At 37.2% G+C, this 72,089-nt stretch overlaps 2 protein-coding genes across 2 annotated transcripts; both read right to left on the bottom strand.

Moving 5' to 3' along the window:
• Window positions 1-2,298: 2,298 nt before the first annotated feature.
• On the bottom strand, window positions 2,299-11,279 carry LOC146001347 (protein Wnt-7b-like). Its single transcript, XM_083138661.1, has 2 exons — window positions 11,052-11,279; window positions 2,299-2,757 (listed from the first exon to the last, which is right to left on the bottom strand). Exons 1-2 carry the CDS (start codon window positions 11,277-11,279, stop codon window positions 2,299-2,301), a joined length of 687 nt encoding a protein of 228 aa, XP_082994787.1.
• A 4,074-nt stretch (window positions 11,280-15,353) lies between these two features.
• LOC146001348 (protein Wnt-4-like) lies at window positions 15,354-59,547 on the bottom strand. Its single transcript, XM_083138662.1, has 4 exons — window positions 59,227-59,547; window positions 33,138-33,385; window positions 31,547-31,812; window positions 15,354-15,812 (listed from the first exon to the last, which is right to left on the bottom strand). The coding sequence occupies exons 1-4, from the start codon at window positions 59,295-59,297 to the stop codon at window positions 15,354-15,356; spliced, it is 1,044 nt and encodes a 347-aa protein (XP_082994788.1). The 5' UTR covers window positions 59,298-59,547.
• Window positions 59,548-72,089: the final 12,542 nt, after the last annotated feature.

The raw sequence follows: 72,089 nt of genomic DNA on the forward strand, positions 1-72,089 counted from the left end.
AGTCAGGATTCGCACCTTGGCCCAACAGGATGTCATAATGACAGAATGCAAAATGTAAATAAAAAATAGTATTTGCTATATATTAGGGATCCATATATATTCTCATGTCAGTGTTGTATTTTTTTATTAAAACGAACTATTAACATTTTTATAAACGGGATGTTATAATTTATTATTATATTCGTTCAGTACAATTTATTTTAACTATACATTATGTAATATTTACAATGTTTTCATTACATTACATTTATACATATGATATTCAAATCTATATACATTTTTTTAAAAAATTGACTTCCTCACATCATATATTTTATTCAATGATATGCAAATCAATCGTGTACACTGTATTCAAAAAATTAAGAAATGCTTCGGAAGTTTTTGATACGTTTATATCTGAAAATCATAATATTTAATCAATTCATTAAGTTCAACACATTTCTTTTTTACATTTCTTCTAAAACATTATGAATAAACTGAAAGTTGAAGTTAAACAAATATTTAGTGGAATGCTTTGGAGAAAGTACAAGTAGATTTGTATTAAATAATGTGTACGTGCGTTTTAATTGTTTTCTTCCCTTGTTTGTGTGACAATTTCTTCATAACATAGTTTACTTGTTTGGGCCTGGAATCAGCTGTATGATATCGTACGTATTGAGATGTTAATTGGCCCGAAAATCATTATTTACAACTTTGATTTGGCGGTGTCCAGTGGCGTATATATTAAATAATAGGTGTTCAAGATCTCTTCTGCAAGACTCGATTTTGCGACTCGAAGAAATTATTAGACGTTCAGGATCGTACAGAGACACACACACTAATAAAACACAAGTTCCTTCTTAGATAGAATTTTCATATACGTATACGAGACATTGCCCCTTGATTTTCTGTTCCTCAAATATTGTCCCCGCTCCTCTCCGCACAATGCGAGGACCAAAGAGGGCGATTGTAACGCCTCAGGGCACCTCCACACCGATCCGTTGCCTCTTGCGAGTCCCGGGTTCAGTTATCAGTGGTGTCATATTTCACTGGTCCGCATTACATTTTAAACTGTACGAGTAAGTCCAGTCCTGTTAGCAATCCGGGACTTCAGTGGACTTAAACCAATTGTTAAAGTGTCTTCAGGGCCCTTTTTACCTTCTGGTTACATTGAATTCGGTGTCGGCCGAGCTTTTACACTGGCGTGTTTTGCCGGGTTGAACTGACGGACATTCGTTAGTGAGCTGCTTTGGTGCTGGTCGAGTTTGATGTGCAGAATATTCTGAAATGGCCTTCGCTGAAAATATCATTGGAGAGAGTGGAGGGGTGGGTTAAGGAAAATTTTCAAGATTTTTATTATTATTATTTTAATAACGAGAAAATGTGCTTTACAAATCCTCTGGGTCCCAATTCTTATAGTTCTTGATTCATATATATCATCGAATGGTTTACGTTCGCTAACAAAGTCAATTTAACTTTAATTCTTCACTATTAGAACACAAGAAGTCAAGTATAAATAGCACACGGCATTACCTTCCTGGAAAATTCGGTCGAAAAAGAACGAAGTAATTGTGTTCGATTCGGCGGTCGTTGCAATACTGACGTGCACACCCGAGTAGGCTGGTTCCAATGTGGCCCACACGTAATGGACATTTCCACTCAATTTTTTTACAACAATTTTAAAAACTTCCCTGGAAAAATGGTCCCTGCAAGTTCTCGCGTTTCTCTGCGTCCAGTTTAAGGCAAAAACGAGACTTCCAAAGTTGCGAGGCTAGCGTTGGATTGAAAAGACGCCCCGCCATGTTAATACATCACGACTTAGAGAGAGCTCGTTTGTCGTCTGCTTCGAGCGTCCAGTTTACTGCGGGTAGCCCACGGTGAGCGAACATGTGCAGCCGTTTTACAAATCTGTACAGATTTAAATAATGGAAGAAGGAGCGATAGTGGAAAGGAAAGCTATGTTTTGTAATGATCATTCTTTCATGAAATATCCCTGCTGCTCACGTGCAACATAAATGAAAGGGTTATGCTGCGTGCGTGTTCTTAGGTCATGCGCCAGGGTAAAATGCCGAAACTGGATCCAATGTGAACATACCCTTAGGAAATATCATAAGCAAGTTCGATAATCTTAGAGCATTGAGAAAAATTCTGGCATGGTTTGCATTCCCTGGTGTCATTTGCAATACAACACCACCACTAATACGAATATCTAAGCAATAGCGGTCCACTTGAATGTTCTAGGAGATATTTCTAAATGTGTTTTTTTTTTTCTGAAATTTATATCAACGTATTATTAAGAAACTTAGGACGATGTGATTCCTACTTGCACGTGAAGACCTGCTCCTCGAACGAACAAGTATCGCACTGCACATAACAACAACGATCCGCATGGCAGTTGCACGACCTGGTAACAGTTCTCATGTGCGTGTTGAAGCCCCTCCCGCAGCACAGGGTGGCGCAATTGTCCCTGTGGGAGCAGGTTCTCCCAGCTGTCACGGAGCAGTAGCTGGGAGAACGTTCCAGGTACACCAACTGCCCGATCTTCGCTCCGACGCTCGCCGCGAACTTGGCCACCAACCTTCTGTACTTCAGCTTCTTGGCGCTGCGCCTGTTGGCGGTGTTGGTGACCTCTCCGCGCACCGCTTGGAAGTAGAACTTGTCCTTCAGTCTCGCTGCCGTCTCTTCGAACGGCGATAGCCTCTTCCAGCACGTTTTCATGCTGCAGGAGCCAGACACCCCGTGGCACTTGCAGAAATCCCCAACCGAATTTGCGACTATCTGTAAAGAAATAATAAAATTATTGTTACCTCTACACACCTTGAGAAAATGTTCACTTGCCAAGTAGCATATGGGTTGGGGTTTTGAATTATTCTGTGTGAACACCCACCCTACTAGCTTGACTTGTCTACTACTATTTATTTCTAAATTAGTCCACACTCAAAGGGGGCATTTCGCGAAATATGGTTCTTAGAAATGATTAATGTTTTTAATTCCATTAAGGTTTAAATATTTGTGAACGCGTATAATTTGCATATTTCACCAAGAAAAATTACTTGCATCCGTAGCCTTATTGCTTCACGGACGATGTCAAACTGTCAAACTTGGCTAGATTTTTAAAGTGTCACACACGTAACACATTTGCGTTAATACTTTGCGTGCATTCAGGCTATGTCGTCATACTCAAGTTGTAAGCAGACACCACAAAGTACTTCATTCTATGAAATCAGTTCATTGTGAATTAAGCCAATAGCATGTCTAGAACCTTACATTTTATGTGCGAATGCAGCACACGTAACGCGGGAATGCATAAAAGGAAAAGTTGTGTGAGTAAAAGTCTTGCAGAGGATTTTCTATAGAATTTCTTTTAATAGGGACGGTATTTGTCGGAAAATGTTCAAGGTGGTTTTCTTGATTTGTTACACGAAAAGTGCAAAACGGGCAATAAGAACCTTGTACAGGCATGTCGATTGATTGAATTGGTGTTTTAAGTCCACTTTATACACAGTAAGGCTAATTGAGACTGGATCCGAACCACTATGTACCTCCATCGGATAAGGAACCCGGGACACCTTGAATTACAAGGCGAGGACGCTACCACTGCGCCCCCTGGGAGGCCCGTGCAGGCATGTAGAGCTGCAAGAATATACAGAGATAAATAATGGCGGAATAATCTGTAGAAAGGAGGTGGTACAAGATTTTGTTCTTATACATTTTTTACAGGACCTCATGTTTATAATTTTTAAAGTTCTAGCGTTGACAACTGCACTCAGTTATAGCTCACGTTTAATGATACCGCAATTAAAAATTAATTTATGTAAATTAGTTTTTCATTCTTATTCATCCAATCACCTCTTTTCAACAGTATTTTCCAGTCGTTAATAATTACATGGAATAGGAGATGATTTTTGTCGTAGCTTTATATTATACAAGAAGTTTCTGTAATTATAGTCCAACTTCACTAGCCATAGCTATGGGACCGGGAGTCGGCCCTGGGAGCCAAACGATCCATATGAAAAAAAAAATGTTAAAGAGACTAGAATGCCATGGCGCCCCGTAAAATTATTTTCGCCCTATGAAACTTAATATGAAATATTAATGATGAGACTGTAATCCAAGAAGTCATTGATCAATCAAGGGATTCCTATTTGTTTGTCAGGTGTCAAAACATGTATTTGAACTAGCAATATAATCAGTGGCGAAGCGTCCTATGAGGCCAGGAGGCCGGGCCTACCCACGCCATTACTCTTTTGAAGGTGTATTTATTATTACATGTGTTTCATCAAAACACATGTAATGCAATGGAAAAGTTTGGAATTTTCATTTATGATAATTACAAAAAAATTCTAACCCTGTCCAGTATACAAACTTTCCACGGAGTGAGGCACATTTGCTGGGGCCTCTTTTCTTTACATTCCGTCATACGGTCGTATATGCGGGAAGCCTAATCTTACGAGTACTGTACGTATGCTTATAACGTGCTCCTGAGGCCGGCCTCGCAGTGTTACCCATTAGGACGAACAGAATATCATCAACACTGCATTTCTGCCAGGGTTGGAAATTTGTGGTATACCGGCATTTTTTGTAAACATTAGCCTGTGTTCGTGCAGAGATATTTCTATTTCATTGTACATTCTCCATATTTTGTATGAAACTTAGGTTTTTCTTCCTTTCATCGACAAGTGTAAGTGAAATTGAAAATTACGGAGTACTGTAGTTCTGACTTCGTTTTCTGGTCAGATTGCTGATGGTCTTGTCGATTCACCCAACACCGTAGCGTAAACAGAAAGTCTAAAGAACTTATATTTCTAAAGTAAGTCTTCATACCAAATTATGTAAATTAAAATGCTAGCTACGCCTTATATTTACAAAGTAGTTTTACTTTCACTGGAAATAGAATAATTTATTTTTATCGTGAAAGGGGATTCCCTAGCTCGTTCCCTCTCTGTGAAAACTTACCTCCTGCTCAGGACGCTACAGGGGAGCGTGGCTCGGAGAGCAAGGTTCGTGGCGGTAAAGCTTTGTTTGTGATTCGTGTCTTGTGTAGCGATCAGATTTATGCAAGAAGTGCTGGACTAAAATGCAAGAACAGTAGAGTTCTTAATTGAGTGAAGATGTAATCATCGGTAAGGTAGGACCCACTTTTGGTCTTTCATGTTTCCTTCTTATAACAATCATTTCTAAAATGTTTTCAACTATATTTTCCTTTGCAAGTAGCAGTGGCAAGTGACAGCAAAATATTTTTTTAAAAATATTAAAAGTTGTTGAAACGTTATTAAATGCGTTAACACTGTCGTCGAGTAGATATTACAAGCAGACCTTTTTTTATGCAGCGACACAAGCGAAGAGGTAGGCAGTTTCGTTTACCCTGAAGGGATAACAAGAGAAGAGGGCGGAGAATTAGAGTACAATGCAAGGGAAGACTTTTGGGAAGGGGGTTTAGGACAAAGAGTGTTGTGTTATGGGGTTATTGCGCGGGCCATGTCTGTTTCAGGTCTGGCGGAAGAGGCCAGTGTTGTCACATTGGATTGGCAGAAAAGAGCTAAATTGTGCCTAAAATTGGGATTCTATTCTCTCAAGTAACTACATTTATTATAACCTGTTTATATGTTACATAGTAACCTGTCCTGTTGCCTGGTCCCAAACAAGGATCCTGTGTTATATTGTCACGTAAAGGTGTCTACTAACACAAGGGGTAAAACAAACTAGAATGCGAAGTATACACACTGAATGAGAGAGGTCACCTTTACTTATGTTTTTTTCTTGAAAGCCCCGTGGTGGTCATCCTAACACGTTACGAAGCCAGGTGACCTAATTGTGGTCATGTCAATGTTTTCTGATCATCTTTAATTCACTCTCCATACATTCTCATCTTCACGATTAGCATAGAGCAGAACAAATGACACGAAAATATTCAAAATTTGAATTATGTTTACTTGCACATACAGATGTCAGAAATTCATTTATCTAGAAAGCCAAGACTGGAATTAACTACACCATTCCTTTAGTTAGACAACAGATAACAATGGTGTTTTCCTCGGTGCGAGGAAGTATTGCTCCAAGAAAACTAAATTGGCAACAGTAGTTTGTACCAAACTGACAGTCGCTAAAAGTGCGGAATTCTGTCGTCTGCTCACAGCACAAACATCAAACTGGCCCGAAAATTATGGAGGGGGGGGGGTTCTAGCCCTTTTCAACTCAATTACAAAATAAATTTAGAAAAAAAGGGATGAAGAATTGACAACAGGGCTCGAGCACTATTCGTTGGATTTTCATGATGCCCCACGATTGGTAGTTCTTTCTGGAGGTGTGTGCATAAATCAGGGGTTGAAAAAATACAAACAAATAAAAAAAAACGAAATGAACAAAATCTAGATCGATGACATCTGGTGGGCGAAAGGAGAACGTCTAATACATAATTATCGTACTGATGGCAGGTAACAACACTTTTGAAAACGTCACGCCACTGGCAAGTAAAGAAGCGGCCTGGAGAGACATTGAACCACTCTCCATGACATAGCCCCCCTCCCTTTCATTTTACATATTTAAGCAACTAATGGAAATTATCGCACTTTTGTGCCTACCCTGCTAGGAAATCTACGCTTCGCCACTGAATATAATACAATTCACACAATATTTTTCAAAATGGTTAACGTAACCAGTAGGCAAACATTGTCTGTAGTGATGCAACACTTTGAAGGAAATAAGAGTCCGTGGCGGACTAAGGGACCTATGTTTTAATGTTTTAGCAAGTACAAAAAATGTATTACAAATTTTTACACAATTCATCAAAGTGTAGATAATATGTAACCATTATTATTTAATTAATTCGATTTTTCACAATGGTGTTGTTGGATTATCGTTAGATTCCTTTGTGCGTAAAAATCTTGCGTACTTGAAACTAGAGGAAATTATTATGAAGCATGATTCATAAAGGGCTCCCGTAATCAGTTCTGCAGAGAGACCCAAAGCTGTTGGTACATATTAATCGTCTATTAACATTATCGACCTGTAAATATCAAGTAGATACAGTCCATATTAGCTTATTTATGTTAAACTTTATATTCTTTGGCAATCTGGAAAGGTCATTATAGAAATATTGCTATTTGACGTTGCTCGAATTTTTGTTTGTTCGTTGCAGTTTCAAGTTATCATCCCTTTTCTGTTACTATCTCTTTTGGGGGAGGGAACAATTGCCTCTGTGTACCCTGTTATATCTGCCAATGCGACACAATATATCAAAAATTTGCCCCCTCTAGGATTGACTTCGCCACCCCCCCCCCCCCTTACAAAGAATTCCTGGCTAAGGGCCTGTTGAAGTTAATTGTTTTTTTCTTCTTATTTTGGTATTCACTCGTAGTGCTCTATTTGTTCCCTAAATTGCCGCGAGAGGGCTGGCGAATGCTTGCTGCTGCCATCTCGTGAACGAGGTGAGTACTTCCAGCATACTGTCCAGACTCTCTTGATTCCGGGAGATCGAAAAGTCTGCGATTCTGGCGAGAAACTCGCTTCGATGAATGTTTCAAGTTTCAACCTAATTTTGCCCAAAATTGAAGACCTATCAACTTGAACATTCACATCACTCAGGTTCCTCACTTCTGTGGAGTAAATAAAGTTGTATTGACTTTTTAAAAAACGCACGAGAATTGCGTCAATGATTTATATGTTTCACAATTGTACAATATTTTCCAACCATTAGCTAATTTTGAAGTAACATCAGAGTCCACAATTGTCTTATTGCTTACCACGATGTGATGTGGGCAAGTGTCTCTATCAGAATCATTCCACTTTCTTTTTTCCGTAGAAGACTGCTTTTTCTTTAAAAGTAATCAACACGGTGTTGGTTTAGAAGCTACTGAAACTGCGATTAATTTTAGGTATAAATTTGGGGGAACTGGGGTTTAGGGAAAAAATAGAGTAATATGAGTGTATACCAAAATAGAAATAAAAAATACAAATGAACTTCAACAATGCTTTTGCACTTTTAGTTTGCACAAACTTTCACAATGGAGTTATAAAAATACATCGAAAAGCAGGAATTCAATTCAAACATTACATTGTTTGATGATCTGTCAAAAGTTTGTTTTAAGCTCACTTTGTGCTCAGACAGGGTAATCGGGACTGAACCTACAATTTAAGGTGAGATAATAACCATTGTTCCGTGTATCACAAAGGGGAAAGGGGATTATATTTAATAGTACGCGACAGAGAAATTTGCACTTGGCAGAGCTACATTAACACTCTGCTGGAATTTTCATTAACCAAGGCAGTAGTAATAGTACGTTTTTTAAGATGTTCTTTAGACAGTAAGACAACTGAAATATCCTTAAATAAGAACCTTTAAATATAACCTATATATTATTTAATGAGTCGTTCTTTGTTTCCTCATTTCAAAATTTGTAGGATCTAAATGTCACAAACCATGGCTTAAGTAGAAAAATTCGAATGACGCACATAAAATGTCGGTGCTTGATAGAGCGGGGGGAAGGGGGTGCGCTAAACCACAATCCTGTCTAGGGGACCAAAGTATCTACCTTCAAGGTCTTCGACACAATCGGTTTCAACATCAACAAATCTTAAGACGATAGTCATTTACACCATAAAGTGTAAAATCTTTGGTGTAATCAATTGATACAGCTAATTTGACTTTTCTAATTAGAAATTTTGCCTTTGTTGTACATTAATTGTACCAGTTTACTTTGAATTTTAGGGCTTAGATGATAATAATAATTGTGAATCTCATTTTGTTGTTACGTCTTAATGTTCTTGTAATATTAAATATTTGACGCAGTGGCGTAACAAAATCGTAAAGTACGCGTCCGCAAGAAACAAATTTGGGTCCTTCAAGTACACTCAGATTCTTCCAGGAAATGTATGTAATTACTTAGAATGGCTGGTTGTGGCTACACTTACATTAATAATTATTCAAATCGATGCTCTACCTCTGAATTTTCACATATTACAACATATCTTTCTTTGACATTTATGTATTCAAATACTTACTAATCCCCTTCCCCGCCCCTCTTAACAGCTGGGTGGATAAAAATAATGTTTTTTTTTATTATTTTTAATTTTTTTATTTAAATCGATCTTTTCTTTGGCATCGTACACATAGACATATTTTTAAATAGAAAGGCTTTTTCTGATAAACGGCCCTGTAAAATATTTGAATAGTTTGATTAAAGCAAATAACAAATTACATGTAAATATGCATTTCTCTATTCCGGGAACTGAACATAATGAATGTTTGTTAAGTGTGTTAATGAAACTATTATAATTTCAGTAACGTTTCTTACAGTGCAAATATAAATTCTGGATGTACTTTATAATTTTAACTTAAAATAATATTTACAGTCTTTGTAGCCGAATTTTGAGGTTTTAATGATAGTTATTGAATTTTAAATCAAGGGAAATTTAGGTGTTTTTTCAGATGACATATTACATTTATTATCGTATGAACTTCACCCTATCAGGGCATATATTTTGTTTCCTTTATTTCCTTTCTTAGAGCATAATAAACACCATTAAATGAATACGAGATTAATATACTTTCACAAAAAGTGATTCTGATATCTACAAATTTCTTGTGTACATTATTCTGTAATTTTATTTAAAGTGATTTCAATAAGTGATTTTTAAAATAGAATTCCCAAATTTAAATTTTGATTTAAATCAAACCACCTTGCTTAACAGAAAGCTGGCTTCTGGGCAGCGAATGACACTTTTACATTAGATCTTGCCCTTTCTCGTTGAAGAGTGATTACTGAGTCCGGTAAATTTGGGCTGAATCATACCATTCGACACTACCTTCCAGAAGTTTTTCCTAAGTTTCAATTTTGAGAAAGATAGTTCTTTTTTCGTGGTTGTTACTTGAAGAGTAGGAAACAAACAGAAGGCGGTACAGGATACAGAGAACACTGGAAGCTAGTGTAGAGCTATCAAGGAGTAGAAAATTTGCCAAAGCACTTGATTTCAGATTTAAGCACATTCCTGAAACGTAAAACTTTATCAGGATATTCTGAAGATAAATCATCTTCGTGCCCGTTACAGAGGGCAATAGCTGCATCTGAAGTTGTAGGAAGGAAGGAAGAACTGCTAAAATTATCCATACCCTTCAGTTTAAAACACCGGAAGCATTTAAATGCCCCATACTTTGCTCCGTGGCAGTTTGAGGTGCTCTATCATGAACATATTAAAATCGTGTAGGCTATGCAAGGTCACGAGACAGAAGAAAAGCCAAGACAAAGCGCTTTCTACTCAAGAAAATAATAATTGGATAAAATTGTCCAAGCAACTTTTGCGTTAATGTTTCACATGAGAAATGAGAATTATTTTGACTTTTTCGGGGCCCCTTAGGCTTAGAGCTCCCGCCCGCCTCTGATTTGACGTATTCATTCAAATTATAACGTTAAACTAGAATATAAAGCCAGATAAAAAAGTTTTAATTTTATTTCCTCCAAAAATTAGCCTTTTCTATCTTTCTCACTTCCATTTATTAAGTTTTTCGTATCAACCTCATGGGAGGCGAGGCCCCTACATGCGCGAAGCCCAGGGTGGTCGCCCACTTCACCCACCCCTTGCTACGCCAATGGTTATACAAACTCAAGGCACCTGCGCCTAGCAGAAATTCAAATATTTCCATGCGTAGTGAAATATAATGGCCGTTGGCAACACTGACAGCAGTGCTCGCGTCTACTTGCAAGAACTACACCGAGTCTCACGGGTCTTCTTAAGACCCGGGTAATAGAAAAGCCTGGCAGGCAGCCTGTGCACAACTGTGACGTGAAGCTCGATTGCGCGATGTCGAACACCTGGGCTTGACGTGCGTGTTGCATATTATTGTAGGCGCGCCTCCTCGCAGACGGGTTTTTTCCGGGTCTTGTGCAGGTCTCTAAGCATGGCTGCTTCGGGTATGGGGAGAATACCTAAATCGTAATCGTCTACTTTACCATATCGATTGAGCACTTACTTCGGGAGAAATGAGATAAGGTCAGATGGCGTTTTACTGTTTACTGAGCTAAACAAATAAGAGTAGGAGAGAAGGATAGGTGGCTGAGGGATGCGCCAGCACTTACCTCTGCTTCCTGGCGGCGGCACTGGCTGCTACTAGCAATGATGCACCAATTAATTACAACTGAACTAAGCCTGGTGAGAAGGCACCCTTCGCTTAAATAGTAACCAGTTCCGCTGTACTTTGCAACCTCCGTTTCCTGTGGAATTCTCCTCTGCAAGTCGGAGCATTCCAGGAGACGGAGGAAACCGGACGTGAAGTACTCCAGGAAGAAAACGTTCTGCACCCGCATCCCTAGCCATCTACAATACATTCCGGACAGTGCTGCCACCAAGCGTGATTTTTTTCTCTCTTTTAGTACAGGAACACAGCTCGGGTGTAACTTACTTTTTGATTCGCCACGTAAATGCCTTTCTCGATCTCATTGATTTTATAAATATTGGTCTTCCTTACTTTCGTCTCGATAAGCAAGTCTCGATCTCGTGTCGTTATAGTCTCCCAGTCTCGAATACATATCATAAGCAACTCGCCATCAATGGATAACTTTTGTAATTAATTACAACAAACAATGTGTTTTGGTACCGTATCCAACTCAGGTGACATTTCCGAAAATTTCTGAGATAGCTGCATCATGCAGACTGTAATGTTGTTGCCCAAATGGTGAAGAACATGACAAGCTACTGTGTAAGATGACGTAATACTAATACAGTGACGTGTTTCTCAATCTCAGGAGGTAATTATTCAATTTTGACACTCTGTTACCTATTTCTAGTGATGATTCTCGTTCCCTTATAGACAATATTGATGAGGAGATTGACTATCGACCATAAGGTGATAATTCTTAGTTTTCAAGCCTAATAATTAATCAATAAAATATTTTTTGACTTGTCATAGTATTATTGTGTCTGTAATTTGTAGAACTTCCTGGGGGCAAAATATTTGGTACAAAATTATTTACGGGATCAAATAGATGACTTTTTAATATGAAGTTCTTCGGATGACATCTATAAAAAGAAGCTTAATGTTGTAATAGCTATTAAAGTTATTCAGAGAATGTCTTATCATGCTGTTGCCACGAGACTTTCAGTTGGTTTAGTATATGGGAGCAAGAACATGACAAGCCAACAAGTCGCGTGTATTATTTTTTTAAAAAAGGTATAAAATTTGAGTGAAGTAACACTTGAAACATATTTGCATTTAAGCCAGAGAAGAAATAAAATATAGTTTTTACAAAAATATGAAGCATGACGAATGCTATTCTAATACCTACGTCTCGAACGAGACCTAGACACTAAAACTGTTTCGGTTTTTACAGCTTTCTAGGTCTCGGGACAAAATCTGATTTTCTGCTTTTGTATGTCCTCTATTTTCCTGTAAGTAACGTCGACAGAAAAATAAAAAAAAAATAAAAAACGGAGAGGAGATGCTGGTGAGAAAGAAATGGTTCCATCTCGTTTTTCATATTCTTTAAAATCACATAAAAATATCTTCTTGGGGTAAACGTTAATGTACTTACTAATTTTTTCATGTCGCTTGTTACCGCACCGGTCAATTTCTGCTTTACATTCAGAGAATAAACCGAACTTGCAACTAGTTCCAGAACTTTGCGACAGATGGCAGGCAAGTACAAGTTGCTTGCTCCTGCCATCTGGCGAACGAATATGATACTTATAGCTCTTTAATAAACCACTAAAGTTGAGAAAAAGCAGTTTCGTTCTATAAATTCTTATTTTCCAAAAAAGAAATATAGTTTTTGTGCTCATTTTTGTAAGTTAACAGTAAATCAAATTATTATTTACAGTGCGCCTAGCAAGATATGTTTTGGATTTAGATATTAGCTTACTGATATAATTAATGTAATTTATATGCACTATTAGGTTATAACTGCGTATCCTTCCCATCCCATCAGTCTAACAGTACTAGTCTTGCAACTTTTCGTAAGCAACTATCCTATTCTGATTAAGTTAAATCGTGCACACATAAACAGAACTTAAAAAATAACAAGTTTAATGCCTAATGCCTAATGCCTCCCCAGTAGTTATGCGTTTTGAGTGGTCGACTCACTATCTCGCCACGAAGAGTCAGGATTCGCACCTTGGCCCAACAGGATGTCATAATGACAGAATGCAAAATGTAAATAAAAAATAGTATTTGCTATATATTAGGGATCCATATATATTCTCATGTCAGTGTTGTATTTTTTTATTAAAACGAACTATTAACATTTTTATAAACGGGATGTTATAATTTATTATTATATTCATTCAGTACAATTTATTTTAACTATACATTATGTAATATTTACAATGTTTTCATTACATTACATTTATACATATGATATTCAAATCTATATACATTTTTTTAAAAAAATTGACTTCCTCACATCATATATTTTATTCAATGATATGCAAATCAATCGTGTACACTTTATTCAAAAAATTAAAAAATGCTTCGGAAGTTTTTGATACGTTTATATCTGAAAATCATAATATTTAATCGATTCATTAAGTTCAACACATACATTTCTTCTAAAACATTATGAATAAACTGAAAGTTGAAGTTAAACAAATATTTAGTGGAATGCTTTGGAGAAAGTACAAGTAGATTTGTATTAAATAATGTATACGTGCGTTTTAATTGTTTTCTTCCCTTGTTTGTGTGACAATTTCTTCATAACATAGTTTACTTGTTTGGGCCTGGAATCAGCTGTATGATATCGTACGTATTGAGATGTTAATTGGCCCGAAAATCATTATTTACAACTTTGATTTGGCGGTGTCCAGTGGCGTATATATTAAATAATAGGTGTTCAAGATCTCTTCTGCAAGACTCGATTTTGCGACTCGAAGAAATTATTAGACGTTCAGGATCGTACAGAGACACACACACTAATAAAACACGTCCTTCTTAGATAGAATTTTCATATACGTATACGAGACATTGCCCCTTGATTTTCTGTTCCTCAAATATTGTCCCCGCTCCTCTCCGCACAATGCGAGGACCAAAGAGGGCGATTGTAACGCCTCAGGGCACCTCCACACCGATCCGTTGCCTCTTGCGAGTCCCGGGTTCAGTTATCAGTGGTGTCATATTTCACTGGTCCGCATTACATTTTAAACTGTACGAGTAAGTCCAGTCCTGTTAGCAATCCGTGACTTCAGTGGACTTAAACCAATTGTTAAAGTGTCTTCAGGGCCCTTTTTACCTTCTGGTTACATTGAATTCGGTGTCGGCCGAGCTTTTACACTGGCGTGTTTTGCCGGGTTGAACTGACGGACATTCGTTAGTGAGCTGCTTTGGTGCTGGTCGAGTTTGATGTGCAGAATATTCTGAAATGGCCTTCGCTGAAAATATCATTGGAGAGAGTGGAGGGGTGGGTTAAGGAAAATTTTCAAGATTTTTATTATTATTATTTTAATAACGAGAAAATGTGCTTTACAAATCCTCTGGGTCCCAATTCTTATAGTTCTTGATTCATATATATCATCGAATGGTTTACGTTCGCTAACAAAGTCAATTTAACTTTAATTCTTCACTATTAGAACACAAGAAGTCAAGTATAAATAGCACACGGCATTACCTTCCTGGAAAATTCGGTCGAAAAAGAACGAAGTAATTGTGTTCGATTCGGCGGTCGTTGCAATACTGACGTGCACACCCGAGTAGGCTGGTTCCAATGTGGCCCACACGTAATGGACATTTCCACTCAATTTTTTTACAACAATTTTAAAAACTTCCCTGGAAAAATGGTCCCTGCAAGTTCTCGCGTTTCTCTGCGTCCAGTTTAAGGCAAAAACGAGACTTCCAAAGTTGCGAGGCTAGCGTTGCATTGAAAAGACGCCCCGCCATGTTAATACGTCACGACTTAGAGAGAGCTCGTTTGTCGTCTGCTTCGAGCGTCCAGTTTACTGCGGGTAGCCCACGGTGAGCGAACATGTGCAGCCGTTTTACAAATCTGTACAGATTTAAATAATGGAAGAAGGAGCGATAGTGGAAAGGAAAGCTATGCTTTGTAATGATCATTCTTTCATGAAATATCCCTGCTGCTCACGTGCAAGATAAATGAAAGGGTTATGCTGCGTGCGTGTTCTTAGGTCATGCGCCAGGGTAAAATGCCGAAACTGGATCCAATGTGAACATACCCTTAGGAAATATCATAAGCAAGTTCGATAATCTTAGAGCATTGAGAAAAATTCTGGCATGGTTTGCATTCCCTGGTGTCATTTGCAATACAACACCACCACTAATACGAATATCTAAGCAATAGCGGTCCACTTGAATGTTCTAGGAGATATTTCTAAATGTGTTTTTTTTTTTCTGAAATTTATATCAACGTATTATTAAGAAACTTAGGACGATGTGATTCCTACTTGCACGTGAAGACCTGCTCCTCGAACGAACAAGTATCGCACTGCACATAACAACAACGATCCGCATGGCAGTTGCACGACCTGGTAACAGTTCTCATGTGCGTGTTGAAGCCCCTCCCGCAGCACAGGGTGGCGCAATTGTCCCTGTGGGAGCAGGTTCTCTCAGCTGTCACGGAGCAGTAGCTGGGAGAACGTTCCAGGTACACCAACTGCCCGATCTTCGCTCCGACGCTCGCCGCGAACTTGGCCACCAACCTTCTGTACTTCAGCTTCTTGGCGCTGCGCCTGTTGGCGGTGTTGGTGACCTCTCCGCGCACCGCTTGGAAGTAGAACTTGTCCTTCAGTCTCGCTGCCGTCTCTTCGAACGGCGATAGCCTCTTCCAGCACGTTTTCATGCTGCAGGAGCCAGACACCCCGTGGCACTTGCAGAAATCCCCAACCGAATTTGCGACTATCTGTAAAGAAAGAATAAAATTATTGTTACCTCTACACACCTTGAGAAAATGTTCACTTGCCAAGTAGCATATGGGTTGGGGTTTTGCATTATTCTGTGTGAACACCCACCCTACTAGCTTGACTTGTCTACTACTATTTATTTCTAAATTAGTCCACACTCAAAGGGGGCATTTCGCGAAATATGGTTCTTAGAAATGATTAATGTTTTTAATTCCATTAAGGTTTAAATATTTGTGAACGCGTATAATTTGCATATTTCACCAAGAAAAATTACTTGCATCCGTAGCCTATATGCTTCACGGACGATGTCAAACTTGTCAAACTTGGCTAGATTTTTAAAGTGTCACACACGTAACACATTTGCGTTAATACTTTCCGTGCATTCAGGCTATGTCATCATACTCAAGTTGTAAGCAGACACCACAAAGTACTTCATAATTCTATGAAATCAGTTCATTGCGAATTAAGCCAATAGCATGTCTAGAACCTTACATTTTATGTGCGAATGCAGCATACGTAACGCGGGAATGCATAAAAGGAAAAGTTGTGTGAGTAAAAGTCTTGCCGAGAATTTTCTGTAGAATTTCTTTTAATAGGGACGGTATTTGTCGGAAAATGTTCAAGGTGATTTTCTTAATTTGCTACACGAAAAGTGCAAAACGGGCAATAAGAACCTTGTACAGGCATGTCGATTGATTGAATTGGTGTTTTAAGTCCACTTTATGCACAGTAAGGCTAATTGAGACTGGATCCGAACCACTATGTACCTTCATCGGATAAGGAACCCGGGACACCTTGAATTACAAGGCGAGGACGCTACCACTGCGCCACCTGGGAGGCCCGTGCAGGCATGTAGAGCTGCAAGAATATACAGAGATAAATAATGGCGGAATAATCTGTAGAAAGGAGGTGGTACAAGATTTTGTTCTTATACATTTTTTACAGGACCTCATGTTTATAATTTTTAAAGTTCTAGCGTTGACAACTGCACTCAGTTATAGCTCACGTTTAATGATACCGCAATTAAAAATTAATTTATGTAAATTAGTTTTTCATTCTTATTCATCCAATCACCTCTTTTCAACAGTATTTTCCAGTCGTTAATAATTACATGGAATAGGAGATGATTTTTGTCGTAGCTTTATATTATACAAGAAGTTTCTGTAATTTCTAACTTCAAGTACTATCTATATTTGATTAGCGATTTAGCTTATATACTTGCAACGTCCCTCTAGAGCACTTCTTAAATTAAACTTATACCACGGCTACATATATCTTAATCTCGGGGGATAGGTTCTTTATTCGAGAATTCCAAATAAGAAAGCGTTTTATAGCCAAGAGGATATAGTAAAATGCGGATCTATATTCTGAAAACTGTACACAATAGAGGGAAAATATATAGCGAAGCTTGTGTATACATTGAAATATATATATATATGCTGATTCCAAATTTACGTCGGTTATATTCTTCTTATAAATATATGTATAATTGAAAAGGAAATCTTCTTCTTCTTTTCTTCTCACAATTTTGGGGAAAAGGCTTCTTCTTCTTTTCTTCCTTCTATTTTGGTAAAAAACTTCTTCTTATTATTTACCTTTGATTAAGGAAAAGGCTTCTTCTTCTTCTTTTCTATCGTTGATTAGTGAAAAGGCTTCTTCTTCTTTTCTTCCTTCTATTTTGGTAAAAGGCTTCTTCTTCTCTTTTTATCTTTGATTAAGGAAAAGGCTTCTTCTTGTTTTCTTCCTTCTATTTTGGGAAAAGGCTTCATCTTCTTTTCCTCCTATTTTGGAAAAGGCTTCTCCTTCTTCTTTTCCTCCTTCTATTTTGGAAAAGGCTTCTTCTTGTTTTCTTTCTTCTAATTTATTTTCTTTCCTTTTAAAGCGTAATCTCATTCATTACATATATGCGCTTGCTCCCCGCTTCACAAGCTATACTTACAAAAAGATTAGGGGCGTCTAAACTGACAGTAGCGCCACCTCCTATGTAACGACCAAAAGGGGAATAGCCCAGGATCGCTAACAGCAAGCGCTGCCTATGGCCCAGTGCTTCTAATTTGGACACAGCTCCACCGAGGGACGGACAAACATAAAAGCTGACGATGTTCTTCTCGCCAGAGGTATTGAATCAAATTTTGATCACTAGGATCAAAAAGGAGGTACATTTCTGAATTCATTTGCTCACTTATTAACTTTCCTAATTGTTTCATATACGAGCATATTCTTAATTATCTTAATTGGCTATTTACAACATTTTATTCACTCCTTCTATAATTTTTATACTCTTCCTTTATGTATTTTGCATTTACTATAATATATACAGGGTGTCATTTTAATGGCGCCCACGGACCACAGATTCGTGTAGAGGACATCAAAACAAACAACTTTTTTCAGTAACATTTTTCTCGTTGGTGCGTCGTTTCGGTGCTACAGTCGTTCAAAAAAGCCCGTTTTGCCGCCTGAATGCTGGCAACCACACACAACATTTGATTGCATTTGTGACGTCATATCCCGTCGTGAAGCGATGCGTTACAGGGTTGCCAGGAACACACATATTCTGTGAAAAATTACATAGCTACAATCAGCCACATTATGTGCCGTAACACAAAACGAGAAAACACGTTCTGTAACCTAACAGGAAGTAAACAAACGATACGTAAAATGGCAGAAAGAAAATAGAATTCAAGTGGAAGTGGTCATATCGAATTTTGTATCAGCTTGCATGTCAAATATTTGCAAATTTAGTTACCACGTTGGCATATACAATTTAGTCTATCCACTTCGTCCTTCTGATACTAGTTGTCTGTGACACACTGAACAGGTGACAAAATAGAAATGAAAGAACTAAAAATTCCAAAGGTAAGCAACAGATAATACAATGTATATTCAGAGCATTATGAGGCAAGTGGGAAAAATGATTGAAAATACAGGGATATAGTAAGTAGTAGTACGAGTAATACAAGCTCTAAGACGACTATGTTTTTATCTACGCACCGGATATACTATTACAAATGTGAACAGGGTAGTATATTCGGTACTGATTCATCATTAGATTGTTACTGGGGTTGTACTTGTTTTAGCCGTAATGTAACAACGTGAACCTCGGATACTTCCGTTATCGGCACAAAAGAACCGCATGGCATCTGGATACAAACCTGTAGATATCAACCTTGCAACGAGATTTGCAAATATTTGACATGTATTGGGCGTAAACAGCCACGTGTAAGCTGTAAGTCCAATAAAATTTATTGTTGTTGGTATTTTAGATGTAAGCTGAGACAAAATCCGGCATGACATTTCATTTTGAATACGTGTTTTACCATTTCTCATATCGTTGGTCCACTTTCCCCTTCCCCTGAGATGACTGCTGATCTTCTGGCTGGTAGGCTATGATGTTCGGTCTACTGGACACGTTTTTCGCTTCGTTTTACAGCTAATAATGTGGTTGGTAGTTTGTCATTTTTCACAAAATTTGTGTGTTCCTTGCAACCCTACCGTGCGCTGTTTCGTCGCAGGAAATGACGTCACGGATACGATCAAATGTTGTGTTGGGTTGCCAGCATCCAGGCGGCAAAACGGTCTTTTTTGATCGGCTGTAGCGTCGAATTGACGCACCAACGTGAAAAATGTTACTGAGAAAAGTTGTTTGTTTTGATGTCCTCTACACGAATCTGTGGTCCGTGGCCGCCATTAAAATGACACCCTGTATAATCACTCTTCTCCGCTCCTAGTTTCTACAATGAACTCCGCTCTTCTTTATATGGCATGCTGCCATCTATCGTCGCTCTCGGGAAACATTTCTTCCTTGCATTTTCCATTGTGTCGTCGGAACTGGCACGTGACATACTTAACATTACATTACCCGATTCAACATTTGGAATGTTAAGTTTCTAGTGTTGGGAGAAAGAGAGCTTAAATTATTGCAATTACTGAATGATAATAATAATGAACATTTGAAATTAGCAGTCAACATAAACCCAGTAGCTGGGTAAATCCTTTGGTTAAAAACTTTTGTCAACGCAATGCACACAAAATTAAATTACATAACATACCTTTTTTTAAAAATATAACAGCATATATCTTAGCAGTAGCGTACGCAGGATTTTATGAAGGGGGGTGTTATTTCTAAAACTTTTTCCAAATTCACATTACCATTGTTTTATTATACTTTAATGAAATAATAATAATCACAATTAATTAATAATACTTATAATTAATTAATTAGCTGAATTACTACTAACAATACTACTAATACCACTACTATTTTTAAGTAGTAGAGATCTACATAAATATAGTATTTATGAAAACAATAGAACGAAATTACTTTGTAGTCATTCGATTTTTATCAAATCCTGGGAGCATTGTTCTGTTTCTTTGTTACGAAATAATTGTCTGGTCAACGAGGTGAGACATTTCAAGGGTGAAGAAGATCCATAAATACAAGAAAATATATTAAAATAAATTGAAATAATCAAAGTATGGAACTCATCCAAGGAGCTGCGGTGATCTGGTCGGTAGAGCGTCTGACAAGTGACAATCACGCAGGAGATCCGGATTCGATTCCCGAAATTGGTTGGAATTTTTCCGGCTTTTTCCCCGCTTAAATGTCCCCCATAATTCACATGTGGATTATCTCGCTGTTCTTACCAACAAAACATTTTGCAAGAGTTAAGCTTATTGTCGTTTTAATAATTGTCTAGTCAACAAGGTGAGACATTTTAAAGAGAGACATTCAAACGAGCTGTGGTAAACAATATAATGGGAAGACGAATTGGGGACGGTCTTCTTGTCCGCCTAGCCTTTGTCTATACATTAGCCTCTTACAACGTACCAATAACTTTATTTACGAGGCGCATCCAGAAAGTAAGTTTCCCTATTTTATTCCCGTGAAAGTAAACATAATGAGCCGTGTAAATTGCGCATGCGCAGCAGAGCTAAGACGTATCAATCAAATGCCAGGCGGACAGATCCCGCCCGGCGCCAGTAGCGAGGCAGCAGTGGTCCGAAGTGGAAGGTCGTATTCCTTCTCCAGCCGCATGCCAGTAGCGAGGCAGCAGTGGTCCGAAATGGAAGCTCGTATTCCTTCTCCCGCCGCATGCGAGGTTCGGTCGGTGCTAAAGTTCATGAATGCACAAAGCATTGCGCCAATTGACATTCATCGTCAGCTCTGCGAGGTCTATGGGCCGAACATTATGAGTAAGCAGATGGTGCGTCGCTGGTGTCGGCAGTTTTCGGAAGGTCGTCAAAGTGTCCATGATGTAGAGCGCAGTGGGCGTCCGTCCCTCGTCACTGATGATCTGGTTGAGCTGGTGCGGCAGCGCATCGTAGAGAACCGTCGCTTCACGATTACGGAGTTGAGTAGCCTTTTTCCGCAGATATCGCGATCCGTGTTGCATGAGATTGTCACGCAGCGCCTGCTGGCTGTTCAAAAAATTGTGTGCCACCTGACACCCGAACACAAAATGAAACGTTCAGGACCAGCACTGACATTCCTGCAACGGTACCATGATGACGGCGATGATTTCCTCGACAGGATCGTCACGGGCGATGAGACGTGGATTTCGCACTTCACCCCGGAAACCAAGCAGCAGTCAATGCATTGGCGGCATAGTGGATCTCCGGTCAAGAAGAAATTCAAACAGACGCTGTCGGTACAGAAAGTGATGTGCACCGTGTTTTGGGACAGGAAGGGCATTTTGCTCATTGACTTCCTCCCCAGAGTTGAAACGGTGAACGCTGACCATTACTGTGAAAGACTAAGGAAATTGCGACGTGCCATTCAAAACAAGAAGCGTGGCATGCTTACTGCAGGTGTTGTGCTCCTCCATGACAATGCTCGTCCACATACGGCTCGGCGCACAGCAGCTGTTTTGACGGAATTTGGCTGGGAGTTGTTTGATCATCCACCTTACAGTCCTGATCTGGCTCCCAGCGATTTTCACGTTTTCTTGCACCTCAAGAAATTCCTGTCCTCCGGTGAGCGTTTTGGCAACGACGAAGAGCTGAAGACGTCTGTCACACGCTGGTTCAATTCACAGGCGGCAGAGTTCTACGACAGTGGGATCCAAAAGTTGATACCACGATACGACAAGTGTCTCAATTCTGGTGGTTGCTATGTTGAAAAATAGCTGAACCTTTGCTGTACCTGTTGCCAATAAATGGTTTCCTGAAACTGTGTTGTTGTTGTTTTTTTTAAAATAGGGAAACTTACTTTCTGGATGCACCTCGTAGTTAATTCTCATTGTTCACACACAAAAAAAATTACATGTTCGTTGAACACTGGCGTACGTAGAGGGATGGCCGATGGTGTTCCAGCCTCTACCGAATATTTGAAAAAATCAGAATTTTCAAATAAAAATCCGTTAAGAACTTTAAAAAATCAAAATGTGTAAATCTCTTTTAGAGTGAATTCCGATTACTATTTTTGTCTTTGAATACAATTTTAATAGACTGAAAAGCTCCAAAAATACGAAATATTTTATTATGCATCCTGCCCTCCAAATCGAAGCCATTTGCTATTCACATTTACTATTCCAGCCCCTCCAGAAAAAAAAAATCCTGCGTACGCCAGTATGTTGAACATTGTTGCAACTGAGATACAGAACAACTTTTTTCACTTTTAAATCATAGTTACCCTAACCTAACCTCATAAACTCGTGGTTATTTTCAAGGCATCACTCTGAAAGACGCGTGTGTTTGAAATGCTGTGCTTTTCTCCATGCTGCATGGAAATAATAATTCAAATTATTATTATTATTAGTAGTAGTAGTAGTAGTAGTAGTAGTAGTAATAGTAATAGTAATATTATTGTCCCAGATCTTTGACTGTGAAAAATTGGCAATTTAATTTTTTTCCACAGCATTTTTCATAATATTTCACACGCTCAAGGGGGGGTTTAAACCCCGTAACCCCCCCCTGCGTACGCCACTGTATCTTAGTTTATAATATTATGTATATTAAATGTTCACCTAGAATACTTGACAATAGAAATAACATACAAATCAAGAACTACGAATAATAGATTTGGAAAGTTTTAAACGTAGAAGTAGGTTCAGAAAATCTGATTGTGTACTGTGACTTCGATGCTCTTGTTATAAAGAACAATATGCTAATTGTTATACGTACATTAGGACGTGAGACATTGTTTCAAGATATACCTAAACTAACTTTCTGCATAACAGATGAGAATATTGTATATCTTAATGAATTTAGATAAGGTCTTTTGTAATAAAAATATAAGCAGATTACCCATACAGTATTGTGATAAAATATTGTAGTATATTTTACTAGTCTAAAGCGCAAACACGCTGCAGAGGAAAAAGAGAATCCGTGTTAACCGAAGTAAAACTCTATCACCTGTTAGTGTTTGCCGGCTCACTTGGATAGTAACCTCCCTGATGGCGTAGTGGTAACGTCGTCGCCTTGTAATCAAGGGGTCCGTTTCGATACGCGGTAGAAGAATATTGCACAGTGGTTCGGATCCCACTTTAAAAACTGTAGGTCCAGTCACGATTAGCCTATCTGTGCATAAAGTAGACTTAAAACAGAAATACTAATTGTAGACGTACAATAGAACTCCACTCTCTTCTATTCCTTTGTATTATTGTTATTATGCAAGTAATGTATTATATTTCACAACTCTACAAAATAGTAGACGTATACATAGTGCGTACAGCTGTAGCAGGCTCGCACATAAGAAGAAATAAATATCATGTCAATACAAAGTAAGCTGTTGACTGAACTGTTCCCATAACCTGTGGCGAAGCGTCCTATGAGGCCCGGAGGCCAGGCCTACCCTAATATATTTGTCTATTACGGATTATTTTATTACTTATAATTTCATTAAACGACTCTTAATAAAAGAAAACTGAAATTCTAGGTCTTCCGATAATTACCGCAAGTTTCCAACCCTGCCTGGAACTCTTTATCTGGGCATTCAGCGAGGCCCGCCTGAGAGTGCCTCAGCTGGTCCCATAACAACCTATGTGATTCGTGCGGGAAAACATAATTTCAGGGGTGCGTTCGCCTGTAACGTAAACTGTGAGGCCGGCCTCTTTTTTTTCTCTCTCTCTCTCTCTCTCTCTCTCTCTCTCCCTGACTTCCGAAGAGTGCCGATCGTGTACGAGCGCGTGACGAAGCAGGCAGTGGACGCACAGAGCTTGTTGAAGCAGCGTTTCCATTGAAGATTCAGACCTGTGCCGAGAACGGGGCACACCCAGCTGCTAACACGTCGCGAAAATGTATTGCTAACACCTCTAAACCTGGCCTTCTAACCTATCAACGTAGGCATTATTAGAATTCTAACTGCAAATAATGCAAGTAGGTTGGTTACCAGTGTTAAGTTTGGTGCTTTCAGCTTTTTTGGGAAACTGCTTTTCGCGAAGTGTTAGCTGCTGGAAGTGCTCCACACCAATCTCGATTCAGAGATGGAAAGTATTTCTTTCTTTGAGGAAAGGGATATTGAGGCGAAATTTACTTTCATGATTAATGACATAACTGAAAACGCGCTATTTTTAAGAGGGGGCAAGGTACAGTGCAAACGTATTGAGAAAATCCATGTTTCTGAAATTTTCTGGTCTGTGTGTTACACAGAAAGGTGTCCGTGTTCTCATTCAGCATTTCATCATTTTCTAAATCGTATTATAATTTTAAATAAAAGTCGCGCGTTGAAGAAGAATGCATAAAAGAGTTAAAAAGATTTAGAGTGATAGATTTAGTTTATTTCACTTGGCTTTCTGCCATTTTTGGCTAATTGGGAAGATGAGGATTAGCGATGACATGATGACATTGACGAAGGGACACTCACAAAGAACACCTATGCCCAGGCGGGGATTCGAACCTGAGGCCCTTGTCGTAGCACACTGTTATAACCAATCCGCCGCGGAGGTCAGTATTAAAAAGAAATAAATACTAAGTGACGATCAAGTGATCCATTTCTTTAATGCGAGAAACATTTACAATACTGTTATTGAAGTAACAAATAATGTTTACAAGCAGCTCTAATAAAACAAATGTAAGAGGGCTAGAGCCTGACAGAACGGCTTCGAGTCCCATCGTCACTGTTTTCTGACCTTCGAGACAGAAGGCCTCAGATATCTAATCGAGACTAGGTTAAAGTAGAATCTCAACCAATGCCTCCAGGGGAAATCGAACCTTCTACTCCTTGAAGGCGAGAGCCTTAATCATTACATTATCCTTTACAATCACTATCCCGACTTTTTCGAACAGCAGTAGACGAGGTTCAGGCAATATGTTATCTTTAATTTTCTAGGGGCTATATTTTAACATACTATTTTTTTCAAAAATTCACAGCTCCCCCCACCAATCCCTGCTCCGTCCTGTGCCTACCCTTCCAGAGACAGCACGCTTCGCCACTGCCCACAACACAACATGGAAAGTCTTGGCGTACAACTTTTCTGCCGAATATCTGGTAGTAATGTTTATTTTTACCGAACAATCCCATTGATATTAGTTTCTAATCTATTCCACATTGAGATCGAAGACGGGATGCCATGGCATGTAAACACAGGTTTTCCATTTGCTGAAAATAGCTACGTCATCAATTTCCCACGCCCTCGGAGCCCCTGACTTCTACCGTGATAGCCCTTCCTGCATTCCTTGGGATGCTTCGACAAGCCTTCCATTTTATTACAAATACTTCCCCCGTGTTTCGTAATGAAATGACTATCTCTTTCTTTCTCTTCCTTTGTTGGCATTGACAGGCGAGGGTGGCTATTCTAACACCCTCTCTCTCGGGGGTGCATTCTTAGCGTACCGCAACACCTCAAACAATCGGAAGGTTTCGAGATATTCAGGACATTTCCTTTCAAATTGATACTTCCATCACTTTTAAGTTTTGTTTTCCGATGTTCTGACGTGAAGAATGCTACCTTGCGTTGGCGCGTAGAACTGCTTCAGCGCTCTCTGTTAGGGGTTTGTAAAAGGTTACCAGCAGTCTCCGTGGCCTATTGGCTAATTAGAACGCTACGAAACCCAGGTTCGAGTTCTAGGCACGGCTTGGATGTGTCGTTGTTTCGGTAACATCGTACATTGTATGTGTCTCACTCATAACACGAACCTCAACAAACATCGTGTTTTGATGCAAGAGAGATTACATTTCTTAGATTTAGTTCTCTTAGCATAAATACATTGCCATTTTTCTCGGCTTGACCAAAAAGGTATTATTATGTATATTATATATATATATTAAACCTAACTTAACAACGAAGGCATTATTCGCAGTTTAAAAAGAAACTAAAAATCATCTACTAGCAAGGCAGCTAAGCACATAATCACGAGCAACTTTTCTGTTATAAATATATATATATCCATTGTAATAATTGGCAACTCTGTTCATGTAACTTGTTATAATTATTAGCATTCTGAATTTTATAATTTTCCTTTGTCTTTTCAATTTATTATTATTGCTATTTCATTCATTGTTCCAGCTGACTTCATACATGTACTAAAGATGAAAGCGACGAACATTAGATATCTGTGTCCATTAGTTTATACATATAATCCTTTTTTTCTTATTTCTATTTAATTTGTATATTTATATTCATTGTTCATCCAGCTTACATGTAATCAGGGTATGTTCATATATTGCATTTGTACTTTACTTTTATTTCACTTTGTAATAATCACCCAGACAAGGGTCTGTTTTAAGAGCGGCCCTCTAGGCCGAAACACGCCCGCTCTAATAAACTGTTGACGCTTGTAATACTGAAAACCTTTTCTATTCTATTAACTTCTTAGAGGCGTAATTATTTGTGTGGTTTTATTTGCAAACGGTTGCATTTTCGAAGTAAGACGCGAGGCCTCTCCGATGGCGCTGTGGTTGCGTCGTCGCTTTGTAATCAAAGGGTCCCGGGTTCGATACCCAATGGAGGCGCACATAGTGGTTCGGATCCCACTTCAAACTGTAGGTCTCATCCATATCTGTGGTGTAGTATAACCATGGGCGTATGTCAGGGTGGTCCAAACCCCACCAATTTTCCATTAATTAAATAAACGCATCAACATTCGACAAAGTCGACAAAATTTCTGTAACATTTTAAATCATTTCGAAAATATAACTTATCGTTTAGAGGAGGTCCACAGACATAATGAATGGTCTTATATTCTTCATGTGTATTGATTTTATTGATTGATTCATTTGTTGTTTAAAGTTTAAGTCCACTTTATGCACAGTAAGGCTATATTTGGGACTGGACCCACAGTTTAAAGTGGGTTCCGAACCACTATGTCCGAGGATAGTATAATTTAAATACCTGTAATATTAACAATAACTGTTAATTAACAACGCTATTCATTATGTAATGCTAAACTGATTAATAGCAACATAATTAGCATTTCTAAATGTTGTATTGCACTGTGCAATCTACGGCGGTGTCAGAAGTGCTTTGGAAATTTGTTATTAAAATCCACTTATCGCGGTAGAGTTACACATAACGCATAGCAGGGAAGGGTATTTCAGGATGTTGGTATCTCATTTTTATTACCTGTGACTGTACATATCGACGTTCACTAATTATGTTTTAAATTTCAACAATTTAAACTGTAGGTCCAATCCTAATTAGCCTTACTGTGCATAACGTGTACTTTTAAACACCAATTCAATGAATCGAAGTAAGACGTGGAGAAAAGGAGTGTCAATATATTCGAAAATGTAATTTGAGTTATTCTAGGATTATAAATTGTATTTTTACACACCTCGTAAAATAAAATTGAAGGGACTGATCAACAACTATCATATCATTATCTCACTTTCCTGCCCCCCCCCCTCTCTCTCACACCTTGATTCTTTAATACTCTCTCTCTCTTTTTCTCTCACCTTTCTTTTTTTATCATAATCTTCTTTCTTTCTCTCTCATTCTTGTATCTATCCTTCTCTCACATTCTCTCTCTAACTCTTCCACACGTCATCCTCTCTCTCTCTCTCTCTCTAACTCTCTCGTTTCTCTCACACTACTCCTTTCTCTCTCGCCTTCTATCTCTTCCCATCTTCTCGTCTCGTCAAAGAACCTGGTCTCGAACAGGGATCTGTCTCCTTTGGTTTCTTCTACCTTCTTATACTACTGTTTTCTTTCTTCTTCTTCTTCATTCTTATTCTTCAGGTGTATTTCCCTCTGACATTGAGAATGAGTATTGCTTTCGCCATTGTACGGTTTCACGTTTTCCTTTCTCGCATGTTCATCCTGGTGGTTAACATGCGTTTCACTTCCTTAGGCCCACTTTAGAGGAAAGCATTTTCCTTAACATTTGCCCCATAACCAAACATGCTACCGTGTAAAGTGAAATTTCTTATGACGTTCCAGAGGCCATGGAATAATTCATTTTATTTTCTCAATGATAGATCGGTCCTATTTCTGCAGCATAACCAATCAGAAGCGACCTCTAGGTCACGAGTGAAGATGTAATGGCGGCCGAGTGAGATGTAAACAATTTATCACTTCACATGTTTAAAAGCCGATAACTACTCAACCGAGAGGAATGACGTTCTTTATAAAAAGATATTAGGTACAAATCTATGGCGCTGCTTAAATACATACTTTATAGCGTATACAGTACACGTACGGAAAAATAAATTGGTTGTTTTAATTGTAAACACGGGGCACTGCCTTTTCTCGTATGCCTTTCGTGCTCTATACAGGGTGCTTCATAAATACTTGAGGGGTTACACATATTTATTAATTACTTAATTACGTTAATGAAAGTAGTCCAGAACTAACGAGGAACCCAAACGGGTTTTTTTAACATCAGAAATGTTCAATGTGTGCACCACTGGTGACGCGGCACGCATCAACATGGGCATGTCGATAGTGTCCATCGCTGCGATGATACGCTCCCTTATGGATGCGATATAATGCGGCATCGGTGAGACGAATACCCTGTCTTTGATGAAACCCCACAAAAAAGAAGTCGCGCGGTGTAAGGTCCATTGATCTTGGGGACCAATACATTGCGGCAAACACTGTGAGTGATGTGGGTGATTGGAGTGTCACCTAGCGGCAGGGATATGAACTCTCAGCTTAACAAAACATGCACGCACAAACAGTTTGCGTTTCTCGTTCGTTCTGGACTGGTTTCATCAACGAAAGTTCAATAGTTTACTTGAAATAAATGTTTGTAATCCCTCAAGCATGGCCGTATTTAGAGGGGGGGGGTTTCTAGGGTTCAAACCCCCCCCGAAACTTCTGACATGTTGGATTAATGGAAGTTCAGAAACCAAAATCTGTAACAAATTTTCATTTTTTTTTCCGAAGCATCACAAAAATACAAGGAGACAATGTTGAAACGATTGAGCTAGAATTTTCATACATTTGGAATTCTGAAAGTTGAGTGAAACAGGATTTATTCCCAGAATCGTAGCCAACCCGCGACCTCTCCATTTTCACTTCTGCTGTCATCTTTCCAGTGTTGTTCCTGCGTCACAAGGAATATAGACTGAAGATTCCCTTATGATTGTCCCAAAATTTCCTTTCCAGCTTTTAGATTTCCTGTCCGATAAAGTCGAAAATCCCCCTTGATAGGAGTTCAAATCTAGGATCTCCAGTTTCGTAGCGCATTACGTTCGCGAATGAGGTTACAATCCATTCACCAGGCTAAGTTTTTAAAAATAATAACTGCTTCCACACTTTTCAAAATTCCAAAAATGTAATTTTAAAGTTAAACAACAAAAACTTTATGACTAAAATTTCCATCTAACTTTTAAAGCTTTTTCTTGAAGGTGTCTAAAGTTTAATGACGAAGAATAATAATTGTGCATTTCAGTACACACTGTATGAAACGTAAAAAAAAAAAAAGAAACTTGTGCTGGATATTCACTCATCTGCTGGATTGAGTAAGCCCCCTCAAGGATATAACAATAATATAATAATAATAATTATTAGTATAATTATGGAATAAAATTGTTTTATTATTATGAAAATTTAATAATTATTGTACAATTATTGTTATTATTTCTATTATTCAAATTTCTGGCGACGCCCATGGGAACAATTATGAATGAACCCCCCCCGAAATTTTTTTCTGCCTACAGCCGTGCCCTCAAGTATTTATGAAACATCCGGTATATTATCTAACGTTTTCCACACGATTCACATCGCAATCGCAAATTTCTAACTGCAATGTTACAGGCTATAAAAACTGCTATGATTTTTGGAAGCAAATATGATAAGGGAAATGCTTCAACCACAAGGTTCCTCCCACAAGAAAGACAAGGGTAGAAACATTACGGTGGGTTTAGAATCAATGTTGGCAGTTCGTAGCAGCCAAAGAATCTCACGGTATCTGTTCGCAGCGCTGTTGTCGGGGTTTATCGCTGACACATCGTACATCCGAGGACGTTATCTGCTTGACAATCTGGACAGCCCATTGTTACCTTTCCCCGAGCCACTCAGGAGCATCCTCCAATATGGCTCTCAAGCCATCGACCAGACTTCTTCACCGAACATCCACTTCTTGTTGGAATGTGATTGGTATGCATTAAAAGTGACAGAGGGCTGGACCAAGTAAACCCTTACTGGATATTTTCTCACTGCTCTCAACAAATTTCTTAGTTTTCTGGTCAATTTTTGGCTTTTACAATACGTGGTCGAAGTTTAATTCAGCATCTTCATCTAAGTGAGAACTTTATAGCTAAAAATCGAATATGACATATTTGCAAATCATTCTTACACAAGATATACATGTGAGCAAAGGTGTCAAAAATTTGAGGGACAAATGCACCCCACCTCCACCGCTCCACTTATTGCTTCCTCCCCAATAACCAGGGCCGGCCTACGTTGGTGCGGGGACTGTGGCCTACAGTATACGGCCTATAACCACAATTTATCAAATGTCTGAAAGTTTCAGAGATTTTTGTTACTTAGTCTGAAAGTAGAGGTACCAAAAATTACAATATAATCATTATTACAGTTAATAAATAATTAATTTATATATTTCGTATTATTACCTAAGAGCAATTAAAGTTTCTAATCTATTGTTTCTTTTATTTTCTATTTGCCACTGGTTTGACTTTCATTATATTTAATGAGAAAACTGGTCGTATTCAATATCATACCAAAGTAGCAATTTAATCATACCCAATAACATTCTCTTTCATAATAATCTTTGGTTTACTTTTTACTTAAATTCGCTGTGGCGAATTTACAATGCTTTTATGTAAAATAATATTTTCACTTCATGATTTCATTTTCGTACAATTAAACAAATAGTGCATATTAACTTACTTATATTTGTAATATTTGAACACGATATTTATCTAGTACTTTATTTAGAATGTGATTTCGGTAATTTTGAATATTTCTTAAGTATGTCAAAACAATTCATGAAGTCAGTAGAAATCAGATTATTTGCTTGATTGGAAGCACCAGCGTCATATAAACCGTACACAAACAATTATATTTATCTAGCGCGGGGCTTCGGGCAAATGCCCGAGTTGACCCTCCCTAGGGCCGGCTCTGCCAATAACCATTGTTAATCAACTGTTTTTGTTTTAAGTGGAAATAATATATATATTAATAATGTGTGTGTGTGTGTGTGTGATCTCACGAAATATTTTTTTAAAAAATTATTCCCAACAGAGAAAGTCGTTAATTCGCCACGGACTGGGAAGAACAATTAAGAAATTACAGGGATGAAAAGCACTACACATCTTTGTCCTTAAAACAAAGTGAAATCTACGTAAGATAACACAATCCCTCTGTCCATAACATTTAGGAGACGTTACCTGAATTCCAACCTCGCTGTTGTGGCGGTTGATGCCCGAGTGAAGGTCCTGCTCCCTACGCAGCTCAAGAAACCTCCGTGTGAATTTCCTGCCGTGGACGACGTTGTCTCCACACCCGCCCCACTTCCAGACCTGGCGAGTGACTTCCGCGTTCACGTCGGCTGCGCATGTGCAGGACGTCAGCCTGCCCTCTGCGCATGCGCGGGACACGGCGTGCACGATCCCAGCGGCGGATATGGCGTACAGCAAGGCCGTTTCTCTGTAAGCTGCAAATAACAAATAGGTTTATTCTCTCGTTAACCTAAACATAGTGAGTATAAGTTTAATTACTACGAAGATGAATCAATTGTAAACACTTAAAATATGATTATGAAAGCCAGGGGCGTACCTACAGGGGCGACAAAGTGGGCTCTAGTTCCTGCCACTCACAGAAACTGACATGATAAGTTTTCAGAATGATTTTTAGTAGAGCTAAAACTACACACACACAAACAGTGTGGTATTTTAAGACATTTCAGTAATTTCTTTCGAATCTTAGGAATCTTATATACAGAATACAGAGCGTCGTTAGTGGGGGAAACAGGGGTGACGCCTTCGAATAATCCTGTAACTCGTAAGTAAGGACAGTTATGGTACCCAGAGGCTACAAAATTGCAACCGAAAAGGAGGGCATTTTCCCCCTCATCCTTCTCAGTACAAATACCACCAAGCAAGAAAGAGAGGGAGGGATGCAATGAAACAGATAGAGGAACAGAGGAAGATAGAGGGAGCAGGAGGACCCGGCCCTTCCGCCCCTCCTCTCGAATGTTAAAGTTTCCTTACCTGTAGTATTTGAAAATAAGATCCTTAGGAAAATATTTGGACCTAAAAGGGATGAGGAGACAGGTGAATGGAGAAAGTTACATAATTTAGAACTACATAATTTGTATTCATGTCCAGATATTATTAGTATGATTAAATCAAGAAGACTTAGGTGGGCAGGCCATGTGGCACGAATGGGAGAGGGAAGAGGAGTTTACAGGATTCTTGTCGGGAAACCTGATGGTAAGAGACCTGTAGGAAAGCCAAGATGAAGATGGAGGGACAATGTTGAGATAGACCTAAAGGAAATCGTTAGGGATGGAAAAGAGTATATAGATCTTGCTCAAGATAGGGACAGATGGAAGGCCTGTGTTGCTGCAGCCATGAACCTTCGGGTTAGTTAGTCTCTAGAGTTAGTTAGTTAGTATACCTATAGCAGTTTTCTCGTAAGAAAACTATTCAGAAGATTAAATGGTGAGTATAAATGCTTATTCAAGCCAACTTGTGATCACGATTTTGTCTCTTATTTTCAAATTGTGATTGTGATTTTGTTCCTTATTTCCAACTTGCGATTGCAATTTTCTCATATTTCCATTTCCAACGTGTGATTGCTGATTTTGCCCCTTATTAAGCTTTCGATTGCGATTTTGTTCCTTTTTTCCAACTTGCGATGGCAATTTAGTCCCTTATTTTCATCTCCCGATTGCAATATTTTCCCTTGCGATTGCGAGTTTGGCACTTATTTTCATATTGTCAGAACCTGGAACCTCCAAATTACTGTTGGACTCACCTTTCCTGAACAAGTCTCTTCCGTTGTTCCTCACAGAGCAGTTCCAGCGGTCAAACTTGAACTGCTCCTGGCAGTGGTAGACTGCGAGGCTGGAGGCTTTGAGCAGAGTCAACCTCATCTCCTCCTCCTTGCGACACATGCGATGCTGCCGCCGGGACTGGTTGAACCAGCTGCACAGCCCTGCGGGGGGAGTCGACCAGAACATGCTGGCCGCTGGGGAGTTCATCATAGTGTGCTGGTGGCGGGCGCTGCGAATACAGATAAAATACTATAAACCACATGTACCTCCATGTTGATGTTAAAATATATGCAACAGCAGCAGAAAAGGATCAAATGTGAATTTCCAATTTTTTTGTCAGTAGGAAAGGCGCTTGTGAAGGCATCAAGAAGAGAGGGACGATAAAGAGAAACAGGAAGAATGAGACAGTGATAGAGATGGAGAAACAGGGAAAGAAAGGCTTCTAAGAAGAGAAGAAGAAAGGAAGAGCCAATGTAACATAGAAAGCAGGATCATTGATATTGGAGCAAGAATTACGGAAAGAGAGATGCGTTAAAGAGACATAGGAAGAACGAGAGATTGATAGAGATGTAGAAACAGGAAAAGAAAATAGAGAAAACGAAGAAAGACTTATAAGAACATAAGAAGAAGGAAAGAAGCAGAGTAACAGAGGAAGCAGGATTATTTATGGTGGAGCAAGAATCACAGAGAAAAAAAGAGTCCATAATTAGAGATAGGAAGAGTGATACTGAAAGTGATAGAAAAAGGTGTAGAAACAGGGAAAAGAAAAGAGGTAAAAGAAAAAGACTTGTAGGAATAGAAGAAGGAAAGACAGAGTAACATACAGTAAACAAAAAATGAAAGGGGCAAGAAAGAGAGCTAGGAAAAGTGAGAAAGTGATAGTTATAGAAACAGGGAGAGAAAAGAAAAGGGCTTCTAGGAAGAGAAGAAGAAAGAGAAAGGTAGAATAACAGAGGAAGTACTATCATTTATGGTGGAGTAAGACTCAGAGAAAGAGAGAGGCGTTAAAGCGAGAGATAAGAGGAATGAGAACGTGACAGAGATACAGGAAAAGGCAGCACTTATAGGAAGAGAAGAAGATAGAAAATGAAGCAGAATCAGGTGGAGCAAGTATCGCAGAAAACGAGGGATAAGAAGATCGAGACTGTTATCGATATATAGAAACAGGGGATGGAAATAGAGAAAGGAAGAAAGAATGACATGGGAACAGAAGAAGAAACGAACAGACATAGTATCAGAGGAGGAAATAAAGAGATAGTCAAAGCATAAAATATAGAAATAAAGAAGCAACAAGAGGGATATGAGCAAATACAAAGAGAGAAAAGAGAGAGCTTGTGATAAACGTAAGAAGAAATATGTAGATACGCAGCAGAGGGAGAGAAATAGGGGAAAGAGATAAAAGAGAGAATTATTGCCGAAGCAGAACTCACCTGAAAATATTTTGTTTGGTGTTGCCACTATGTTACAGGTGTTACCCCATAGAGCAGAGGACTCATTCATATTGACATTGATACGAGCCCTTCGGCTGTGCGTATCGTACAATATTGTTATATAAACATTCCGCCTTAAACATACACCCCATTGATTATACATTCAGAAACATTTATAAACAGAAACATTTGGAAAAGAATTACATACTATGTACAAATATAAATGGCAATGTGGTCCTCTTCTTACATTTGAGATTGTTCATTAGCACTACCTTCACAACACTGCACTACACGCTCCACCTATGCCTGAGCCACTGCTGTTCCGTAACCTTCACTTTCACTGACCCCTTGCAACATTTTCCTGCGCTCCCTCCAAACTGCATGTAAATAGGAGCCCAGTGCTTTGATGTTTGCATTCGTTATATCACTCCTCTCCTCCCTACATATAGCCTGGATGGTCTGCTCAATCCTGTTCCTTGCACTGTCCCCCCATTTGCTTTGTCTGAGGGGTGCCGACCAAACACACACATGTAGGATGTGTGCCCTCGTCTCCTCTTCGCCGCATAACGTGTAGATGGCACGACCGTCCGGCCCCTTGAGTTTGTGTTGCCTCCACCCTCTAGCAGGAACCAGGCGAATCCACTTCTTTGCTGGTACGTACACGTATCAATGTATCGTTTTCTCCCCCATTCCACCCACACCCCTGGCGGTTGTGCGTCGACGAGCGTTACCTTCTCCCTACATTCTGCCATGATGTCTTGCCTGCTACTGTCCACCAACCTTTCCCTTATAATTTGCAACATCCCAGTTTCGCACCTCCCGCCCCTCACATCTTCCCACAGTTCCCCCAGATCCAGTCTGTACAAGTTTGCACTCGTGCTGGTTCCCAGTATTTGTTTTAAAAACCGCGCTTGTATCTGATTTGCTTCTCGTCCCCTCCCCTCTCCCATAGTTCCGCGCCGTAAAATAGGGTTGCTTTCACCGTTGCTTCCTAAATTTGATCCAGCAATCTCACACTGACTGTTGGGACTTTCCGTTGCAGTCGCTCTACCTTGCCCAGCCCATAACAAGCTTTTCCCTTTCTGCCTTCGATGTGCTTTGTCCACTCCCCTGCCATACTCAGCGTGACGCCTAGATAGATGAAACCTTTGACCCTTTCAAGCTCGGAATCCCCATAGGCCCACCGTTACTTTGCGGCGAAAACATAACCTTTCTTAAACACCATTATTTTAGTTTTTCGTGTATTTACCTTCAACTTCCATGTTGTGCAATCCCCGCTGTACTTCGTTTGATATTAAAACAAGATCATCCGCATAGAGAAGCATTGTCCCGACTATCTCCGGTGTTTAAGCACCTTCTTCTCCCACTTAGCTAGCAACGTCATTAATAAAAAGAATGAAAATTAAACGCGAAAGTATGCATTCCTGTTTGACGCCTACCGTGCTCTCGTGCTGCCCAGACACCACCCCCTGCCCACATTTGACACAAAATTTGACCCCTCTGTACATATTCATTAGCGTATTAATCATTCTAGCCGAAACCCCCATGTCCCATAATCTCCCCCATAGCATTTGCCTATTGATAGTCAAACGTCTTTTCAAAGTCAACGAAACAGCAATATAATTTCCCCCTTTTCTCGTTTAATTTGCTTTGAATCAGTGTGAGTAGTAGCAATGTGAGATAACGTCGGTCGCTGCATGGGTAGTCTTTAATTTGCACGTACTTAGAACTAATTTGCACGGGTTTTAATTAATTTGCACGTACTTAGAATTTATTTGCACGTACTTAGAATACTTTACATTTATGTATTTGCATGTTTATAACTTTTTTATGAATATATATTTATTTATTTTATGAAAAATATGTATATAGAAGGTAATTAGAGGTACTAAACGGTATGCATATGGTTTTATATTCATTACTGCAAAGTATGTAATGTATGAAACTATAATAATTAATGTTTATAATATTGAAAATAAGAGTTTATGGTTTATGAACCGCTATGAAAGGTGTTAATGATACGAAAGAAGACGGTCCCGGTACTCGAACCCGCGATATGTAACGGTAATAAATATAGTGCACTATGTAATACTGTTATATGGCATATAATATATTGAGCGGAGAAGAACTATGTATAACGTGTGAGCTGAGTCTGATGCCAGACAGACAAGAGTGAACTCCGCGCAGGTAGAGGAGAAAGGAATTTGGGGAGTGTGCGTTCAAGGTCAAATGACGTCACAACGTCAGAACAAAGAAAGAACCCGATTGACCAATCAGAACCGGTTTTTCCAAGGTTAACCAGTACGCAATAACAGGGGAAAGGTATGCAATACTGTAGGGCAGGGGAGGGATTCAACCAGACAACAAAGGATGTCTGGAAATGCGCAGCAAGGGTCAAATCTCTGAAGCTATGCGTCGCTTGTAGAACCGGTTTCCGCCGCCAATTAATATTCCGCTCAGGTTTGCCTTCAAGGCACAGGACGCTTTAGCGCAGGTTTTTTTTATCTGTACTATGAAGAAGGGAGAGCTATTAGGGACGGGGCCTACAGTTTTCACCATTTGCTTTTATCACGGGGTAACGAACCTAGGACCCTTTGATTATTGATTTAGGTAGTAAATGTATGTTACTGTGTGCTATTTAACTTAATTTTGAGTTTATTTTTTACCAAACTTTGACTTTATGTCAAATATTTTCACAGCTTATCCTTATTTTTACAAAAATAACACTATTTGTACTATTCAGGCAACATTTTTTATTAAATTTTGGACTCGCAAAGATATTTTTACAACTTTTTAACTTATTATTTTACAATTTTATGTTAATTTTTACCAAAATAACACTATTTGTACTATTCAGGCAACACTTTTATTAAATTTTGGACTCAAAGACATTTTTTCAACTTTTAACTTATTATTTTACAACTTTAAGTTAATTTTTTATCAAAATAACACTATTTGTACTATTCAAGCAACATTTTTTATTAAATTTTGGACTCACAAAGACATTTTTTTTCTACGTTTAACTTATTATTTTACAACTTTATATTAATTTTTTACCAAAATAACACTATTTGTACTAATCAGGCAACATTTTTTATTAAATTTTGGACTCACAGACATTTTTTCTACGTTTAACTTATTATTTTACAACTTTATATTAATTTTTTACCAAAATAACACTATTTGTACTAATCAGGCAACATTTTTTATTAAATTTTGTATTTACAAAGAGATTTTTTCAACTTTTAATTTATTATTTACAAGTTTATGCCTATTTTTTACTCAAATAACACAATTCTATCTGTTCAGGAAAGACTTTTAGTTACATTTTCGACACACAAAGTGTGTGTTCTCAACTTCTATCTGTTTATTTCACAAGTTTAGGCTTATTATTACCAAAATAATACAATTCAATCTGTTCAGGAAAGACTTTTAGTCGCATTTTCGACACACAGAGTGTGTGATCTCAACTTCTATCTGTTTATTTCACAAGTTTAGGCTTATTATTACCAAAATAATACAATTCAATCTGTTCAGGAAAGACTTTTAGTCGCATTTTCGACACACAAAGTGTGTGTTCTCAACTTCTATCTGTTTATTTCACAAGTTTAGGCTTATTATTACTCAAATAACACAATTGTATCTGTTCAGGAAAGATTTTTATTTACATTTTCGACACACAAAGTGTGTGTTCTCAACTTTTATTTGTTTATTTTACAAGTTTAGCCTAATATTTACTCAAATGACACTATTTATATTATTCAGGCACCATTTTTATTACATTTTGGACTTTCAAAGACACACACACACACACACACACAGAGAGAGAGAGAGAGAGAGAGAGATTTTTTCCAAGTTTACAGGATTATTCTCTAGTTTACTCAAATAACACAATTTAGATGTGTTTTGAATTATATTTTGGATGCAAAAGTATGTTTTGACAAGTTCTACCCTTTTATTTTACAAGTTTAGGCTTATTATTACTCAAATAACACAATTTAATCCAGTCAGGAAGGATTTGTTATTATATTTTGGATGCACAAAGAGATGTTTTCAACTTTTTTACTGATTTTTTGCAGGGTATGTATTAATTTGTATTTATTTTGTTTCGTATCATATATACATTTACAAATTTTTAATTTAGAGTTTAGTATTTATTTAATTTTTTTTCAAAAACACTAAAGAAAAAGTACTTTTAGCTAAAATGTAAGCCACAGAATATATTATTATTATTATTATTATTAGGGTTTACTGATTTCCACTATGCTATTTTTGGTTCTGTATTTCTATATGAAGGGCCAGGGGGGAAAACGATGAATGTTCATTCGAGACAATTTGCCAGGAAATGAAAAACAAAGTATTTCTTTCCATAAGAACGTTAATATATGCCAAAATAATAATGCGTTTTTCAGGCACTTCTCATCGTTTCCCAACCAAGGCCGTTCTCATTCTTATAGTACAGCTTCTGAACTATCAGATGGCGTTGCGATCTCAAAATGGGCGAAAAATCGACATTCATCGTTTTTCCCCCTGGCCCTTCATATGTATTTATTTAGGTCAGGCTACGCCTGCTACGTAGGAAAGTTTGTTTATGTTAGAGTTTGCTGAGTATTTTGTTACTTTTATACTAGGTAAAGTTTTCTAAATATATCAGGAAGGGCTCCATCCATATACTTTTGTTTTTGCTGTTTGGAGATGATGCGATCAGCATCACTCTCCATCTGCTTTTTATTTTATGTACCCAATATTATTTTGAGGCTTAGTGAATTCTTGAGCCTATTTATGCAGGAGAGAGGGCTTGAAAATTTTCATTTCAGATAACCCACAACTATTTGTCAGAGTATTTTAAAGGATATTTTATATTTATTATGTGCTACTAGAATATCAAAGCTTGCTTAATTTTTATGTCTGTAACGCTGTTATTGTATTTCTAGCTAAGGTTTACTGGATAAAGTACACGAAATGTTTATCATTTCGACTATTTGCCAAATTTTTAGTGTAACGAAAATTATTGTGTGTCTATAAAGACTGAAATCCCTTTACCGATGGGTCCATAACTGGACGCTTACCAACATTGTTTCTTTTTTTAAAAAATATATATATATATAACCATTTATCAATATATTCTCAATTCACAGGACAAGACGAAGTTCACAGACGACTGACTATATGGACCATAGGTCCGCTTGCTAAACTTTTTTTCTATGCTAGAAGAATAATTTAGCCTTATAGCCTTTTTCAAGGTATTTTTGAAGTATTACTGGTTTCTTGGGTGCATCAACATTTGGGTTATTTCTATTTTCTTTATTATACGAGGCCACAATCACTATCTGAACACTGAAATTCTCTGATTGAAACTAAAACCTTAGGCTGTAACTAGGGATTTAGTATGTATATCGACAATTTATAGGATAACACGAACCTTACAAAGGATTGTAGGTGATGTAGGCCCACACGCCAGAGCTTTGTTAACCTGCAAGAAGCATTTACAGCTAATGCTACGAGGAAATGAGGTTGATTTTTTACTGTTTCACAAGAATGCTATTTTTTATACACCCAATATTTGCTTTTCAAGTAACTACATGTACCAGAAGCACTTACAGGCCAACTCTAACTAGACTTCCTCTTATTCTATATCAGGTGCTAAATTTATAAAGAACTATGATTGTGTATATTTCTGAGGAAGTACGCAAAAGCAGATTACCCGATTAAAGTATCTGAAAAACATATTTTTCTATGCAAGTATATTTTTATTGACTGGATTATTTAACAGATCAAACAGGAAGACTGCAAAATTCATTAAAAGTAGTTCTATAGTATAGGTGGTTTCAGAGATATAAAAAGAACAAATATAAGATTTCGCTTTTTTTTTGCTTCTGAGGCTAATCGCGACGCTAAGGGTAAATGGCCAGGAAATGTAACGGAGGAGAAACAATCCCAAAAGTTATGGGCTGCATGTAAGTTAATACCACAGAGATATTACAGTAGGTGTAGGTTCTTCCACCAGAACATTTCTATCATAATAATACTGGTTATGCTGTACTGTTAGCTAAAGATGCTGATATTTGAGAAACTTAAAAGCTTATTTGCAAAATTTTAGATAAATAATAATCTGTTAGACTGTAAACATATTTTATATCCATTCTGCAAAAGATACGATGACAAAATTTAAAAATTGTTATCGTCCAGACAGGGACTCGAACCCTGGACAGATAGGTTAAAAGCCTAACGCTATACCAACTAAGCTATCTGGGCACAAGGTATTCTTTTTTTGAAAAGTTAGTTATGTTAAGAAATATATTGAAACACTTGAGAACACTTTTGGTCTGGTTCGACAGACAAGGAGACAACATTTCTAAATTTTTACAGACTGGGTGTATTTTTCCACTATAGAGGCCTTCACTATATGTAATTCGAAACGCTAAAGTTCAGCTAGCTTCCAAAATTGAGGTAAAGATTGTGTTTGGCGAGATTAACAAGTTACAATTATATCCAGTTACGGACAAATAAAGCTAAAACTCTTAGATTTACTGTACTAGCCAAGTTTTAGTAATATTTTCTTCACTTTAGTACAAATACCAAAGAAATAGGTATATTTTATTTATAATTTGACAAAATGTACTAGTATTTAATTTACAAAGTTAGGTAAAAAGCAGTAATTTTTAAAAATATTGTTACTGCCTTCAAATTTTATGTTCTTTAGCCACTAACAACTGATTAACACTGTTTGGCATCCTTTAAATAGGAAAAGAAGGAATTATTTGTTTATTATTTTTACTTTATATTTATATTTATTTAAGAAAACAATTCTACAGTTTAACTTAATTTTAACAAATTGTTACTAATTTATATATCAAAGTTATGTTATTTATAGTGTATCAAGGCGTATAAAGTTAATACTTATCAGTTCAACTAACAATTATATTTTACACACAAAAGATGATGTTTACAGTTAAATTACTTGAATCAGAGAATAATATTTTACAGTAATTGATTCATTCAGCACTAGTCAGTACTTTTATGCTTCAGAAAGTTTTCTTAATTTTCTATTACGCATGTTATTTTGGGCTATTTTTAAAATGTATTTCTAAGGCAAACTGGTTTAATTTTCTGCTTATAATGCAAAGTTGACATAGTTTTCGCACAATGCATTGTACATTTGTTATATTCTCTACTTACAATTCAAATATTATGCTTATTTAATGTATAACTAACTAACTCTCTAGCCTTCTTAAACCCGAAGGTTCATGGCTGCAGCAACACATGCCTTTCATCTGTCCCTGTCCTGAGCAAGATCTATATACTCCTTTCCTTCCCTACCAATTTCCTTTTGGTCCATCTCTACATTATCCCTCCATCTTTGTTTTGGTCTTTCTATTGGTCTTTTACCATCAGGTTTCCCAACAAGAATCCTGTATACTCTTCTTTCCTCTCCCATTTGTACCACAGGATCTACACACCTAAGTCTTTTTGATTTAATCATTCTAATAATATCTGGACATGAATACAAATTATGTACTTCCAAATTATGTAACCTTCTCCACTCATCTGTCTCCTCATCTGTTTTAGGTCCAAATATTTTCCTAAGGATTTTATTTTCAAATACTCTCAATTTATGTTCCTTTTTCAATGTAAGGGACTAAGTTTATTTACTGTATTTAACTTTTATTTTTTGTAATTAACAAAAATTAAAAGCTTATACTGTAGTTATTATATCTTTTTCTATCAGCTTATTTTGAAATTAATATTATTAGGTATAGTCTTTGATTTATAACTATATTGCTTTTTTTATCAATTTATCTAAGAGTACACGCAGACAAACACATGTGTTCACACTTTTATGTAAATAGATATGCCATTTTTCAATATTTTAGTATGAAGATTGCACTTTAGCTATTTAAGCAAGGGTAGGAAAGGTAGGATTTCTGAGAATTTGTTGCAGGATTTTGTTGTCCAAGTATAGATGAGAACTGAGTTGGGAGACTGTTTTGAACCTTTTCATGAGAGTTTGCATGTGAACTGTATGCAAATTGAGCACTATTGACTGTGCATGCTTCTAAGTTTTGCTGTTATTTTACATCAAGTCTGTGAGACTGTAGTCAGTTTTCCCATTTCAAGTAGTTTTTATTGATTGTATTTGTATATGTTGTGGGGACTTAGCAGTTTTATGTTATGAGTCAGTTTGTTGTAGAATATTTTTACATGATTGTTTTGAGATATTGAGTGTCTGCTGTTTTACTTGTAATTATTTTCCTTCTTGTGTTGTGTATATGACTATATTTTGTCCAAGTTCGTAGTATTTAGAATAATTGTTATTGACTTGTAGATGTAGGGAGTAATAATCCTTTGCAAGATGCCCTATACTTTAGTCTGAATATTATTCTTAGTGTTCACTTTTGAAGCCTTAGTATTCTGGTAGTATTATTAATGTAGAGGTAAATTAGGCTGAAACGTAGGCATTTTTTCTGATAAATTATACTCACTTAGTTGTTTCAGCAGGTAGAAGTTGCATGATGGTTTACTGCTGATGATGTTCATTTGCTCTTCTTATGTACTACGTATGATGTAGCTTACTTGAGTAACTGGAATTTTCTACTGAAAAAAGGATTGCTTGTCTATTTTATTCCTATGTTGTTCATGAAAAGGTTCAAAACAGTCTCCCAACTCAGTTCTCATCTATACTTGGACAACAAAATCCTGCAACAAATTCTCAGAAATCCTACCTTTCCTACCCTTGCTTAAATAGCTAAAGTGCAATCTTCATACTAAAATATTGAAAAATGGCATATCTATTTACATAAAAGTGTGAACACATGTGTTTGTCTGCGTGTACTCTTAGATAAATTGATAAAAAAAGCAATATAGTTATAAATCAAAGACTATACCTAATAATATTAATTTCAAAATAAGCTGATAGAAAAAGATATAATAACTACAGTATAAGCTTTTAATTTTTGTTAATTACAAAAAATAAAAGTTAAATACAGTAAATAAACTTAGTCCCTTACATTGAAAAAGGAACATAAATTGAGAGTATTTGAAAATAAAATCCTTAGGAAAATATTTGGACCTAAAACAGATGAGGAGACAGATGAGTGGAGAAGGTTACATAATTTGGAAGTACATAATTTGTATTCATGTCCAGATATTATTAGAATGATTAAATCAAAAAGACTTAGGTGTGTAGATCCTGTGGTACAAATGGGAGAGGAAAGAAGAGTATACAGGATTCTTGTTGGGAAACCTGATGGTAAAAGACCAATAGAAAGACCAAAACAAAGATGGAGGGATAATGTAGAGATGGACCAAAAGGAAATTGGTAGGGAAGGAAAGGAGTATATAGATCTTGCTCAGGACAGGGACAGATGAAAGGCATGTGTTGCTGCAGCCATGAACCTTCGGGTTTAAGAAGGCTAGAGAGTTAGTTAGTTATACATTAAATAAGCATAATATTTGAATTGTAAGTAGAGAATATAACAAATGTACAATGCATTGTGCGAAAACTATGTCAACTTTGCATTATAAGCAGAAAATTAAACCAGTTTGCCTTAGAAATACATTTTAAAAATAGCCCAAAATAACATGCGTAATAGAAAATTAAGAAAACTTTCTGAAGCATAAAAGTACTGACTAGTGCTGAATGAATCAATTACTGTAAAATATTATTCTCTGATTCAAGTAATTTAACTGTAAACATCATCTTTTGTGTGTAAAATATAATTGTTAGTTGAACTGATAAGTATTAACTTTATACGCCTTGATACACTATAAATAACATAACTTTGATATATAAATTAGTAACAATTTGTTAAAATTAAGTTAAACTGTAGAATTGTTTTCTTAAATAAATATAAATATAAAGTAAAAATAATAAACAAATAATTCCTTCTTTTCCTATTTAAAGGATGCCAAACAGTGTTAATCAGTTGTTAGTGGCTAAAGAACATAAAATTTGAAGGCAGTAACAATATTTTTAAAAATTACTGCTTTTTACCTAACTTTGTAAATTAAATACTAGTACATTTTGTCAAATTATAAATAAAATATACCTATTTCTTTGGTATTTGTACTAAAGTGAAGAAAATATTACTAAAACTTGGCTAGTACAGTAAATCTAAGAGTTTTAGCTTTATTTGTCCGTAACTGGATATAATTGTAACTTGTTAATCTCGCCAAACACAATCTTTACCTCAATTTTGGAAGCTAGCTGAACTTTAGCGTTTCGAATTACATATAGTGAAGGCCTCTATAGTGGAAAAATACACCCAGTCTGTAAAAATTTAGAAATGTTGTCTCCTTGTCTGTCGAACCAGACCAAAAGTGTTCTCAAGTGTTTCAATATATTTCTTAACATAACTAACTTTTCAAAAAAAGAATACCTTGTGCCCAGATAGCTTAGTTGGTATAGCGTTAGGCTTTTAACCTATCTGTCCAGGGTTCGAGTCCCTGTCTGGACGATAACAATTTTTAAATTTTGTCATCGGATCTTTTGCAGAATGGATATAAAATATGTTTACAGTCTAACAGATTATTATTTATCTAAAATTTTGCAAATAAGCTTTTAAGTTTCTCAAATATCAGCATCTTTAGCTAACAGTACAGCATAACCAGTATTATTATGATAGAAATGTTCTGGTGGAAGAACCTACACCTACTGTAATATCTCTGTGGTATTAACTTACATGCAGTCCATAACTTTTGGGATTGTTTCTCCTCCGTTACATTTCCTGGCCATTTACCCTTAGCGTCGCGATTAGCCTCAGAAGCAAAAAAAAAGCGAAATCTTATATTTGTTCTTTTTATATCTCTGAAACCACCTATACTATAGAACTACTTTTAATGAATTTTGCAGTCTTCCTGTTTGATCTGTTAAATAATCCAGTCAATAAAAATATACTTGCATAGAAAAATATGTTTTTCAGATACTTTAATCGGGTAATCTGCTTTTGCGTACTTCCTCAGAAATATACACAATCATAGTTCTTTATAAATTTAGCACCTGATATAGAATAAGAGGAAGTCTAGTTAGAGTTGGCCTGTAAGTGCTTCTGGTACATGTAGTTACTTGAAAAGCAAATATTGGGTGTATAAAAAATAGCATTCTTGTGAAACAGTAAAAATCAACCTCATTTCCTCGTAGCATTAGCTGTAAATGCTTCTTGCAGGTTAACAAAGCTCTGGCGTGTGGGCCTACATCACCTACAATCCTTTGTAAGTAATATAATTAAGCCTTGTTTCCATATTGAAACCAATAAGTCGCTGACCAAGGCAGTTTATTAAGGTAAAAAACACTTAACACGTAACGTTTCGACCCTGTAGCAGGGTCTTCCTCAGACGAAGAACTAAACTAAAATGATGAAATAAACTACACACAGAAAGATTACATACACATAGCAGGGTCACAAGCCACACAACAACAAATCAAGTTGACAGTCCTTATCTAGGAAGATTTCTGCAAAGGAATTAAACATATCACCTCCTGACAGTTGTTGACTAATGGGTCTACTACACTGACAGGTGATTGGCAGGTCAAGATCAGCAAGAGTCTAAGAACCACCTGCTCACCACTCCCCCACCCCTCCTGCCTTTCTGGTTATGGGTGAATACCTCCTCCTCTGGTCTTCTTCTTTTCTCTTCTTTCTTCCTTCTTCATACTTCTTTTTTCTTCATTCCTTTTCTTCATCCTTTCAACTTTCTCTAACACACTCTTCCATAGCTACAGCAGAGTGGGGAGTAAAATCATCAAGATTAGTGAAGGTCTAAATATAGGCTCTTGCTTGAGCCCTGTGCTGGCGGAATTAGTTATGAATGAATGGGAGAAGGAAGTGATAGTGAAAGGAGGAGATAAGTTAAGTCTATTTTGTAGATATGTGGATGATTGTTTTGGGATATGGAAAGGAACAAAAAGGCAGCTGAGTAAGCTTGTTAAAGATGTAGAAGATGAGAAAGCAGGGATATTCCTTGAGCTCGAAACGGAACAGGAAGGAACATTAAATTTCTTGGATATTGAGATGAAAAAGAAGAGAGGAATGGGGATAGTGGCTACATGGTATCAAAAGAAGTGTTCGGCAGGAGTGTTCTGCCACAAAAGAAGTGATGTGGGTGATGGAACTAAACGTAATTTTATAAGGAATATGGAAGACCGAATAAAGAAGATATGCACAGAGAAAGGGGAAGAAGAAACCAAGATTAATAGCCTGTGGGAACAACTAGAAGAGAATGGCTATGAAAAGAAAGACAGACACAACATCAACAGAAGAAGGAAAGAGATAAAAGAGAGAGGACTGGAAGAGAAGGAAGAAAAAGAAAAAGAGAGATGGTTTGGTATAAGAAGTATGGGCGATGCCACTGAGAAGATATGCAAAGTGCTGAGGAAAGTGGGTATAAGAACTTACAGGAAGGGAGGACGCACTATTTTAAGTATAGCCAGCAAGAAGAAAGAAGAAAAGAGAGAGGAGGAAGAGGAAGGGGTTATCTACGAGGTGAAGTGCAGAGGATGTGAAAGTGTATATATAGGGGAAACGAAGAAGAGACTTAAAGACAGGTTAAAGCAACACATGGATGATGTGAGATTGAAGAGAGACAGGAATGCCATATTCAAACACACTAGAGAAACAGGACATGAAGTTGAATGGGATTCAGCTAGGCGAATAGGAAAAGAGAAGAGAGAACTAGTGAGAAAATGGAAGGAGGCCAAAGAAATAGAAAAGAAAGGAGAAGACATCATGAATTGGAATGGAGGGCTCAAGATAAACAAGGAATGGAAGAGTGTGTTAGAGAAAGTTGAAAGGATGAAGAAAAGGAATGAAGAAAAAAGAAGTATGAAGAAGGAAGAAAGAAGAGAAAAGAAGAAGACCAGAGGAGGAGGTATTCACCCATAACCAGAAAGGCAGGAGGGGTGGGGGAGTGGTGAGCAGGTGGTTCTTAGACTCTTGCTGATCTTGACCTGCCAATCACCTGTCAGTGTAGTAGACCCATTAGTCAACAACTGTCAGGAGGTGATATGTTTAATTCCTTTGCAGAAATCTTCCTAGATAAGGACTGTCAACTTGATTTGTTGTTGTGTGGCTTGTGACCCTGCTATGTGTATGTAATCTTTCTGTGTGTAGTTTATTTCATCATTTTAGTTTAGTTCTTCGTCTGAGGAAGACCCTGCTACAGGGTCGAAACGTTACGCGTTAAGTGTTTTTACCTTAATAAACTGCCTTGGTCAGCGACTTATTGGTTTTCCTTTGTAAGGTTCGTGTTATCCTATAAATTGTCGATATACATACTAAATCCCTAGTTACAGCCTAAGGTTTTAGTTTCAATCAGAGAATTTCAGTGTTCAGATAGTGATTGTGGCCTCGTATAATAAAGAAAATAGAAATAACCCAAATGTTGATGCACCCAAAAAACCAGTAATACTTCAAAAATACCTTGAAAAAGGCTATAAGGCTAAATTATTCTTCTAGCATAGAAAAAAAGTTTAGCAAGTGGACCTATGGTCCATATAGTCAGTCGTCTGTGAACTTCGTCTTGTCCTGTGAATTGAGAATATATTGATAAATGGTTATATATATATTTTTTTAAAAAAAGAAACAATGTTGGTAAGCGTCCAGTTATGGACCCATCGGTAAAGGGATTTCAGTCTTTATAGACACACAATAATTTTCGTTACACTAAAAATTTGGCAAATAGTCGAAATGATAAACATTTCGTGTACTTTATCCAGTAAACCTTAGCTAGAAATACAATAACAGCGTTACAGACATAAAAATTAAGCAAGCTTTGATATTCTAGTAGCACATAATAAATATAAAATATCCTTTAAAATACTCTGACAAATAGTTGTGGGTTATCTGAAATGAAAATTTTCAAGCCCTCTCTCCTGCATAAATAGGCTCAAGAATTCACTAAGCCTCAAAATAATATTGGGTACATAAAATAAAAAGCAGATGGAGAGTGATGCTGATCGCATCATCTCCAAACAGCAAAAACAAAAGTATATGGATGGAGCCCTTCCTGATATATTTAGAAAACTTTACCTAGTATAAAAGTAACAAAATACTCAGCAAACTCTAAAATAAACAAACTTTCCTACGTAGCAGGCGTAACCTGACCTAAATAAATACATATAGAAATACAGAACCAAAAATAGCATAGTGGAAATCAGTAAACCCTAATAATAATAATAATAATAATAATAATAATAATAATAATAATAATAATAATAATATATTCTGTGGCTTACATTTTAGCTAAAAGTACTTTTTCTTTAGTGTTTTTGAAAAAAATTAAATAAATACTAAACTCTAAATTAAAAATTTGTAAATGTATATATGATACGAAACAAAATAAATACAAATTAATACATACCCTGCAAAAAATCAGTAAAAAAGTTGAAAACATCTCTTTGTGCATCCAAAATATAATAACAAATCCTTCCTGACTGGATTAAATTGTGTTATTTGAGTAATAATAAGCCTAAACTTGTAAAATAAAAGGGTAGAACTTGTCAAAACATACTTTTGCATCCAAAATATAATTCAAAACACATCTAAATTGTGTTATTTGAGTAAACTAGAGAATAATCCTGTAAACTTGGAAAAAATCTCTCTCTCTCTCTCTCTGTGTGTGTGTGTGTGTGTGTGTGTGTGTGTGTGTGTGTGTCTTTGAAAGTCCAAAATGTAATAAAAATGGTGCCTGAATAATATAAATAGTGTCATTTGAGTAAATATTAGGCTAAACTTGTAAAATAAACAAATAAAAGTTGAGAACACACACTTTGTGTGTCGAAAATGTAAATAAAAATCTTTCCTGAACAGATACAATTGTGTTATTTGAGTAATAATAAGCCTAAACTTGTGAAATAAACAGATAGAAGTTGAGAACACACACTTTGTGTGTCGAAAATGCGACTAAAAGTCTTTCCTGAACAGATTGAATTGTATTATTTTGGTAATAATAAGCCTAAACTTGTGAAATAAACAAATAGAAGTTGAGATCACACACTCTGTGTGTCGAAAATGCGACTAAAAGTCTTTCCTGAACAGATTGAATTGTATTATTTTGGTAATAATAAGCCTAAACTTGTGAAATAAACAGATAGAAGTTGAGAACACACTTTGTGTGTCGAAAATGTAACTAAAAGTCTTTCCTGAACAGATAGAATTGTGTTATTTGAGTAAAAAAATAGGCATAAACTTGTAAATAATAAATTAAAAGTTGAAAAAATCTCTTTGTAAATACAAAATTTAATAAAAAATGTTGCCTGATTAGTACAAATAGTGTTATTTTGGTAAAAAATTAATATAAAGTTGTAAAATAATAAGTTAAACGTAGAAAAAATGTCTTTGTGAGTCCAAAATTTAATAAAAAATTTTGCCTGATTAGTACAAATAGTGTTATTTTGGTAAAAAATTAATATAAAGTTGTAAAATAATAAGTTAAACGTAGAAAAAAAATGTCTTTGTGAGTCCAAAATTTAATAAAAAATGTTGCTTGAATAGTACAAATAGTGTTATTTTGGTAAAAAATTAACTTAAAGTTGTAAAATAATAAGTCAAAAGTTGAAAAAAATGTCTTTGAGTCCAAAATTTAATAAAAGTGTTGCCTGAATATTACAAATAGTGTTATTTTTGTAAAAATAAGGTTAAGCTGTGAAAATGTTTGACATAAAGTCAAAGTTTGGTAAAAAATAAACTCAAAATTAAGTTAAATAGCACACAGTAACATACATTTACTACCTAAATCAATAATCAAAGGGTCCTAGGTTCGTTACCCCGTGATAAAAGCAAATGGTGAAAACTGTAGGCCCCGTCCCTAATAGCTCTCCCTTCTTCATAGTACAGATAAAAAAAACCTGCGCTAAAGCGTCCTGTGCCTTGAAGGCAAACCTGAGCGGAATATTAATTGGCGGCGGAAACCGGTTCTACAAGCGACGCATAGCTTCAGAGATTTGACCCTTGCTGCGCATTTCCAGACATCCTTTGTTGTCTGGTTGAATCCCTCCCCTGCCCTACAGTATTGCATACCTTTCCCCTGTTATTGCGTACTGGTTAACCTTGGAAAAACCGGTTCTGATTGGTCAATCGGGTTCTTTCTTTGTTCTGACGTTGTGACGTCATTTGACCTTGAACGCACACTCCCCAAATTCCTTTCTCCTCTACCTGCGCGGAGTTCACTCTTGTCTGTCTGGCATCAGACTCAGCTCACACGTTATACATAGTTCTTCTCCGCTCAATATATTATATGCCATATAACAGTATTACATAGTGCACTATATTTATTACCGTTACATATCGCGGGTTCGAGTACCGGGACCGTCTTCTTTCGTATCATTAACACCTTTCATAGCGGTTCATAAACCATAAACTCTTATTTTCAATATTATAAACATTAATTATTATAGTTTCATACATTACATACTTTGCAGTAATGAATATAAAACCATATGCATACCGTTTAGTACCTCTAATTACCTTCTATATACATATTTTTCATAAAATAAATAAATATATATTCATAAAAAAGTTATAAACATGCAAATACATAAATGTAAAGTATTCTAAGTACGTGCAAATAAATTCTAAGTACGTGCAAATTAATTAAAACCCGTGCAAATTAGTTCTAAGTACGTGCAAATTAAAGACCACCCATGCAGCGACCGACGTTATCTCACATTGCTACTACTAGTGTGTTCAGGACAAAAACATTATCTACCAGAAACAGTGCTAAAGTAGCAAAATATTCTTTAAAATACTAAATATCTAACAAGGAAGTTTCGAAACATTTATTAGCTAATTCCAATGAAGCACTCATTAATCATATGCCTTCCTTTCAATTACCAGAAGCAGGACTAAGTGCTACGTTCGTATGGAAAGGAACAATATAAGTCAGAATCCCCGGCGCCCTCCAATTATATTTCGTTCTTCTCTGTAATTCACTCAATTCCTTGTGGTGACCTTACTGTAAGGGGTGATTTGCGTTGCATTCCTTTGTTCTCTTAATCTATTCAGAGGCTTCTTTGTCAAAAGTTCGTTTTGAGTCTACTTTATGCTCAGATAGTGTTAATCGGGACTGTATCTTCAGTTGTATAGTAAGAATTCCTCAACTGAGAACGTAAACGTTCTATGTACAATTTTTCATTTTTTCAGGAGAGTCCTTAAAAATTTAACATGATATATTTATTGAACCTTTGTCACCATTGCGATGAAAGTTTATGCTGATATATTGAAGAGACTCTAAAATTAAGTAGTTGTTTTTGTTAGGTATTAATGTTGTAATTAAGAAGTGAAATTTCAGATAGAACAATGGAGATGAAACAATTTCATTACAAATAGACCACAGCCAAAATATCTCGATTTGTTTACAATTTGGAGATAGAACATTTGCATCCTCAATGGAAGAATTGTAGAAATATTGGACGTGGTGCTGTATTTGTCCATTGCTATGCTCGGCATTAAGTAACAATAGGCTACGAAGAACCCTTCTGTTCGTTTAGAGTATATCGTATGATTTGACATTGTGGCATTCAGAAATCTTGTTTCTTGGCTGTTTGAGAATGGAGTATCGTGTGGACGGAAGGGCGGGGTTTCAAGAAAACCGGAAGTTGACCGTGGTATAAGGACAGACGCGCCCAGTCCAAATCTTTCAAGACCATTCCACGTGGTGAGTGTAAACAAGCAAAGTCCGTTGTCACCTTTGTTATCGATTTTTTTTTAAAAAAAGAAATATATATTTAGCAAGACTGTGTCAATTTAAATTAATCTATTATTATTCTGCTGCTTATGTACTTACACTCACTCACCCTTAGATCCAGCATTCTTAAAACAACGCTCAAGGTATCCTGGGTTCGATCCCCGGTGGATGTATATTGTGGTTAGGATCCCACTTTAAACTGTAGGTCCAGTCCCGATTAGCCTATCTGTGCATTAAGTTGACTTAAAGCCGAAAAACTCACCTATTCTTTCGGTTATTTCACGTCGCCCTTTTCCTTTGATGAGGATGAATGATGATGCGGTGAAATAGATGAACAGCCATTCCTTACCCATGATTCGAACTTGGGACCTCTTGTCGCGTTAAGCTAAACACTCAGTCACGGAGGCCAGCACACTATCATTAATTCGAGTTTAGAACCACAATAGAAGTAATACAGTTGGATTAACTTTCGTTCTATGAATCCACATCAATTCTGCTCAGATCTGGGTGGAATAGCAAGTGTGGTTGTTGTTAGCATCATTCATCCTCATCATCTGCTCTAAAAAGCAGAAAAGCGACGAAGAGGAGAAAATATAAATTCACGTTCGTCATGTAATAATACTAGTATTAGATTCTAATAAAAGAAAGACTGTTACCTATTTTTAATATGTAGATTTCGTAGGTAAATTTCTCTGGACGATAGATAAAAAATAAATGTGTCTTCGATCGTATAAAATAATATTTTAAACTTAATTTTTCTTTCATTTGTATTATGGTAACAGTACAATCTATATTATTTTCAAGGACAATATCGTCTTTTTCAAACACTACTTTATACTGTAGTTCCAGTTTCGATTAGCCTACCAGTGCATAAAGCGGACTTAAAACACAAACAAACGTTTCCGATACATGCGAAAATATAGAAAACAGAATCCCATCGTAACCGATCAGTTTTAGAAGCGTACATTGCTCCCATGTTGATTCATTCAAAGCACCTATCTCCACACTCGACCAAATATCCTATGGTGCACCAGCTAAGAATTTCAACTCCGAACAGTACTCGATCCCCATGTAGCACATGTTTATATTATTTGAGAGCCCTTTTCCAAGCCTCGTCCTTCAAGATATTAGACGGATGGGAAAGGGCCGAGACATGTGTTACACTGTGAAAAAAATGTTATCAATGCAACACAGACAGTGATCCAAGAAGGACCACACCATTTTGGTCAACGATTAATCCCGAACGTTTACTACAGGCCGAAACCAAGTGTTAGGTAATAATCAAAATATAATTCTGATCATTCGTTTGAATCAGTTTCCAAATTCAAGTACTTAGGCGTAATACTAACAAATGAAAATGATATTATAGAGGAAATAAAATCAGACTTAATTCAGGAAATGTGTGTTACTTTTCACTTCATAAAATTGTATCTTAAGAAACTAAAAGTTTAAATATACAAAACAGTTATTTTGCCTGTAGTATTATATGGATGCGAAACTTGGTCCCTTACATTGAAAGAGGAACATAAATTAAGAGTGTTTGAAAATAAAATCCTTAGAAAAATATTTGGACCTAAAATGGAGAGGAGCAGGTGAGTGGAGAAGGTTGCATAATTTAGAAGTACATAATTTGTATTCATGTCCAGATATTACGAGTATTAGAATAATTAAATCAAGAAGACTTAGGTGGGCAGGTCATGTGGCACGAATGGGAGAGGAGAGAAGAGTTTACAGGATTCTTGTTGGGAAACCTGATGGTAAGAGACTGGTAGGAAGGCCAATACGAAGATGGAGAGGTAACATTGAGATGGATCTAATGGGAATCGGTAGGGATGGAAAAGTGTATATAGATCTTACTTAGGATAGGGAAACCTTCGGGTTTAAGAAGGCTAGAGAGTTAGTTAGTTTAACCTCGGTTGTGTTAAAATAAAATAACACAGATAACTCAAATGGTTGTACAGCGCCATTTTAACACCACTGACCAAAATGTGGTATGAACCTCCTGGTCCCACTGGGGACACATTAGCACTAGTTCTCTTCTTCTATTACTCGTAGGAAAGACTATATATCTTAATTCGTAAACACATTGGACTCTTTTTATTTCGAACTTGGATAATACGAAGTTCTTTCGTGTCCCCTTGGACTTCGAATTAGAAACAGTCTATATATATTTGTGTGTGTGTGTATTAATGGCCAGGAAAAAAAATTAAGCTTTTTAAAGAGAAACAGTCAAAATTATTAGGGTGTGTAAGGCACCCAAAAGCAGGGTTTTTAAAGGTGCAGGAATTTTTAAAAAAATCAATTCCGGTCCAGGAGAGAAAAATCAGTAATTGTAAATGGTTTCTGGACCGTGAAGAACCTTTTTATCTGTAAAGTATTTTAATTCGGTCCAGGAACTTTTTTTCTGGCTGAGTTTGAATAGGTCCAGGAACATTTTTTCAATGAAACAATACGGAACTTGGACCGAAATTAAATTTTGTGAGGAAAATGTTAGAATTTATGGGTTCTTGGAGCTTTAACAACCCTACCAAAAGTCGACCTCACTTCTTCGTAGTACGTCCCGTTATCTGCTTCTTGCATGCAGGCCAACGAGGCTCTGGCGTCTGAACCTATGGCCAGTATAATCTTCTGTAGAGCTGTGTTTTCCTGTGTTTTGTCCTTACATGTGCTGAGCGTCCCTTTACAGCTTTAGCTTTTAAATAGGTAAGGAGTCCTCAGAGACAGATAGGCTATTTTAGTTACGGTAAGGTGCTGGGCCTCGTACGAATGTGACGGGTGCAAATAACATAAGTGTTTGCGCACCCAAGAAAATCAATCCACAATGATGCTACAATTAACGAGAAGAACAAACAAGATCTTGTGTTAAGAATTCTAATGTACTTTCTTCTTAAATCCTCGACGCTGCGTACGGAATCATCTGGAGTCATCCAGGATGAAATACTTGGGTCCTGCCAAAGACAGCCCGCAATGCAGATGGAACAAACTTGAGAAAGAAGCGGCTTAACTTCTGGGCAAGGGAAGCAAAGAATTTGCCAAGATTGATAATCCGACGTGGTGGAAAAGTGGGTTGAATCCGGTGGTTGGGTTTCTCCAGGAAAATCCGTGGGCTTAGTGTAACTGCGAGGGATTAACTAAAGGATGAGGTTGATTGTAGACTCCTGCGCAGTGGACAAGAGTCAACGAGGCAGAAAGGACATTGTTCGATATTGACCCTGACCGAGATAAGGTAAAGTAACAACGCAGAGAGAAATGGTTTGGATAAGTAAAGAAATTGATACCGGTGAGAGGTTAAATGTATTGTCAAGTTTGTTTGGTAATTCTTATCAAATCGGGCCCATTTGTTGCCGAAAGTTTTGTTTGATCTCGTGTGTGGAGAGGTTGCTCTCGTTTTGGCTCTCGAGTTGTAAATGATTGTCTCGTTCTCGGTATGTTCTCGCATTTGACGCCTCATTACGACGGTACGAACCCTCGAAAAAAGTAATTTTGTCCCGACTGTATGCAACCACGGTGCACAAATTCACAGTTGCCACTAAGGGATTGACTTTTCAAATACAAAAAACAAAATATCAGATACATATCCTCTTTGTATCTGCATAATTCGCACAGTGAAGTATTTTTTTGTTTCAGATATAAATTATAGACTATTCTAGTTCCCTGTCTCATTTCAACAAGTCTCGAAGTGACTGGTCGCGTGCTAGTCTCAATTTCTGGGTCACTATCTCGTTTCAAACGTCGAGGTGAGTCAGAGTTTAGGCGACGATTTCAGAACTCTGTACAGTTTTAGAGCTTAGGGAACGAAACTCATATCAGAGAATTACTTGTTATGAAACATGCCAATGAACGTATTGATTGATTTGTTTGACTATGATTCGCTTTTCTGCCACGTTAGGCTAATGGCGTATTTGAGGTTGAATGTTGATAAGATGGGATGGCGACAATAACAAACATGTACTTACGCCCCCCCCCCCCAACACAAGTCCCACAGAGAATTATACTGGGCTGTGAGTCCGGGCGCCAGAGCCTCGTTAGTCTGCAAAATGCAGTCCAAGGTGAACTACGCGGAAGGGAGGTTGAAATTTGGGTTCTTTATGAAAGGTTCACCCCTTGAAACATCAGAGTGCGTGGTTTAGGTGGAGCGGGTTACGAAGTATAGTCGACGCGCTAGCCACGTTAACGACCGGCTGGCTTTGAAGTCAACGGAGCGCGCCCACCAGCTACAACATACACTCTCAACACAGTGTTGCCACACATCTACTCTCCACATCTACTCTACGCCACCTTGTCCCTCCGCCTTCCCACGGTATCCGCATTGAAGTTGCAAAGTACGGCAACAGCGTATCCACAGTCATGTGACTGAGACTCCACGTGGAGTAGACGAGCAGAATGACAGCTGCGCCCATTGGTTGAAGGTTGAGTGTGATTGGACGAAATCAACTCTCCCGCTGTTTATCCCCACCCACGTTCGTGGTGGCAGCTCTCTTCAGATCTTGGACGATAACCAAGTAAACGCGTCATCTATAACCCTATAGGTGAAGGGGGACACAAATTTGTGACTGCAATAATTGTCATGAATTTACTTAGAGAAATATAACGGCCGCTGTGTCGTTTTTCGTGCTGATTAATTGTATTGCATTTGAGGCAAATCTGTCAACGTTTTTCAATAGCAGCAAATGAAAATCCTAGTTCGTCTGTTACAAAGACTACGTATATCTTCCGTTTCAGTGTAGGGCATTTCTCCAATGAAAGTAACGCAATATAGAGCATGGAAGGGGATTGGGGTCAAACTTTTGTGCTCAATTTTTTTGTAGCGAATGGATACCTTGAAGAATTGGTCTGAAATTGAATTTGACTGAAATCAACCCACATGTTACAAAATGACTTTCATTTGTGTGCAGGTGCGCCAAACACTACGGATAGTTTTAAATCTCTGTCTAGTCCAAATTATCATAGTTCAAAAACGAAACTTACAGAAATTTAAGGTAATCACGTGAATTATAAGTAAGATAAGGTAATGCCCGTGGAAATTGCACTGTATCAGCACCACGCTCCGACCTTTTTTACCTTCCAGGGAGGTAGGTGAACCCCAGAGCCGCTTTATTCAGGCACAGGGACGGAAAATTTCCCCTCTTAGATCGATCACCCACTCCGGGAATTAAACCCTGGTCTCCCTCTGGCAGTCAAGCACCACGGCTCCGCGTGAAATATAGTTTGGTAATAAAAGCTTTAAAAATATAGTTGAGAGGGGGGAGACAAGTTACCAATGCTGTGAGCACGATAACTACCCTGAAAATACTTGCATGTTTAAAAAAGGCACAATGCCTATCAATAACGTTGAAAATTTTTACAGGGCAGAGGTGACATGACTCATTTTTGGGTCGTCCGTACATTGTGTTTTATTTTTTCTTATATAGGATATTTTATGATACTATAACCAGTGAGAGATTCACTATAAAGTCCACCTCTCTTCTCTGATCCACAATCTGACGACGCTACTTGTGACATATTCAGCATTTCTCGGATAATTTGTTGTAATCTGCTACGAAAGAGAATATCATTCCGGGTTAGATATCCGGTGGAGGCACATTGGTTCGGATCCCACTGTAGGTCCAGTTCCAATTAGCCTATCTGTGCATAAAGTTGACTTAAAATAACAGTTCAAAGATAATATTCCCAAATGAAATTGAAAGAGAGAAGTGCATGAACGAATATTGTAAATTCTATGCACGGTCTTAGCGAATAAACGAGGAAAGAGGGATGATGGAAAATTTTAAAAAAATATACAAAAGAAGAAACCAAGAAACAAATCAAATAGGAAGAATGATTTTTTTTTGTATTTTGATTTGCTTCATTTTACTTCGCCTTTTGTGTCACTTTTGGCTAATTTGCGAAGATGGGGATGAGTGATGATATGATGAAATTGATGAATGAACACTCACAGACATCCATGCGCAGGCCAGGATCCGAACCCGGGACCCCTGGCGTCGTAGCGCGATGTGCTAACCACTCCGCCACAGGGGCTGGCATAGGAATGTTAGGTTAACAAGAGATATAGAAAATTGAACATGACAAAGAAAGGAAATAGAATAGAAAAGGAAAATAGGATGTTAGAGAATTAGCTATATGTAGATAAGAGAAAACAAAGAAACAAGACACAATGAAAGAGAAAATGGGTGAAGGGACAACGAGAAAAATAAGAATATAATAAAGAAAATATTATAAATGAGGAAAATGAAATAAAATTTGTGACTGGTAGAAAAGCTGTTGTTGTTGTTGAGTTTGTTTTTGTTTTTTTAAGTCCACTTTATGCACGGAAAGACTAATTGAGACTGTACCGACAGTTTAAAGTGGGATCGGAACCACTATGTGCCTCCACCGGGTAACGAACCCGAGACCTCTGTATTGCAAGGAATGACATTATCACTACTCTATTGGCCATGGTCGAAAATGAACAGAAGGAAATAAAATGTGAATGAAGAGGAAAATTAAAAGTAGGGTCAATGAGAGGGGGAAAAAAAATAGTGAAAGGGACTGAAAGAACTTTAGGTGGAGAAAATAGAAAACAAAGAAACAAAATTAAGTGAAAGATAGGATGATGTAAGAACGTGAGTGATGATTGTACATAAGATGGGCAAACCCTGCCGATCTAGCTATTCTAATATACTTTGTCAACTCGTACCAAAATGAGAAATTATGTAAAAAAATTGCCTTCCAATATATATATAGGAATTGTATAGTCAGAGACACTTTTCGGTTGTAATGATACCATTGAAAGTCAATGGGATTACAGTAAAGAAACAAACGGATCGAAGACAGAAAAAAATACTATCAGATAATAGTATAAAATGGATAAGTAAAAAGGCGGTACAAGATTAACGAAAGGCAACAGTAAACAATCAAAAAAGGAGGGGGACAACATTAACCAAGCTGGAAACATGCTTGAAATCTGAAAAATCCTTACCCACAGATTGACTTCGTGTACAACACCAAAACGGCTGCGAATACGAGCAGGATACATCGAGTCGCATCCATTCTTGCGTTTTGTTACCTTCGGCACTCTCAGCGTCCAACCACACTTCGCAAACCTCCCTCTAGCATCGCCACAGTCACCCCAACTCCTCGTCGCACATCGTCACACTAACCAACACAATTTCGAAAACGCAAAATCTCAAGTCGCATCCACATCCCGGGTGCATTCTAATTATCCTTTGCCAAATTTCTTACTTGAGTCCCACTTTTCCCAGACGCGAACTTGTTCTAGACACTCCTTCTTTTTCGCTACTTTTTTCTTTCGCTTCCGGAAGAAAGTTTAGCGTCCCGGAGTCTCCGTTCTTGTCAACCCTTTCGCGGCCTAAGAAGGGTACTGAGCCAGGGAGGGCGAGAAAAGGGGACCCCACCCATTGCGACAATTCCGGGGCGTACTCCCTTCTTCCTATTGGCCAATTCCCACTTCCGATAACTTTTTCTTTTCTTTTTTTTAAAAAAAGGAGACAAAAACTTGAACGTTTTATTTACACACTAATTAGCTCATCTTAACAACTTTAAAAACTACTTATCCGCGGTTTACCTCCAAAGAATATCAAGATTAATATACGAGGGGCGATCAGAAATTAATTTACATGCAGTAGTGACAATTTCGAGATACTTTCTGTCAAGAATTGTGAATAACGTAAGCAAACCATGCCTTCTAGCTATTCTAATACACTTCCCAATCTCTTATCAAGATGTACAAAATAAATCATTCAAAAACTAATACATTTGCCATGCAATATAGGGATGGTACAGTCAGGGACGCTTATGGGTTGTAGTGATACCATTGAAAGTTATTGGGGTTATTGAAACCCAGAACAAAGGCGAGACGAGATGAAACTTGGCACAGTATCGTTCTCGTTCTCGTCTCCATTAACAAAGACAGCATTTTGCAGACTAGCGAGGCTCAGGCGAGACTCACACCTAGTATAATCATCTGTGAGGCTCGTGTTGTGTCGTCCATATATGTTCCTGATTGTCCTTCATCCATCTCATCTAATCACCATTCATTCTCATCTTTCGCGATTAGCCAAAAGTGGCAGAAAAGCGAAGTAAAATAAACTAAATCAATCAATCAATCAATCAAAGAAACAAACAGACCTGTGAGTTTATTACAGATCTGGTCCACAAACCAACTACTCCACGGGTTTCCCAGGAAATCTTTGCCCCTGTCTGCTCCATTTAAGATACTATTTCTATATTCTGTACCGGGATGGCGTATAGGGTTTTGAGACATTTCTCTGAAGGTCCTCGAAACTTAATGTTGTAATAGGTATAAGTAATACAAGCACTAGGCAATGAATAATGTCTAATTAGCATTGCATGGTAATAAGAAACCATTGTCACTAATATTCAACTCTGTAGCACCGAGATTCTTGTTTAAACTCCGCAGTTGACACACAATTATTCCGTAACAACAGCTGGAATTCTCCGCTGACATATTGTCAGAGCGGTATGCCAGACCTGTACTAACTGTTCATAAGCATCACTCCACTGTAGTATTTGGATACGTGCCTAAGCGTGTTGGTCACATGTTCATTCAGTTTCATAAGTACAGCCAGTATGGGGGTCTCTCTACAGAATTTCCTTACCCTGGTTTCGGTGAAGGCAAATAGTGATTCGAATCCCACTTTAACCATAGTTCCAGTCCCAATTAGTCTATCAGTGCACAAAGTTGACTTTAAAAAAAAGCTCAAACAATGCCAGCGTCAGTGTGTCCACTATAAACGCACCACACAAATTGAGTAAATAGGCATTTATTATTTTTAAAATATATGTTTCTGTAAATAAGAATATTTTAGTATCCACTTTATGCGTCCTTTCCTGTACACTAGAATTATGCTGAAGTTGTGATTACACAAATTATTCTGTTCTTCGGTGTAGTGAGTATAGTTAGTAAAATCATAGCAATTTTTAATTTTAGCTGTTCGTGGAAAAACTGAAGGGAGAAAATAGAAACGAGGAAAAGAGATTGGGGAAAAAGAGAGTGTGATAGAATGGAGATAAGAAAGGAGAAAGATCAGAGCAGCAGGAGAAGGAAAAACGATAAGCTTGGACAAAGAAAATGTAAGAGCAAGGGAAAATAAGAAGATACTGAAAGAAAAAAGAATCTAGAAGATTGAGATAGGAGAAAGATAAAGAGAGCGACATAGAGGGAGAGAGAGAGAACTAATATAAGCGAGGACATGTGTATCCACCATAATCGGTCTGGCGTATAGCAACATATCGAGGGTCCGTGGACGAGATTAGAATGCGAAATCTCAATGTGAATAGATACAAAATCTTCAGGCACCGTCAGCAAAAGTATCATGAAATTTATATAATAAAAATAAGACTCGCTGATTAAAATTATCTCACTTACTATAAAAATGTCTTCGTCTGCTTTTCCTGGAGCTGAATTAGCTCACGACTTCTAAAGAGTCCAGAGATGAAGCGATGTCGTTGTCTTTGGATAATAGAGAACCTAGCAACCTTCGGAAATGGATGAGTGATGTAGCTTTACTGCTCTCCGTAATTGAATGTAATTGATGGAGTTCTTAGTGAGTTATGGCGAGTATTCTAACGCATGGAGAACTGTAAGTGCTATAGCACTATGTAGAAAAGAATTACTCTCCAAAATGCTGCATTGATACAGAAATTCAGATAATTTAACTCGTTCCAGTGACCCACCGAAATGTAAACAAACTGTATTGCGAACCACTACAAGATGTTATTTGGGCAAATTGCTACCCGTTCGATATATCGCATTGCGCCCCTGCTTAGAATGTGCTAATGCTGTTTCAAGGTAGGAAATTAAAGTGCAGTGTTGTGAGTAAATTAAGCTATACCGTTTAAAATGTACACAGTTAAAAAGAAACGCACGTAGAATATATGAAATAGTAGTATAAAATATGCTACTATTGGCGCGAGAAAGTATGAACCCCCCTCATGCAGATTTGCCTACACTTAAAACTTGCTCAACATGCCCATATGAGCTTTTTGCTCAAGTGTGGAACCCTGTCTAATCCAAGATTTTTGTAAAAATGCCCTCGGGAATTTTCTGAGAAAGTATGAGCCCCCTCAGATTGATTTGTCTACACTTACAAAAGACACTTCTGTGAGATTGTTGTCCATAATCCTGTCAAAAATATGCCCCTCTTGATATTTTTTTGCCCACACCTAAAACTACGCCAAGATACACCCACACCCACACATATTTACTTCCGGTTCACTTCCGGTCCACTTCCGGTTCACTTCCGGTCCACTTCCGGTTTGCCTACTTCCGGTCCACTTGTGGCCTATTTCTGGTTTATTTATATTGCATCATGTTTTGCAACAAATTATTACCCAATATTATGCATTAGACATGTGTTGTTTTCTGATTGGTTGGTTATGACATAATGTGATGATGTGTTATATTCTGATTGGCTTATTGTTTCAGATGTTTTCAATGCGGTCTGTGCTTAGGCTATATAAAGAGATTTTGCATTGCATATCAGCCAGTATTGTGAGAGTTGTTGAAGAGTAAGGTTGTGTTGTTGCAGTGCTGCTCATATTTTTTAAACACAAAAATATTGCAGATTTGTATAAATTGAATTACAAATCTATTTGATTTAATATACAGAATTTTTAACAACCTGTCATAGGTTTATTAAGTATAGAGTTTTGATTTGAACCCCAAGAAATTTTATATAAATACCAAAGCCAAAAATATTAACACACATACACACATACACACACACACTAGGTATACAAAACACACTGCTGAACCCAACTGATATTTTTTATTAAGCATAGAATTTTGATTTGGACCCCAGGAAATCTTATATAATAAACAACAACAAAAATGCCAAATCAAAAATATTGTAATCAATGCAATAAGAATATATCCAGCCCCAATTGGGCTAAGCATCAAAGGAATTGTAATCCAGACAAATGCAGAACTCCCACAAAAATTTGCCCTAAATGCCATAGAAAATATAATCTGGAATATTTCACATATAAACATAAAGGTACTTGTTCTGCACAGTCATCAACATTGCCCCCTCAACCATCTACATCTGGTCTGAAAAGGAAGCATGAAACACCTCTTAATGCTGGACCAGCAAAGCAGCCACGCTATGAACCTATCCATAGCAGTTTTAATGGCCAATTAAGGGATTACCGGTTTGTATCAGAGCAAAAATGTGGTATTAAGAATTTTTTGAACAGTATAAATTCTGATGTGCAGGCAATTCTAAATGCACAAAATGGCTCTTATAAGCTGTCCCTCAAATTGTTTACACAATATAAGAAGCCAAATGGCACAAAATTTACACAGCCCCACATAACAGAAACTGTACCGGTATATTCAAATGCAAATTCAGACAAAATAATAAGCAGTTTGATAGATCAATTGAATATTAAACACTCTGAATTTGCAGCAAAAGAGTCTGGATGGAGCCTATGCGGATCTCGACACAAGTTATATATTAATATTTCTGAATTCAGCCCATTACAAGGATTTACATATTTGCCATTACCTGCCAATATCAAAAACAAAACAGCCGTGGTTAACATAGAAAATAATGATGAGAAATGCTTTTTGTGGTGTATTTTAGCTGCTTTGTATCCAGTTTCAAGGAATCCTGAGAGAATAACTTATTATAAACAACATGAACATGATTTTGATGAAGCAATGGAGGGTTTAGAATATCCAATGTCTGTTCAGAATATTGATAAATTTGAAAAAAAGGCCAGGGATATTAATGGTAAACAATTATCTATTAATGTATTTACTTGTTCTACTGGCCGTGGCAATTGCTTGATAGCACCTCTCAGAATCAGTACACTTGATGATGATTCTGCTGTTCCGATTGATCTGCTCTTAATTGAAAAGGATGGCACATATCATTATACTTTGATAAAAAATCTTGAAGCTTTAGTGAGAACACAACTAGACAAAACTCATAGAATATTCAAGTTGTGCAGAAGATGTTTAACTGTATTTGATGGTCAAAAAATAATAAATGGTGTTTGTGAAAAGAATGCAGAAATTGCTAAAAACAAGTTAATTGAGCATCTGAAATACTGTGGCAACCATAAACCTGTTCATATGCTTATGCCTAACCCAAATGAAAATGCCAAATTCAAAAAATTTGAAGCCTTGTTGGAACACCCAGCATATATAGTCTGTGATTTTGAATCAAACCTCAAACCCCTTGCATTCTGCAGCCCAGATCCTGATGAATCTTCAATTACACCATACCAGTTACATGAACCTTCTAGTTTTTATTATGTGATTGTACAGGATGGTGTTGTTAGTAAAGAATATTTATACATGGGACCAGATGCCATCAAAGAATTTGCACATAGAATAGAATATGAGTGCCATGACATAGCATCTAATGTATTATTAAAATCAAAACCCATGTTGCCTTTAACAGAGAAACAGATTAAAGATTTCAACAATGCAGAAAAATGCCCGGTATGTGATTCTGAATTTTCAGATACAAATATCAAGGTGAAACACCATTCCCATACAGATGGTAAATTCTTAATGGCCCTGTGTAAAAGCTGTAATATTAAGATCCAGAGACCAAAATTTGTCCCCATATTTTGCCATGGTGCATCCAATTATGATTTTCATCATTTGATCAGGTACGAGGGGTTTGACAAGCAGAATTTAAATATTTTAGCTGAAAATAATGAAAAATATATTGCCATTAGCAAAATAATTAAAGTTAATGGTGTTCCTATTCACTTAAGATTTCTTGATTCCTACAGAATTTTATCGGCTAGCCTGGCTACACTGGCCACTCAATTATCTGATGATCAATTCAAAATCACATGTGCTTTGTTTCCAAATCAGGACCTGAAATTAATTAGGCGGAAGAGTGTATATCCATATGATTATGTTACAGATTTTTCTAAATTTGATGAGTGTTCTCTGCCACCACAACAAGAGTTTTACAGCAAAATCAGAGGATCTGGAATCACTGATGAAGATTATCACCATGCCCAGTTGATGTGGAACAATTTAAAATGCCAGACATTTGGTGATTATCACAAGGCTTATTTAAAACTTGATGTGACCCTCTTAGCTGATATACTGCAGGCATTCAGAAAATCTTCCATGCAAAATTATAAGCTGGATCCAATGTATTTTTACAGTGCTCCGGGCCTAGCATGGTCTGCAATGTTTTTAAACACTAAAATGCAGTTGGATCTGATCCAGGATCAAGATATGTATCTGTTTATGGAACAATGTATAAGAGGAGGCATGGTGCAATGTTCTCAGAGATATGCCAGAGCAAATAACAAGTATATTCCCGATTATGATCCAGCACTGCCATCAAATTATATACTGTATGTAGATGCCAATAGCCTCTATGGTTATGCTATGATGAAAAAACTGCCATATGCAGGGCTTGAGTGGGTCGAAGATTTCAATATTGAAGATCTTAAGGATTTTGATGACAGTAACTATGGCCTGTTCTTAGAGGTTGATCTGACAATTTCTGATGATTTACACAACACATTTTCTGATCTGCCCCCAATTCCTGAGGTTAAGTGTTCACCTGGCTCTATACAGAAGAAATTGATGATGACTCTGGAGCCGAAACAGGATTATGTCATATATTACAAAAACCTCCAGTTCCTGATGAAACATGGTGTTCAAGTGACCAAAGTTGGAAAAGTTTTGAGGTTCAGGCACTCAAAATGGTTGAAGCCATATATTGATACAAACACAGAGCTTCGAACATCTGTAATGAGCCAATTTGATAAGACCTTGTTTAAATTGATGGTCAATTCAGTGTATGGCAAAACAATTGAAAATGTCAGAAAACATATTGATGTTAAAATAATTGCTGACCCCAGCCGGAGCAAAAAATTGATAGCAAAGCCCAACTTTAATTACAGAAGAATTTATGATGAAAATATGGCACTTTTTAACATGAAAAAAACAAAGATTAAGTTTGATAAGCCTATTTATGTAGGGGCTGTGATATTGGAATTGGCCAAATTACACATGTTAAAATTGTTTTATAATGTGTTGAAGCCTTTTTATAAGGATCGTGTAAAACTGATGTACATGGACACAGATAGTTTTGTTCTTGATATTCAAACACAAGATGTTTATCAAGATATAGCACAGCCTGAATTGTTTAAATATTTTGATACCACTGAACATTCAAAGATTCAACCCCACAACAAAAAGGTGCCTGGCAAGTTAAAAGATGAGACACTTGGTGATGTTATTGTGGCATTTGCTGGGTTAAGAGCCAAGATGTACAGCTTTGAAACATGTAGTGGTGTTGTTGCAAAAAAGGCCAAGGGCATTGGCAGAGTAATTGTTGACAAAGAACTTGAATTTGAAGATTACAAAAATTGCCTCAAATCATGTAGCACAATCAGAACATCAGAATCCAGAATTCAGAGTGTGGGTCACTTGTTGACTACAAATGTTGTAAGAAAAGTGGCTCTGGACCCACATGATGATAAGAGATGCATTTTGTCATGTGGCATACATACTTTACCATGGGGTCATTGTGATTTGAAAAGTGGTAATCAATGCCCAATTACAGAGCATGATTTGAAATAAATAAACATGCCTATGAACTTATTTGCGTTCAAAAAACAGGCTATTATGGACCTGCCAACACCACAACCCTCTTCTGATATAATATCTAAACTAAGTGCTTTGTTAATTATTCATCTGAACAGCATACTTACAGATGTTGATGATGAAACAGGTAAAACATTGTACATATTTAACAATAATTTAAATCATTACCAATTACCTGTAGGTGGTCAATTGCAATTTATTACAACCCCTGAGGGTAATGTCAAGATTTCAGTAGGGAGAAATATTTATAGAATTAAGCACTCAAACATGATTTCTGGCACTGTATATACTGTTTCTGCTGGTGACTGCTTATATATTGAGGTCCCTGGATCCTATGACAAGCTTATACCTTTTTTTATAGAATTAAGAATTAGATATTCAATAATAAATAACCACTAAAACAAAAATGCCTAATGATATATTTGGCCATACAAGACATGAAGATCACAGTGATGAGATTCTGATGCTTGATGTCAGAGTCAAGAAATTAAGAAGTGATTTACAAGCTTTACAAACCACACTGAATGCCAGTCTTCAACTAGAAATTACAAATTTACAATCACAATGCATGGACCCTCTTCTTAAAATTGACTCAGAACTCAAATTATTGCTTCAGAAATATACTGATTTGGCCACATTGGATAATTTTCAAAGTTTAGAAGAAGCTGTAGCAGCTCTTCAAGCCAAATTTAAGACCCAGGCCACCAACTCTGAGCAATTGAAACAGCAATTGGAAGAGCAGATTAATAATGTCCAGGCACAGCTCCAAACAATTGTCAAAAGCATAAAATCACAAGAAGATTTTGATCTAGTGATTTCCACTCTAAAAGAACAGATTCAATCACTCCAAATACCTAATCTGGACCCCTTGAACAATGCCATAGCCGAGGTTAAAGAAAAAATTGAGACACTTGAAAATTTTATGAACAACTTGCCATCTTCTGATGCTTTGAGTGCAATAACTCGGAGTGTTGCCAACATTAAGCTGCAACTTGAAACATATGAAGATTTTGGAAAAATTCAAAGTACCATAACCCATCTTGAAGGTACAATAGCAGCAGTGCAAAGTGATTTGACAAGTGTACAAGAATCCTGCCTGCCTGGTATTGTAGACACACTTGTCAGTGTCCAGCAACAGATCACAAAGCTTGAAAACCTCAACACTGAATCTGAACTATCTCATTTTCATCACTTGATCGATGATATCCAAACAAAACTTGAAATTTTACAACAATCAACACCCACTCAGGCAGATATAGCCCTGCTCCAAAATGCTATGCAAAATGTGGCTGATGCATCTGAATTAAATAATATGAAATTGGCACTTGAATCTTTGCAAAATACTGTAACAAATCTGCCTACATCACAGGAACTTAAAAATATTAAGAGAGCAGTGAATCGCATATTGAAATCAGAAGATATCAAGAATATCCAGACAGAGATCAAACAACTTACTCAGACAGTGGCCACTCTACCAACTAATCAACATATTAATGAACTGCATGCCCTGTTTGAGGATATCAGAAGACAGGTCCATGATCTTACTGCTCAAAATTCAAAATTGGCAGTTATTGAAAATTTACAGCAAATTGTAGCTAATATCAAGCAACAGCTAGGGACCATGGAATCCAATCAAGCAAATGCTCTGTCTGTTTTTGCCACCCAGCTTCAAGAGATTGTGCAACAATACAAGAAACTTGTTGTGGACATAAAAATCAAGCCAGGCCATGATGATGTTGTTAGGACCATCAATGAGCACCTTGAATCTGTAACAAGCAGATTGCTTACAGCAGAAAAAGAAATAACAGGCATAATCGAGAATCCAAAACATACAGTAATTCTTGAATTGTACAGCATCCCCAACAAAGAATATGATTCACCATTTACACCAGGTGGCAAAATATATATGCTGTCCCCTGCACAATTTTATTACCAGTTTTTTGTTGGGGGCACACTGAGACCAATCAAGATCAAATATTGGCTTCAACCACAGGCACACCACTACCCCTCCTTATCAATAACAAATGCTGACAACAAACAAAAAATCACCAGTGTAGAGTTAGAGGATTTTACAGATCCCAATACATTAGAAACATCTTTTGCTGAAGATGATGGCTCTCTGGAATTTCATATACAAATAGGAGACAAATTATATTTAGAAAATCCTGTAGTATCAGCTGCTGAACACCCCATAGTTGCAATATTCCTGTTTACATATTATGTCTAGACAAATTATTGTTGATGAATTACACAGACAAGCCAGACATAATTATAAGAGACTGGCTGTAGTTACAAAAGGCATAGATGATTTATGGCAGAGCGACTTGATTGAGATGGCAAGTGGACAGCTGAAAAACTTAGACAAAATCAACAAGAGCTACAAGTATCTACTCACTGTCATAGATACATTTTCAAAATTTGCCTGGGCTGTGCCACTCAAATCCAAGACTGGAAAATGTGTTACAGAAGCCATCAGGACAATCATCAATCAGAGTGGAAGATCACCGCGCTATTTGCAAACAGATAATGGCAAAGAATTTTATAATTCTGTGTTCCAACAATTTATTAAAAGCCAGTCAATACAACATTATTCGAGTTACAGTGAACTCAAAGCCTCAATTGTAGAGAGATTCAACAAAACCCTAAAAAATCTTATGTATAAACAATTTACACTTCAAGGTAATTATAAATGGATTAATATTCTTCCAGAACTTGTACATAAATATAACAACTCGGTTCATTCCACAATCAACATGAAACCCTCTGAAGTAACTCCATCTGATGAGCAAAAATTGATCAGGACTGTTTATTATCCTAGATACCAGCCAACAACAAGAAAGGCCAAATACAAGGTGGGTGATCAAGTAAGAATCAGCAAATATAAGCACTTATTCAAAAGAGGCTTTACAAGAAACTGGAGCACTGAATGATTTACAGTGGTTCAAGTTAAACCTGGGACCCTTAACACATATATAATAAAAGACCACCGAGGAGAAATTCTCAAAGGCAGGTTCTATGAAGAAGAACTCACCAAAACTAAACAGCCTGACACATATCTCATAGAAAAAATCATCCGCAGAAAAGGCAACAAGTTAGTTGTCAAATGGCTAGGACTCCCAGAACACAGCTGGATCGATGCAGACAAAGTGATAATATGAGCACCTGGGATGTTATAAAAAGGCTGCCAGAACCTGAACAGCAGATTAAGAGAAATGGCAAGTTGCTGCCTGATAATATTAGATGTCTTATTGTTGGGCCATCAGCTTGTGGTAAAACTACACTAATGATTGATATTTTTTTATTGGCACCCAACTGGTTAGACTGGAAAAACAGGCACTTGTATGTTTTCTCTAAGAGCTTGGAACAATTAAAATATCAGCAGCTGATGAAGCTATATGATGGATTGGATATAGCCACTTTTGAACCAGATGTTAAGCCACTCCATGAATGTCTTGATAATTCTGTTGTTGTGTTTGATGACATTATACTGGATAATCAAAACAAGGTTAGAAATTTCTTTACACAGGGCCGACACAAACACATTGATTGCTTCTACCTGGCACAGACTTATTCTAAAATTCCGAAGCAGCTGATCCGAGACAACAGCAATTTTATATGTGTGTTTCATCAAGATCATACCAACCTCAAACACATACATGATGAATATGTAGGTGGGGACTTGAGCTACAATGATTTTTCCAAGTTTTGCAGTAGATGCTGGAACCAGGACAGTTATGGGTTTGTCACAATTGATATGACAAGAAAACCCAATAGTGGCAAATATAGAAATAAAATCAACAATTTTGTAGACATTGAAACATATATAAATAACCATGAAAAGGCCAATCATTGATGATCTTAAATTAAGATATTATCTTGTAAAAAGATTTAAGGGATGAAAATCACAGAACCGAGGAATTTATGAAGAACACAAACAAACAGAACAGCCTATTATTGATGCTATTAGTGAATTAGGTAAAAATATCAAAACTGTTACAGAGCAAAATCAAAATTTGATCACAGAGCTTGTACCTGTAGCTGCAAGGAACATATTAGATTATCCAATCACCCCACTTTCCAGTATTCATACACCTAGTCCTGTTGCTCCTCGAAGAATTGAAGCTACTCAGGATCCTATTGAATTGAGTCTTCTTGCTCAAAAATATTTAAGCACACCTAAAGACAACAAAGATGAGGTCTTTGGCTTATATGCTGACACAGAGCGTGATGGTAGCATCATACATAGAATTGGCAATTTCAGAGTAACATTTATGGGAGATGATCTCATTGTATATTCAGAATCTCATCTTGGAGAAAAAGGTGGTTTTGTTAAATATCCCGGCACACCTGGATTGTGGGAACTGATGACTCGGAAAAGGCCTGGCAGCTATACAGATCAAGATTATGAGCACTACAAAGAAATATTAATAAAATCAGATGCTCTATACCAGAACAATGATCCCACAATAAAAAAGAGTCAAGTCTAGCAGTGGAGCAAAATACAACAATTTAATCAAGTCCATATGGTCACAGATTAAGACAGGCAGTGGAATCAAACAATGCAACACCCTGCCTAAAGAATTTGTGTGGGTTGATGATGTCAGGAAACTTGTAGATAGGTTATTGGTGATAGCTGGGGAGGAAAATGCTGGCAACCACAATTTTTACAATGAAAAGGTTGGAATTATGGACATGATAAGCACCAAATTGTCTAATTTTATAGTGAATGACACTAAGGGGATTGGATATCTTATAAAAATTATTAATACTCTACCACCTAAATTTTGGAATATTTCTGAGGGCCGGGGGTTGGTTAATGACATTATAAACAAGCTGCCATTTGAACTACACATTCCAGGCTATCAGTATTGTGGTCCAGGCACAAAATTGGACCATAGATTAAACAGAGGTGATCCTGGTGTTAATCCCCTAGATGCTGCTTGTAGAGACCATGACATAGCATACAACACACATTCTGATCTTGACAAGAGACATGTTGCAGACAAAAAATTAGAAGAGGCTGCATTTGGTAGATTTGTAAGCAAAGATGCTTCTTTAAGTGAAAAAATAGCAGCATTGGGAACCACCATAGCTATGAACACCAAACAAAAACTGGGGTGGGGGCTGTGAATATGTATAAAATAAACCTAGGATGAAGGCCAAGGGTGTTATGTATCAAATACCTTATGCAGGTCTTAAATCTCTTA

This window comes from Lepisma saccharinum, chromosome 17 (genome assembly GCF_977018435.1).
Source record: "Lepisma saccharinum chromosome 17, izLepSacc3.1, whole genome shotgun sequence".
In the NCBI taxonomy this organism is placed as follows: Eukaryota; Metazoa; Arthropoda; class Insecta; order Zygentoma; family Lepismatidae; genus Lepisma; species Lepisma saccharinum.

Coding starts and splice junctions, on each gene's coding strand:
- LOC146001347 (XM_083138661.1), bottom strand. CDS start 11,279: ATGCGGGTGCAGAACGTTTTCTTCCTGGAGTACTTCACGTCCGGTTTC. Junction 2,758..11,051: donor GCCGCCGCCAGGAAGCAGAG/GTAAGTGCTGGC, acceptor ATTTCTTTACAG/ATAGTCGCAAATTCGGTTGG.
- LOC146001348 (XM_083138662.1), bottom strand. CDS start 59,297: ATGGATGCGACTCGATGTATCCTGCTCGTATTCGCAGCCGTTTTGGTG. Junction 31,813..33,137: donor AAGAGACTTGTTCAGGAAAG/GTGAGTCCAACA, acceptor TGTTATTTGCAG/CTTACAGAGAAACGGCCTTG. Junction 15,813..31,546: donor ACAGCGAGGTTGGAATTCAG/GTAACGTCTCCT, acceptor CTTTCTTTACAG/ATAGTCGCAAATTCGGTTGG.